Source organism: Setaria viridis, chromosome 8 (assembly GCF_005286985.2).
Source record: "Setaria viridis chromosome 8, Setaria_viridis_v4.0, whole genome shotgun sequence".
Lineage (NCBI taxonomy): Eukaryota > Viridiplantae > Streptophyta > Magnoliopsida > Poales > Poaceae > Setaria > Setaria viridis.
Window position 1 is genome coordinate 7,780,735 of NC_048270.2, and position 71,668 is coordinate 7,852,402.

Here is a 71,668-nt window from a genome sequence, read left to right on the forward strand (position 1 = left end):
TTACATCTGGGTTACTACCCCACTTAAGGAGACTCAACTTGGGATTCTCTTAAATTCCATCCTTTTTAATCTAAGATTTCCTTTCTCCTAGATTATTTATGCAATTACCCAAGATCTTTCTTTAGCTTAGGTAATTTTCTTTGTCCCAAATTTATCCAAGGTTTCCTCTTAGTTGGATTCTCCATTTTTTTTTCCTATGGTATGCACCAAAGTGTATCATTATTGACGCTCGTTATTGACACACTTTTAGTGCTATTTAAGTGGTATTTTCATACATAGTCATATACTAACCTGCCACTTGATACTAGAAATAACCCCATTATTGCATACGTGTTCTATTTTGGAGCATATTGTAAAATCAGAGGAAATACGACATAATTTTAGGGTTTTTATACAAGTTGGAATTGAGCCCGAACTTTGGATATTGGAAGGCCCAAACAAGAACATTGAACTACAGGCCCACAGGAAGAGCTGAAGTTTGCACGGGCCATATCTTCCTCATCCGAACTCCGATTGGGGTGAATTTACATGGAAAATTGCATAGCTCAATGAGATCTACAAGTTTCATATGAAGCACTCAGGCATTGGAGGCCAAAACAGGGTAAGCCGATCGGCCTGGCCCGTTTCTGGCCCTAATCGTCGCGCCCTTTAACCAGAAGGTTGTCCATGATGTTCCTAGGATTATTTTTCAGAAACTTAGATTTGAAGGCATCCCAACCGATGCCGCCAACTATAAATACCCAAGACATTCAACAAGAAGGAGAATCCCCGACAAGTTTAGACCTAGCCGCCACCACCACAAGATGAAAAACAGATATTAGATCAGATCACCGTGACAACCAACGCTGGTGGGAGTTCGGATGAGGAAGATATGGTCCGTGCAAGTTTCAGCTCCTCCTGCGGGTGTCCAGTTCAATGTTCATGTTTGGGCCTTCCAATATCCAAAGTTCGGGCTCAATTCCAACTTGTAGAAAATCCCTTTAATTATATCTTATTTCCTGTGATTTTGCAATATGCTCCAAGATACAATACGTATGCAATAATGGGGTTATTTCGAGTGCCAAGTAGCGGGTTAGTATAAGAATATGTATGAAAACACCACTTAAATGGCACTAAAAGTGTGTCAATAACGAACGTCGACAATAGTAATATTTAAGTACATGTATGCAAATCTTAACATATTAAAGAGATATCTGACCATGTGTATACACAGATTTGACCTTGTTCATATTATCACCGCACCTGCTAAACCTGAAGCGGCACAGGCGCTTGTACCATGTCCTGGAGCCCACATTATGTCATTTTTTTAACAGTATACTCATTTGAGTTTGTTCAGGCGGGAGGTCCTGGAGGTAGCACGATGCTCAAGCATACAAGCGAATCAGTGCTCATGGGTGACATTTTATTAGGAACTTGCTAGGGATGATACATTTTGTAAGTGAATTGTGAGCTGAGCTTTGTTGCCAAACATATGACATGTGGGCTGTGAGAAGCCAAACTTATGGCTATCTGGACACTTTTGATTTAGCTTGGCTGCCTACCAATTTTCTTTTGTACATTATGGCTTTAGCTGCTTGAATTGAGCTGTGACCTCTGTGAAATGAAAATTTTGAGCAATGTTTAGTCAGTTCTGTCTGATATGCAATGTGAGCTTGTACATTTAATGTTTAGAAGGTTGATATTATATGATTCAAGTGAGATTAATTATATAGTTTCATTCTAGGTACATTTGAATGCTTTGCATTGGAGTGTTAGTTGGTATAGATATTTATATCTTCAAACCGAGAGTCGGCATAACTTCTAACACCTAGTCAGTCGGTGTACATGCGTTGGTCGTTATATCTTCTCGGAGCATCAGACTATCGGCTGGTATAGCGATGTCGGTTGGTATAACTCTATACGGACGCCACTTACAGCGACCGATATGAGTCGGTATAACTGATGGTGTGTTAGTACATAGGCTTATACCGACTCCAATGTAGTCGGTGGTATAGACGGTGGTATAGACGGGCTGTGGTCTGTAGGTTGCCTTGGAAAAAATGGATTTGTTGGTTTTGTTTCAGTAAATTTCAATAGCAACTTGTTGGAAAACATGGATTTGTTGATTTTTCCAATGAGTTCCTACTATTTCAGTAAATTTCAATAGCAACTTGTCATTTTGTCAAACAGGTTGGGCACTCGTTTCACACTGCCAATTGCCAAATTATGCAAATCATATTTGAGATTTCTATGTTTCCAATCTACATACTACTATATACGTATTCATAAAGATATTTGACATAAAAAAAATATGAAAATTATGAGAGTTACGTGTATGACTCCAGGCTGTTTTAGAGTCTTGCTTTCTGTGTCTAATTTAAATATGTATATATTTTAGAAACCACTCCAAACAAACAAGGCTACACAATATTTTGCTTCCTGATTGAGAAATCATGCAAAGTATAAATTTATTGAAATTTGAAACTGTAGCACGTAAGCAGATACTATCTCTTATGCCCTCAAGAATTTCGTAAATGTTACAGCATACCTTTTGAACGTGGCAAATAAATATGTTTACGTGGCAATAAAATATCAAATATAAGAAAATTTTAAGCAAAATCTCTTGTGAACGCCTTGGTTAGTGCACATTCTTGACCCGTCAACCCACGGTCTCACCGAACGCGCGTGTCCTTGCATTGTCGTTACTCGGTGATCATCGCTTTATCGTGTATATAGCCACTGCAAGCACGGTTCACCTCTTCAACCACTGCCCACTTCTCTTTCGTGTTACTCTTCGCATCTTCACCCTTCTATTGCTCCAAAGGTCGAAGCTTCTACGCTACGGACTTCCACCACTGTGGCTTCAATCGGATCCAGAGAATTCGAGCATGATGCGTCATGTTGCTTGGTTACAGGTACGGGCGGAATCCTTGATCTCTTTAGGTTTACCCGGCCCGAACGAGCAAAGATTCCTGTTGCATTTGGTTGATCTGCTGTCTATGGAAACAGCAGTGGAGAGCGCGTCGAGGTGCATGATGAAAGACGTGGAGTATACCTTGCTGCTTGATGTTTCCAATCTGACCTAGTCCCATGCATGTCGAGTTGTTTGTTCCTTGTATTTTAGCTACGTCCTTGTTAGATTTGGTTTCTTCAATATTGGAGCAATTTAGCACGCAGAAGCGAATTTCTACTAGTAGGATCGGATCGGAGTCCATGCTTGTCAGATTGCAGCTCCGATCTTAATTTTCTTGCAATTCCGATCTTAATTTTCTTGCAATATTGTAACGCTTCTTCAATTCCGTTGCAGGTGACGACGCGCGACGGCAGTTCGTTCACTGAAGCGAGTGACCGAGAGCAAAGCAGGGGCCGGCGGAGCGGTTTTTGTCTGGGGCCAGCAAAAAAAGGCAGCAGTTTGTACTTGGTTGGTGCCGGGAAGGAAGGCTGTTCAGTGTTCACTGGAGGAGTGAAGCAAAGACAAGGCCGGAGCAAAAGGGCCAAAGGAACGGTTTTGGTTTGGAGCGGGCAGAAGCGTCAGTTTGCAGCCGGGAAGACGCCATAAAGTTTCTCCCTTTTCTCGCCGGTGCCAATGCCACGACAGCATCGCAGCCATTTTACACCTGGAGTCTGGACACACAGTCACACCCCTTTTCTTTTCTCCCTGGCTGTGGCGTGCTTCCCGCATTTCTCAAAACTGACCTCTGTAGCGCGTGCTAAGGCCACACAGGGTTGCGCACACCAAAAGGATGCTCGTTCCTTGGCAAAAACTTCGAGCATGGTAATGGCTTTGAAGGATTCACTAGCCTTGGAAGAACATTCAATTGGGAGACAAAAATAAAGCTAATAAAATCTTGTGCGCCTTACATGTACAAAAGATACTTGAAATGAAACATTGGCTCAAAATATACTACTTAACACTTCCATGCAATAGAAGAAAAATAATCTAGTTGTATATTTCCTCTTCATGGAGAGTACAACACATCCCACTACTAAACCAGAAAAAAGATCAATTAGATTTTTTGTTATATATTATCACTCGCTAGAAAAAATACAACGGCTATTTTGTGGGGACTTTGACTTTCCTTACTTTAGATAACCAAATCATCGGTTACTTGAATCGCGCCACCAACCTGCTATCAATGCAGACATATCTCTAACATCATTTGTCGCTACTACATAATTCCATCACACGTTTCCGATATCGACAAATGGTTTAAATTTGATCCAGCAAGGGTGGAAGTTGATTAATTGCATGATGACAACTGTACCATGGTGATGAGAAACGTAACATTTGCAATTCACTCGGTACCCCACGCTAGCCAACTCAGCCAAATTACCTCGACATATATAGTTAGTGACATGTTTCGTGCTCAATGCTCATTTGGGTGCACACTACTTGGGTCCCCTAGCCAGAAAACCCTCTCACTTTCAATGTGCACTTCTCTCTACCAAGGTCCAGGGAGGCTTCCACTCCTGCCACCGCATGGCAACTCCCTCAAAAACTCCCCACCCCACACTCCCCACTCTCTCACACCAGACCAGACCACCACCGGGTGCCATGGCTGCCATCCGCCTCCTCCTCGCGTTCCTGCTGCTCCTGCTCCAGGCCATTGCGGCGGCCTCCTCCGACGCCGAGCACCTCCTCGCCGCGAGGTCCGCGCTCCGCGACCCCACCGGCGCGCTTGCCAGCTGGGGCGCCGGCTCCGGCCGCGGCTTGCCGTGCCGCTGGGCGCGCGTAACCTGCGCCAACAACTCCACCACGGCCGTCGCCGGGCTCGACCTCTCCCAACTCTCCCTCGGCGACGTCTTCCCGGCCGCGCTCTGCTCCTTGCGCTCCCTGGAGCACCTCGACCTCTCCGTGAACGAGTTCATGGGCCCGCTGCCGGCTTGCCTTGCCGCTCTCCCGGCGCTCGTGCACCTCAACCTCGCGGGGAACAACTTCTCCGGTGAGGTTCCGCCGGAGTGGGTCACTGGATTCCGGTCGCTCCTCGTGCTGAACCTGGTCCAGAACCTCCTCTCCGGCGAGTTCCCGGCGTTCTTTGCCAACCTCACCAGCCTCCAGGAGTTCAGCCTCGCTTACAACCTGTTCTCGCCATCGCCATTGCCAGAGAACATCGGCGACCTCGCCGACCTCCGCGTGCTGTTCGTCGCCAACTGCTCCCTCAATGGTATCATCCCTGCTTCCATTGGAAAGTTAAAAAATCTCGTCAATCTGGATATCTCAAGGAACAGTATCCATGGCGAGATACCAAGAAGCATTGGGAATTTGAGTTCTCTGGAGCAGATCGAGCTCTACGCGAACAAGCTCTCCGGGAGTATTCCGGTGGGGTTTGGAGGTCTCAAGAGGCTCAGGTCACTGGACTTCTCCATGAACCAGCTCACTGGGGAGATTCCAGAGGACATGTTCATGGCGCCGAACCTTGCCAGCGTGCACATGTACCAGAACAATCTGTCTGGTCGATTGCCGGCGACGCTGGGGACGGCGCAGAGCCTGTACGACCTGAGGATTTTCGGCAACCAGTTTTCTGGGTCGTTGCCGCCGGAGTTTGGAAAGAATTGCCCCCTCGTGTTCCTGGACACGTCGGACAACCGGCTGTCAGGTCCAATTCCGGCGACGCTTTGCGCTTCCAGGAAGCTAAAGCAGCTCATGCTACTGAACAATGAATTTGAAGGCACCATTCCGGTGGAATTGGCGCAATGCTGGACACTGGTCAGAGTGCGGCTATCGAGCAACAGGCTGTTTGGTACGGTGCCGCCCCAATTCTGGGCATTGCCGGGTGTCTACCTGCTGGAGCTTCGTGGCAATGCATTGTCCGGGACGGTTGACCCTGCCATTGCTGGTGCCAAGAATCTAATCAAGCTGCTCCTGCAGGACAACCGGTTCACTGGTGCTCTGCCTGCCAAGCTGGGGACACTGGCCAATCTGCAAGAGTTCAAGGCTTCAAACAATTCCTTCTCTGGGCCTCTGCCGCCATCGCTCGCCAACCTCTCATTACTTGGCAATCTTGATCTGAGCCACAATTCTTTCTCTGGAGAGATCCCAAGGGATTTTGGTAAGTTGAAGCAATTATCACAGCTGTCCCTTTCAGATAACCACCTCAGTGGGAACGTCCCTTCAGAGCTTGGGGACATTATTGAGATCAATACGCTTGATTTGTCGAACAATGAGCTTTCCGGTCAGCTGCCTGCGCAGTTGCAGAATCTCAAGCTGACTCATTTCAACATATCCTATAACAAGCTCTCAGGGACTATACCCGTTCTCTTCAATGGATTAGAGTACCAAGAAAGCTTCTTGGGCAACCCTGGCCTGTGCCATGGGTTCTGTCAGAGCAATGGGGATCCTGATGCCAAACGACACAACACTATCAAATTGATTGTCTACATCTTCATTGCCGCTGCAATAATCCTATTCATCGGTCTTGCTTGGTTCAGTTACAAGTGCACGTTGCACAAGATCGGTGCTGCTGAACTGGATGATGGAAAGTCCAGCTGGATGCTCACATCCTACCATAGGGTGGATTTCAGTGAGAGGGACATTGTGAATAGCCTTGACGAGAGCAATGTGATTGGCCAAGGTGGTGCAGGCAAGGTCTACAAGGCTGTTGTCAGGCCTCAGGGTGAGACCATGGCTGTCAAGAAACTCTGGCCTCTCGGTGTGGCAAGCAAAAGGATAGACTCATTTGAGGCTGAGGTTGCCACACTAAGCAAAGTTCGGCACAGGAATATCGTAAAGCTTGCCTGTAGCATCACAAACACCGTCTGCAGGTTGCTTGTATACGAGTACATGCCAAGTGGTAGCCTGGGGGATATGCTTCACAGTGCAAAACGCAGCATCTTGGATTGGCCAATGAGGTATAAGATTGCTGTTAACGCTGCTGAAGGACTCTCCTACTTGCACCATGACTGCAATCCCCCAATCGTCCATCGCGATGTGAAGTCAAACAACATCTTGCTTGATGCGGAGTATGGTGCCAAGGTTGCAGATTTTGGTGTTGCAAAGACTATTGGGGATGGCCCGGCCACCATGTCAGTCATCGCAGGATCTTGTGGATACATCGCACCAGGTGAGTTGCTGATGTGTGATTGTAGTTCTGCATGTTTCCATAAGTAGTTGCTGTGCTTCGCCTTTTTATTTTATTATTTTCCAGAGTATGTTTTTTTCACCACTTGCTCTATGTAGTTTTAGAAACGTCTTCTAGTAAACTGAAGCTACAGTTTAGAGCTAACATATATTGCATATCAGTTTCTTATGCCTGAGTGATATGTTGTGCATTGCAGAGTATGCTTACAGTCTTCGTGTGAATGAAAAAAGTGACATTTATAGCTTTGGTGTGGTGATCTTGGAGCTCGTAACCGGTATGAAGCCGATGGCACCAGAGATTGGCGAGATGGACCTTGTGACGTGGGTGTCTGCCAATATTGCCCAGAACGGGCTGGAGTCTGTGCTCGATCAGACACTCTCTGTGGCTGAACAGTTCAAGGATGAGATGTGCAAGGTTCTGAAGGTTGCACTGCTCTGTGTCTCGAACAGTCCAAAGAGCCGTCCACCAATGAGGGTCGTGGTGAAGATGCTGCTGGAAGTCAAGGAAGAGAACAAGCCGATGTTGAAGTTGACACCTCCGAACATCTGACCTGAAGCAAACCCGTCTGAAGAATAATGAATAAAAGATATACTCCATACCAATTAGCATCATATCTGATCCTGATAAGCGCATTCCTGATAGCAGCTAGCTAGTTCTGAAACACCGCCAAAGCTTGTAACTGTACTAGCCTTTTGCTCTGAATGAAAAGTGTTGGTTGCTATCAATCTATCTTGTGGCAAAGATTTGGTGTTCATGGCTGGGTAGTACTATTGTGGTGGTCTACTTTCATCTTTTTGTGCTTAGTTTTCCAAACCTTTCCATCCAGTACTGGTAAGATACTTTGGAACATGTTGTGGAAATGCTAATGTTTAATGAACTAAAACTTCCATGGATCGGAACCTGACTAGAAAACATGATACCTTTATGCAAACCAACAGTTAGCGAGTTTGGTGCACACCAATTTCACTGGAGTTTTGGACAAAGTAGTTCAACTCCTATGGAATTTATGAAAAATGTGGAAAATTTCACCATTTTAACTCCCATCTAAACATGCTGCAGTAATTCCGGTACTAACAAATGATTGAGTTTGATGGCTAACATTTTTTCTGAAAATATGCAGCATATTTTAATGAACACCTGTGACAGTGAATGGAATTGTTTGATACTATCTCACTGTGATTGGATTTGAGTGGCACTGTTGGTCCCATTGCTTCTTTTGTCCCTGCTTTTGTTTGCCCCCTCTGTCCTGGCTAGAGGACAGTGCACTGAATCATGGTCAGGGTTTCATGGCGGCTGCAGTAGAATAGAAACAGGAGGAACAGAAGCTTTTCCAGCTCGAAATCATTTGGCCGTGCCACAGATACTGTTATACTGTGGAACGACAGAACTACTGGAACCTGCACATGTTTGATTGGCATAGTGGGAATGATGTTTTGTACTGCAACCTGTTAACTGTAACAAGAAAACAAAGCAGTGTGCAGTTGTAATCATTGTAGTTGTAGCACCCTAGTAGCGCTGTTGAATTCAATAGCGTTGTAGGAAGACTGTATTCTGAAACAGAGCAGATAATTTGGTGAACAATGTGACAGGGCCTTGTAGGAAGCCGGTCCCTGCTGTTCCGTTCTCGGACATCGCTGTTGTAAACCGTTTTTTCTTTCTATGCTTCCATTGACTAGATATCTCCTTCATGACGGGATGGCAATTTTCTCGCGGCGATCCGACCCAAACGGGACAATCATGGGGACCAGAGATCGGGAATTGGGCCGAGACCCCCCTCCCCCTGGTCACGCCTCGCCCCTTGCCGTTCTGAGTGTCACACATTGCCGCTCCAAATAAAGTGTCTACCATCATCTACAGAATGACGCCCTCCTGCGGCCACTCTTAGGTCATTCATAGTGGTAGTTTCATGCACATTAAATACTTTCCGCTGCTCTAATGATATGGTATAAAATTCAAGAGGAGAAAGAAGGAACCACTTTCGTCTAGATGAAATCCTCTTGATATTGAAACCAACTCTGGAAGTGTCATGAAATTAAATGCTACATGGTGCCATGAAATAACAACAAAAAATTTGTGCATTGCAGCGTTTCAAATTCTTCAAGTCAAAATGAAACCTCCCACTAGAATTAGCCTTAAGACAAGGCAACGATGAACTTAGGAGACAGGAGACCAACGAACCGCAAAGAAAAAAGAGGCTGGTCTCAAATGAATGAAGGTGGGTTCTAGGCCCACAACAGCCTGAATCGTTGGGTCTGCCATGTTGTGACGGCATCAAACATCTAATGTTAGATTCGTGCAAGCGCTCACAACCATCCGATACTGCTGTCTTCCTCATCCGTTCCGTGCCTTCTGCGCACGATTGCGTTGCATTGTGCATGCACGCCAATGTTGCCACCGTGCACCATTATAGATAGAGCTTCAGGGTTGGGCCTCTGAGGAGGCCTGTGATGGCCGGTTGGCCCAGCGGTAGAGGCATGTGAGATAGTGGTGAGGGTCGTGGGAAACATCCAAATGGGCAGGGTTGGCGGTGGGGTCAAGGAGCTGTGTTGGTCAAGGTGGCTGGGGTCCATGCGACGGTGGTGGCCATGGGGTAGAGAGGTACTATAAGGCACGGTGCCGCTGCCATCAGCGGGTGGCAGAGGATATGGCGGGGTGTCAAGTGAGGCTTGATTCGTGTGGTAGGGGTGGTGGCAGCGGATTCGGCTGCAGGATCGCTGCTGAAGCCGGGGAGTAGGCCAGCGGGGCGGGGGAGGGCCGGAGATAAGGAAGAATCATGACATGTGTTAGAAGGAAGCTCTGCTTGCTGCTAGAGGAAGAAGAAGACAAGTCATGGACCTATTGGGCCGTGCGACAGATTACTTCCCAATGTTATGACATGCCAGTTCAGAGGTTTTTTACAAATAGGCTGGAGAACATCTGCTTCGGTAAGCCCTTTACGGTGGTTTCGGTCGGGGAACCTATGTAGCTTCTGGAAGTTGTTTTTCCTATCAACTTCCACTATTGGAGATTCGTGTGAATAATCTTGCACCGTTGGATGCGTTTTGGCTTGGCTTCCAATCTAGCTCGCTGCCCCATGTCCATGGCCGCCGCCATCTCGCCGCCACCCCTGCGCCTGTGCTTGCTGGTTGCTGCGGGCCTAGCCACCACTCCACCACTACCTCCCGTGGCCGCACCATGCCCTCCGCCGCTGCACCTCATGCCCTGCCGGCCCTGCCACCGCCTCCTGCGGCCGCACCGGCTCTACCTGTCATCTCCCGTGGGTGCCCCAGTAACCACACGAGCCCACTCGACCGATGCCTCCAGCGCTCGCCCCGACCCCATGCGAATTGGCCCCCACTAGTAGAGGACTCACACTAGTAGAGGACTCACCTTCCATGCGCCCCATTTTATTCCAGTTTAAAGTTGTCCCAAGACAAAAGGTCCTTTAGTCCCGGGTCAAATATCAATTGGGACTAAAGGCCCCCCTTTAGTCATGGGTTAAAAATCAGCCACCCGTGGGAGACTCTTTAATCCCGGGTGAAAAAAGCAGCCACCCATGGGGGCCCCTTTAGTCCCGGGTGGTAACACCAATTGGGACTAAAGGTTAGAGGACCTTTAGTCCCGGTTGGTGTTACCACCCGGGACTAAAGGGTCCCCCACGGGTGGCTAAAAAAGTACTGAAGTCCTCGGACCCTTTAGTCTCAGTTTGTGTTACCAACCGGGACTAAATGGGGTCTTTAGTCCCGGTTGGTAACACAAACTGAGACTAAAGGATTCCCCACGAGTTAATACAAAAGGATTGCATTCCCTGTATAGTCAGATGTGCTGTGTAGGTGGGATGGTAAGGAAGCTACGCGCGAGGCTTGAGGTCGTGGGTTTGAATCCCACGCACCGCGTTTTTGGTGCAAATCCTTTAGTCCCAGTTAGTATTACCCCCACCGGTGCCAGCAGCCGCCTCCCGTGGGCGTGCTGGGCGACGCGTGCGCCCCATGGTCAAAGAGAGCCACAGGTTGAAGAAGAAGAAGTAGAAGAAAAAAAATCCAAAATGTTGATTTTTTTGAAAAATGTTGAATTCAATTTGTCAAGCAGGCAGTTAAAAATGTTGAATGCAGTTTTTTTTTGACAAAACATTGAGCTATATTTTAGAAAATGTTGCATCATTTGTTTCTGGATGTTATCATTTGTTTCTGGATGTTGATCTAGTATTTATAAAATGTTGAGCATAATTTGTTGGAATGTTGACTTTATTTTCTAAATGGGTTTAGTGGGCTTTAAAGTTACGAGGCTTAAATAGCTTCCACGAGGCCCCGTTTCGGCAGCCACGGATTAGCACCCCAACAGCCCAGCGTGTGTATCCCGGTTCGTCAGCGCCGCTGCGCTTTAAACCCTAGTTCGCCCCTCCCCAAATCCCCCAGCCGTCCTTTCTTGCTCTCGCAGCAGATCGGCGCCCTCCCACGCCGCCAGAATGTCTGCAGCGAAGATAGCCCGCAGGGGATCGCCACCGGCAACTCCGGCGAGCGGCGGCGACGACCACGTTGGCGCCCTCCCGGACGCGCTCCTGCATCACATCCTCTCCTTCCTCCCCGCGCAGCAGGTCGTGCGGACTTGCGTGCTCGCCCGGCGCTGGCTCGACCTGTGGAAGTCGTCCTCAGGCCTGCGCGTTGTCGGCGCCGACGGGAAGGAGCCGGTGCGCTTCGAGGATGTCCGGGTGTTCGTGGATAATCTGCTGCTCCTCCGCGGGTGCTCGCCACTCGAGACCCTGGAGCTCACGTTCTCGGGAGGATCCATCGACATGCTCCGTGTGAGGCTCTGGATCCGGCACGCCGTGCTGTGCAAAGTCCGGGTGCTGCTGCTCAAAATCTCTGGGGCCCCTACTTGGTTTCAGCAAGGCGAACCGGCCCTTGTCTCTGAGCATCTCACAAGATTAGTGCTTCGTGGTATAGTGTTCAATGACGACGACTTCCTCGACTTCTCGAGATGTCCCTCGTTGCAAGATCTGAATCTTATGATCTGTAGTTTTGAAAACACCAGAAGGATCTCATCCAAGTCCCTGAAGCATCTAGTCATCATGGGGGCCTCTTTCAGTTCCCGCACTCGCATCGATGCCCCAAATCTGGAGTGCCTACAGCTGCAAGTCCACTGGGGCAGGATCCCCGTGCTTGAGAAAATGCCATCGTTGGTTTTGGCTATTGTTAATGTCGATTCTTCATGTTTGGATACTTGCAGCCGCGCTAACTATGGGGATTGTGGTGATGAGAGCTGCCGTGGTTGCATCCAAGACGGCAGTTCCTCTGTGCTTTTGCAAGGTTTATCAGAAACACAGGCTTTGGTTTTAACAGCAACAATCAGAATGGTATGCTTCCACTCTGGTTTGCCATGATTTTGTTCGCTCCATTTTAAAACAGAATGCTTACTGTCTATCTTGTTGCAAAATATTCAGTATGTCATCAGAAGGGACTTGAAAAGGTGCCCTACATTTCGCCAGTTGAAGACTTTGGTACTCAATGAATACTGGTGTGTGCCCGACATACACCCTCTAAAATGTATTCTTGAACATTCACCAGTTTTAGAGGCGCTTTGTCTTCTACTTTTTTCTCAGGTATACAATTTTCTGAATGAACAACTATTGCATTGCAAAACTATTATGTTGATCTAGTTTTAGAGAAGCTTTTATTTACCTGAATTTTTCATGTTCACTGCAGGGACCTAAACATAATGTGCAAATGGAAGGAAGCCTCAATAGAAAGGAGCTATCATCCGCGATATCTGCACACCTTAATACAGTTCATATTTACTGTGAAATGGTTGATGAGAGAGTTCTTAAAGTTTTGAGGTTCCTTAGCAAATTTAACATATGTAAGTTAGCTTGCTATCCTCTGCATGCATTCTTTTTTACATTTCCATTGTATCTGCATGCATTCCTTTTTACCTTTGTACTGTAATAATAATGACGTTTAGTTTAACACGTGGGGGGAAAATAAGAAGCAAGCAGAGAAGAAACTCCTAAGGTGGTATTTGGATACACCCCACTAAAGTTTAGCACCTGTTACATCGGATGTTTGGATGCTAATTAGGAGTATTAAACATAGGCTAATTACAAAACTAATTGCACAGATGGAGTCTAATTCGCGAGACGAATCTATTAAGCCTAATTAGTCTATGATTTGACAATGTGGTGCTACAGTAACCATTTGCTAATGACTGATTAATTAGGCTCAATAGATTCATCTTACGAATTAGCACAGGGTTCTGCAATTAGTTTTATAATTAGCTCATATTTAATCCTAATTAGCATCCGAACATCCGATGTGACACTGCTAAAGTTTAGCACCTCATATCAAACACCCCTAAGTTGCCAATAGCAGTGAATGCACCGCACAGTTAGTTGAGAAATGAAACATTTGGTTGCAGTGTCCTCTGTGTGGAAAACATAGAGGAATCATAGCCCATATTTTCTTTGACTGTCCATTCAATCAAGCGTGTTGAATTTATTTGGGTGTTCAATGGGACTTTTCATTTCAATCTTTAGACATGATCGAAGCCAGGCAATTATTTGGGTCTCCCATCTTTACAGAAGTGGTAATTGTGGCATGTTGGACCTTGTGGTGTCATAGGAACAGTATAGTCTTTGTTGGGGGTCTTTTGTTTTTTGTGACCTGGAAATCCAGCTTCACGGAGGAAGTTAAGATGGTCGTCCTAAGGGCCAAGCCATCTCTAGAAGTTAAGCTAAAACTTTGGTTGAATAGTATATAGTTTACCTCTTTTCTTTGAGCCTTGGGCTTTGTAAAATGAAAATATTCTTTTTTCATATATATATAATAGGGGTAGGGGCTTCCCTTGCTGATTCCCTTCAAAAAACAATATATAAAAATGGACGAAGTATATAACTAGTGTCTGAGTGTTTTCCATGGATCTTCATCCCTCTTCCCCTCCTAATTTTCACTTTCTATGGTATATTTCATCATTATGCTATTAGTTTCCCTGAACATGTTCTCATCATCTCAAAGAGTTCTAGTACAGAAACGTGCGATAATCAAATTTGTTTTTTCTTCTTTCTCCTTGCTGAACATTAATGAATATAGCTAAGGGCCCGTTTGTTTCCCTAGAATTGAAACTCATTCCATGAATCATATTCTAGCAATTAGATTCTATAGGAAATAGATTTCGTAGAATTTGTTTCAATTGAATTTTCTTGTTTGGTTGTACTAAGAAAGTTTTTCTTAGAATTAAATTCCAAATGTTGTTTGGATGCATTATTAGTAATATATGAAATTTCCTCCATCCAGCTGAATACCGCTTTCTCTCTCTCATCCTTCTAAGCTGCTTTCTCTCTCATCCGAACTCTCACCTCTCTCTCATCCGAACTATCACCTCTCTCTCTCTTCCGAACTCTCTCTCTCATCTCCCTCTCATCCTTCCAACCAGGTGAACACTAGAGTATTTCATCCCATCATACACTAGTAATTTGAATGTTTATCTCCAAAAAGCAGATAAGCTTCTCTCTCTACAATGCTGATATACATTCATACTTGACAATGCAATCATGGCAGACATATCTGATTACTTGCAACATGTCAAAGGAGATTACAATCATGACAAGTTGAAGCCACATATTATCTAAACATTCATGACAGACATAGTATGAGATCATGATAGACATATTATCTTGACAATGCAAGCAATACAGACACAGTATCTAAACTTTCATATAGTTGAAGCCACATATTATTACAAGGCAATGCAAGTTCAATACACATTATCCATCACTTGATAGTATAATTTATAGATGAACTAATTTTTTTCACTTCTTGAGCTGTTTTAGGAGCCACCTCTTCCTCATCTTCTTTGCAAGCGCTAACAGAGACTCATAGTTGCGTGCATCACTGGTTAGGATATCAAATAGGTCCAACAAAGTGTCTTCATCCAATCCTTGTACCTGATACAGTGCGTCTAGAATTTCTTTTGATGTTGGGCCTTTAAGGGCTTCCTTCTTGAGTGCTTCAGCAAATTTGTCCATTTTTTCAACTATCATAGAGGTAAAAGAGTCACCTGACCGTTGCCTCTTTAAACTTCCTGAAGTTGCTGATGACGTGGGCTTTTTGTTACTAAGATCTTCCTTACTCATGTCTTTTGAGCTCTCAGCTGCAGTCTTTGCCGCTTCACCAGTAGCATGGTTTTTGCAAAACACCAAGCTAATTGAGTCCTAGTACAAGACAGTCTTGTGCCTGTACCCAGTAGCTTCTTTGTTTTTCTACAGAAAATAAATGCACTTGGTTAGAAAACAAGTGTAGAGGAAGTATGTACTGAACCCAAATAGAAGTACAATCATTGTAGTTCCCATACAGACCAGTTTAGACACATACAGACCAATTTACATACTATAGTTCAAATACAGGAACTTCTGCATAGCTTCTACTACTAGAAATACACATACTAGCAGCTCTAGTCGCATTTTGCACAATGAATATCTACAAATTGAAACACATCCATGGCTCCTTTTATAGAACTGACAACAAAAGGTATAACTGACAACTATCATTTGTGAGAATCCTTTTCTAGAATCCACAAAACTACAAAACCATTGTATGGTGCTACACAACAATACTAAATGATGTCCATTCATGTTTCATACTTAATTTGCAATTCTAGCAAAGAGACAGGTGCATCTAAAGTTCAAAAATTGCAGAGTATGGACAGGTATTGTTCATGCTAGTGGTCTCTAGTTTCCTCACGCAAGATTCTCAGCCTTGTAGGAGCCGTGCACTTGCCGACTAGGATCGGACCAATCCAAGCCACTATTCTGGCCAATAAATTCTTGTGCAGTGAGAGTATACTTTCATTTCAAGAACAACCTAAAGATGTCACACTATTAATAAAAAAAGTAACAAAACATACAGTGACAAGGAGGCATACAGAATTGTTCAGGAACACAGGTAACGAACATAATTCACTACACACTGTTTTCAACAATAGATTCATACCATACAAAAAGCTTTCAATTATATGCCAAGCCCACCTAGTAGATTCATACCATACCATGTGTAAAATAAGGATAACCTCATATGTGATTGTGTCCAACAAAACGAAAACTGCTTGTAAAGAGAAGCAAGTTAAGCAAGTAAATCAGTGGTTTTTGAAACTTACCGCCACATATTCTTCCCATATAGAATCACTATCAACAGATATTTTGTTTTTGATCAATTCCCAACCAAATCCACTTGATTCCAGCATACCATTGATGATAGTGTAGTGTTTGTCAAAGGTCTTGTTTCTCGCCATGATGTTGTCTTTTGTGATATCCACATTACACTTTTCTCGGACATTCTTGATAGCAGCTATATAGACATGAGACTTCCACCCATTTTGGCATTTGTCATCCTTGTTATAATACTCCACAAATGTATCAAGAAGAGCCTTATCCATGTCGTCATTCCAAGAAATGTAACCCCTGCCCGAGCCTAACTTCTTGCCCTCCTCCATATCCTACAGAAAAAAGTTCACAAAGGTTATCAGTAAAATAAATAGGAGCAACACCAATATCATAAATTTGAGCATGCATTGATGATAGAATTTATCATACATTGACCACGTCTCACTTGGTAATCAGTAAACATTTGGTTAGCTTTGGTATCCCTAAAATTGCTCCATTCATTTGATGATTGAACATTGGTAATCATACCCACTTCATCAAACACATACCGCACCTCTCACGTAAGATGGCGCATAGGTCAGAAAATGATCTCTTAGTTAGGCACAAACTATCATAGCAAAAAACATTTGATCCTTGGTACAGATTCCTTAGCATTTGTTTCCGAACAGCAACATTTCTCTCAGCCACTTCATCCGGATCAAGGATATGCCTAGGTCTCTTGCGCTGATACCAGTGCACAATCATGCTCATGACAGCAGAAATAAATAAAACAGCCACTCTTTTTCTCTTCTTCCTACGCATCTCTCTTATTTGCTCTATGCTTGTATTAACCAAGTCTATGTTGTTATCAGGCATCTAAAGCACATATGCAAAAAGGAATGTTTTAATTTATCATCAAAATGCTACACTATTTCACAAAACTAAGCAGAAACATAGACAGCCTGCAAAATGCTGCAGAAGACAAAAAATAAAAACAACAGGAACATCACTTGCACAGCTGCACCAACTAAATGCTAGATAAGGGCTGCCCGATGCTTAACTGTTGTTGACAGATAAAACTAAATGCTAGCACTAGTAGTTGATATGCAACTCCACGGGATATCAGAATGGCAGCACATAATAATCTACGAAGAGATTTCAGCTTCTACCAAATTTAAACTAATGGCAGCACACAGGATGAAGAATCTAAGAGCATGTCACATAATTAGCACTAGCAGAGAAGCACCAAAGGCCCTCCATGTAATTAGCACTAGCAGTCGATAGTGCACGAAATTGTAGAAATTGTTTAGAGCAAGAGGATGGCCTTTCGATTTGACAGCAGAATTACGGCAAAATTAACAAATTCGTGTGTCGCATTTTGTGGAAAGTGCGGTCTACTACTAGGAGCAAGAGCAATGGCCTTCCAAATTGACAGTGAGAATCTGATGCAACTAACTAGTAGTTTCTTTGCTGGCTCGAGTAGCAGAGGGGATGGGCAGAAGGGATTGGGACGTACAGCTTCTTTGCTAGTGGAGAGCACGCGTGTGGTCGGAATGTTGAAGATGCCGTCCGTAGAGACGTGGATGGGGCGGCTCCCGTTGCTGCTGCTCCCAGCCTGCTTGCTGGTGGCACCTCCCCTGCAGATCTGCGGCTTGTTCAAGGGGAAGGGGTGAGCCGGTGAGGAAGAAAAAGGGAAGGGGTGATGCGGAGAATGAGATGGAGGAGGGAAACTGGAGGAGGTTTACCTCGCCATCGAGGAAGTGGTCGCGAGGGGCTGTGGCGCGGGAGGCGGCGGCGCCGCGCTTGGGGAGTCAGAGTTGAGGGCGGCGGCAGCATAGGGGTGAGGCGAGTCGGGGGAGGCGAGGAGGGGGCGCTGGAGGAGGCGGTGAAGGAGGGGGTGCGGCGTCGGGATAGAGGGGAGTCGGGAGAGGGAGGCGGCGCGGTGTCGGGGAGGGGAGGCGAGTCGGATGGAATCAATTTCTTCGTTTTAGGCCCGGAATGTGTCACAGGCAAGGAAATCAGCCCGTGGAAATCACCGAAAAAATGATTTCCAATTCCATGTGCAGCCAAACAGGTCGGCCAAGGAAAGGAATTCCAATTCAGCCTAATTCCTGCCAAACAAATGGGCCCTAACTTCTATGTGAGCATGTAAGTAAGGGATGATGTCATCTGATTCCAATTCTATTAAGGTTCAATACTGACCTTAGGGCCTGTTTGGATAGACTAAAACTAAAATTTAGTCCTGTCTAAACTTTAGTTGGTTAAAATTAGTCCTGTCTTGTTTAGAGCTAGAGCTAATTTTTAGCCTATTTATTAGTAAAAGTCTCTTTTATCCTTAGGGGGTGTAGGAGAGAAAATAGTAAGATTTTAGTGGGAGGGTATTTTTGATCTTTTGCCATTTATTTTTTAAATTAGCCCCCATTAGCTTGGTTTGGAGGACTAATGAACTAAAGATTAGTTGGGAGCTTGGCTAATTTTTAGCCCACCTGTAGTCCTACTGTTTGGATCATCGGGGGCTAAGTTTTAGCCAACTAATGTTTAGCCCTGGATCCAAACAAGGCCTTATAAACTTGAATTCTGTTTTTGGGTGCAGCTGATCCTCAGGATTTGCCTGGTTTTTGTTGGTACAGTCGTTTGCACTGCAGAAAATTGAATGCAACCACTTCAAAAGTCGAAACTAACAAACTACTACCTCTTTTTGAGAATTACATAAAAGACAAGTTAGATTATCCATGTACATGATCATATGATTTATCATGAAAAATATATTTGAAAATAATAAGTTCACAGCTTAAGACCAAAAATTTAACTAAAGGGTGACAAAGATACATGTAAAAAATCATGTGGTTTCTGAATCATCACATTTAATTTGAACAGAGCAAGCAATGGACTGGAGTATTTGTTGTACCTCTATTATCACACGACAGCTCTCCAGTTTTAGATTATTCTGCAATTTTGTTAAATTAAAAATTTATACTACATTTTGGTCTATTACTGTATCTCGCGTTTCCTTGCCATTATTTTTCTCATTTCAGAGTTGACATCCTTAGTGCTTACGATGCTTTTCATATGTGCACAGGTTTTAGTTTCAAGGAAAAGATGGTTTGAGCCGGAGATGGATCTTCCACCAATTAATTCTCCCTCCGTCCCAAATTATTATTCGTTTTAACTTTTCTAGATGCATAAACTTTACTATGCATCTATATATATATATGCTATATCTAGATACGTAGCAAAAATTATATACCTAGAAAAGCCAAAATGAATAGTAATTTGGGACGGAGGAAGTAGTAAATTAGGAAATGCTGGCTAAGTGCCATCATAGGGAAGCTTTGATATTATAATAAATCAATAATGCTGTTTTTTTTCAGTGAGATTGTTCTGTTGCACATGACGTAGGACCAATTTACTGGTCACACATTAGTTGTTTGGATTATCAAGGAGTACCTTATTTTTGCTGTACTAGTTCTGCTATTTTGCAACGACCTAGCCAGTTTAGCTTGCTCAAGATACCCGCCATTTCCTTTTAGCATGAAAAACCCTAGTAGCATATGTCCTCTTACTACAGTGAACTTATTGTGTTTTTGGAAACCCTTATTGGTTTTCCTAAAATGTATATACTATAGTAATATTGGAATTTAGAACGAAAATGCAGCTCTGTATTTGACGTCAATTTCTGCAACTTGAGATGCGTGAAATGGTGGCCAATGACCAATACATTTTGGATGTCTGGCCATGTGGGACCGGAAGTTTTTGTGTTTCGTCTATGTCAGTTCATGTTGTCCAAAAAAAATTCTTACTGCCTTAATGCTATGGTTGATTATAATGAAATCAATATGCTTGGCATATAGTCTCTTAAGATATTTACGTACTGTGTCATTGTGTTGACCACGGCAATCCGCAGAAAGTTGCCACAGAGAAAAACTTTTGAAGAGTACCTGGGAAAAAATGATTGGGGCAAATGGGAGGGCAGAGGGTAAAAGACAGTTACTGTTGAAAGCCCAAAACTGTTGAAGAGCCGGGCTGCGGAGTGGGGGCGGAGCTAGCGGCGGAACCATGGTGGAGCTGAGCAACGCGCATGGAGGGCGGAGGTGCAACAGGTGGTGTGGAGACCGTGGCTGCCGAGCCACCGCACAGGAGAAGAGAGCGTGGTCAATGGGCTGGGGCGGTGGCAAGCCGTTTGCTGGTCCACTGCGGGTCGTGGAGGGACGCCTCACCGGTCCGCCGGTGAGCAGCAGAGCAGAACAAACCGGCCCGCTGGCTTGGCTCAGGGCACATGGGAAAAGGGGATAGCAAAGGTTGTTTGGTGGTTAGTCTATAATCACCATCTACAGTTGACTTGGACATGCTATAGATCGAGAGCAGATTCTCCGTAACTGTTGTGCGTGCCCTAAGATGCAACCCAAATCCCGAACTTGATATTTCAGGTACACAATATGTACTGTACTGTGTAACCATCATTTAACATGGGTATGGCATCCTGTGTTATCATCTTAACCTGTTACTCACGCAACCCATTTGCCACTGCCATTCTGCTAAGGCAGCCAAGCTCAACTAGCAGCTAAGGAGAAGAGAAGAGAGAGAAGGACGGTGCAAGCCAGGTTTGAAGAGAGGTTTTGGGCCTACATTTTTCACTCAGTAAACACCAAGGGCAAATACAACATGAATGCAATAAACAAGTTTCATACCCAATAATTCATTTGTTTAATGCTCTGATGCGAGGTTCGGATGATAAGTCCTGGTTTCCCCCTGCTTCCTCTGGGTCTGGGTCTAGGTGGGAGACCAAGACGCCACTATCTTTTTCACTAACAGAGACTACTGTGTCGTCTTTGGATGCCTCAAGCAGGGATCAAGCCGTATTTGACATCATACAGGCAGTCCAGATAGAAGATCAATGTGCCAATTCGAGCATAATTCGTATCTCGCAATATATTTCCAGCACGATCAAGCAATGTTACGAGCACAAGTTCAAATAAGAAACTGAAAATCAGATGCCATAATATGACATCATGCCATGCTGACGGCCGTCGGCCGCGACATTCACCAACTTTTTTCATCAAACTAGCTAGTAACAGAAATAAAAGGGTGACCAGTAAGGAACGATCTAGTGAAATGTTTTCTTGTGAAAGTTTTTTGCTACGTGCCAATCAAATGTTTGCTTCAACGACAGTAGCGCAAACATATAGGGTCAAATAGGGTTGTCAGCAGATATATTGCAAGGGCAAGGTCAGCCACCAGTTCCACGCTTTTACAGCAAAATAGACTTAGATCCAGCCAGCTGAGTACACAATCATATATCAGAAAGCACAAGAGCAACTAAATGGCTTAAGCAAATATTATTGTCTCGATTCTACGCTGCTAATAATGCTACGACCGTCATAGTTAAGGTTTGCCGACAAAAGACAGTAACAAACTTCAGCCCTATTGCTTCCTTCAACAGCAGTCGACAGTAGGTTACCCCGAACATCCTAGAGTATCTTACCGCTACTCAAAACTGAAAGCTGCACAAAATTGAACAAAATAAATTAACCTTGAGATGGAAGTCATCTAGATAATGAAACTGTCTAGTAACTTGAAGAACTAAATAGAGCAGTGGACAACACATGCTTTAATTCAGTCCTTTCAGATATGTAGGTATGTGCTATAAACATGAAATTGAGCAAAAAGTATGATTGCAAAATATGATGATTAGTATTCGAGTTATGACATCAGATGGCTATTTCCACCTTCTCATATCAAGATTATATTTGGCTGCACTTGTATTCTGAATTACGAAAAGGAAAACGAGTACCAACTCACATGTTGATGGTCTGCTGTCCGGTGTGATCTGAATCTGTCAGCCAAAACTACTCATAAACCTTAGAACTTTGCAAATCCTCCAGTTAACCTTTCCACACCTGATTTCAATTACATTAAGGTGTTCAGATATTGCAGGTAGTTGCTCTGTTGGAACATTTGTTTCTTCTAACTCCGTTGGGTCATAGATTCCTTCTAATTCTATTAAAGTTTCAGGTCCCTGAAGGAAGAAAAATGTTCACCAAACATCAGTCAATAATGAATAACAAAGTCATTCACAGCTATCAATTCATCATGAGCAATAGCTTTAGTATATATCATTTTAGAAAGGAATACCTTGATTAGTTGAAGGATCAGCTTCTCAAGAACCGGTGAGTGCTTAAGAATGGAAACAAGTGCATGGACGTCAATAGCAACACACCATTCATTCAGCAGTAATGTCTTTAACTTGCTAAACGTAGGGCACCATCTCAAGTCTCTGTGGAAAATAACCTAAGCAAAGAACAAAATAGTAAGACAATCAAGGAACTGTTTTAAAAGCCATAGGTTTAGAAGAAACCAGTCCACATAAAAGTGCTGATATGTTGACAATGCAAGACTAAATCCTTATTGGAATTTACATACTTCGTGCACTGAGCAGGAAAGTAAAATATTATGCCACATCACAATCTTTACGATGAATTACGTTAGAACTAGAACAAAAGTAACAGACACAGCTTAGAACAGGGAGAAAAAAAATCCTAACAAATAATCCTTCCCATATATGACTGTCACTCGTAATGTTGCAAAAGCCAATCTAATTGCATTGTATGTGAAACCTAAATGTGCATCAATCAACACAAAAAGATGGTTGTGGATGCTCAATGAAGGGAGTAACAAACTACATGGATAGACTAGAGTGAAGATGGAAGAATTTGCAATACCATTCCACGTTGGGCTATCAACTCCAAGTTCGTAGCGCTTGACAAACCTTCAAGAAGGAGACATCGATCACTATACTCATCGTTACCACGGCATCTTGTGCAAACACCACAGCATTCTCCCAAATAGCTAGCCTTTGGAACAGTAGTCATCAAGGAAGAAGGGATGCTTGACAAAGGCAGTTTCTAATGAAGGCATTCATTCTAGCAAAGGAGCAGCAGAACCGAAACAATGGAGGTGCAGCCAAACGATGTTAGGGACAGAAATATGCATCCTGGTACTAAAATTTATATAGCATTGTCTGATGGTCAGGCGCTTTACAGACTTGGACAGGATCTTCTGAGTGCTGAGCTGGGAATTTGTTATGGTTATATCCTCCAATGCAGGGCAACTTGAAAAATCAAGGAAGTTGCCGTTCAGAAGCACATTGGACAGCTCCAGCTTTGTCAAACTCTGGGAGTGAATAGTGGGGCCATCCAGCGTGAAGCCGCGAACAGCCATGAGAGCATCAAATCCAGCTAGTGGGACGAGTTAAACAGTAGGGAGACGAGCAGAGAGTGCGGAAGCTTGGCACAGCAGAGCATGACCGGATCCAAATGTTGATGTGTATATCGTCACGGCGCAAGAACAGATCACCTGAAACTCGACCTCGTCAAGACCAGGTTTGGTTCTCGGCGCAGGAGCAGGCGGTCCACGAACTCGTTGAAGTCGTCGACGCTCCTCCACCTCCCCGCGGACACGATGCGCAGGCGGCCCATGGACCTCCAGAGGCGGAGCCAGCGCGGGGCGAGCACGCTCGTCCGGACGGCCTCGTCGGCCGGCAGGAAGCCGAAAACGTGCTGGAGGACGCCGTCCGGCAGCGTGCTGATCAGGTCCTGGCCGCCGGGGCGAGGCGCTCTCTTGGCCCTGCTCCTGCGAGCCATTCCGTCGAACACGTTGCGTGCGCGCGGAGGCTGTGGAACATGACGAGCGCAAGAACATGAGCAATGGCGAGAGAGAGAGAGAGAGAGAGAGATATGCTGAGATTCCCGTTACCGAAATACAGACAACACCTCACCTTCACGGTGTAGCTAAGCTCCTGGCCTCCCGTCGGCGGCGAGCGGCGATCTTTCTGCTCTCCACTCTCCAGGAGCAAGAAGAGGGGAGCAGTGAGTGCTAGACTGGTGGTGGTGGGGATCGGAGGAGCAGTAAATGCAGTAAGGCCCATAGATTAAAGTTTAGTCAGGAAAAGTGGACTAAAGTGCTATTTGGTTACATAAACTAAAATGGATTAAAATCATTAAATGCTATATGCTATAGAAGGAAGATCCTTTTACCCTAGCCCCAAACTCTCTCATCCCACCTGTTGCCCCTAGTGCCAACTCCCTAGCGTCGAAACTTTTAGCGCCAAAGCACGGTTCACTCCTGGCGCCGAGGACTGTTCTGGTTCTTTCTCACATGTTCATACACTTTGGAAAAAACGTTCATACAATATTTCATACACATTCATACACTCATACAATCGGAAAAAAATCATCCATACAACATACGACCTACAAAACAAACCATCGGCTATTCGATCACAGAATTGATTCATATTTTGATATTCGTGTCCATGGCGTGTATTTGATACAATTCCATCAGAAGACGATCCTTCAGAAAATGGAACATAATTCTCATCATGATCAACCAAATCAAAGTTCGCATCCCCAAAAAACTCTCTCAAATGAAATTGTGTAGTGCTATGCACGCAATAATTATATGACTTTGCTTTAGCATAGGATAACTAGGTAGGTCAACGAATGTCCTCCACTTCATCTTTAGAACTCCAAATGACCGCTAAATGACATTACGAAGTGAAGAATGTGCATAATTAAATTGTTCTTTTTTACCTCTTGGCATTGGCCCTTGTCTAAACTCCGGCAAATGGTACTTGTTCCTTTGTACGGTGCAAGATATCACGGTCGGTTTGGGTAACCCGAGTCAACAAGGTGGAACTTGCCTACACATTCATAATACATGGATTATGTAAGTCACATGACAAGAATTGCAATAATGAGACAATACATATAAGAACTCATCATTACCTTCAGGTGGATGCGGAAATTGTCTCCAAACTTGTCAGTGGCATCTTTGAACACCCTCATATCATAAACGGACCCAGGCCATCTTGCCACCACAAAAGTAAACCTGATATCAAAATCACATATGGCCGTCAAATTCTAACTTGTGTATCCATACCTTCCCATATATTGTACTACCTTGCTAGCTGGCACTACAATAGGAATACATGTCCCGTCTATTGCTCCAATGCAATTGTCACAGAATGGAGTAAACCTAGGGGATTGCAACCTAGGATGCACACTCCTAAACTTAGGGTCCTTTGCCTTAATGATATCAACTGCTAGCTTGTTCACACTCTGTAGTACTTTATCAAACTTCTACATATTATCTCTAGTGATCTAGTGAAACGGTCTTCAGCTTGTCTAACAAATTGATGTGCACCACATATCCATAGAAACAGCCCTACAGCCTCCATAGATGACATCCTCTTAGTTGACTTCAATCCAAATGACTCAACTAGCAAACTATGGAGCCTCAGAAACACATCTTGACTCATCCTAAACATATTGAAGCAAGCTGTCCTCTTTCCTAGTGTCTTTATGACCCATTCAAATCCAGTTTCTGTTGCTACTCTATATTCTGCTTTGTTCATGTAAGTGTCAAAATGGTACATACCCATCATGGTAGCAGCCATAGTTATGATTTTTCTCCCCTTCTTCTAACACTCCAATATATAGGCTTGTACTCTTCGATCATATTCATCTCTATCATCATCCTCTTCGTCCCATTGCATTTAGATTTTCCCTGAAAACCACAAACAAGTAATCAATTACATAACAAGAAGAAAGAAATAGAGCAGTACATGTGATAGAAAAGTGATTCATTTACCTCTAACTCCCTTTTCCACCATGTTGCAGATGTTATGATAGTGCCATCAGCTCTTCAACCTAAAGCGGTACTAGTTTGCAACATATTCTAGAACGAATATAAAGTTTTGCATTGTGTCCATCTGTTTTTCAATTGCTTGACACTAAGGTTGAGTCCAGTCTTAAAGAGAAATCCTTGTCTCATGATATTATAACCTCTACGTGACATTGTTCCATTACAACAATTCCCTGCCCTTATTTGTTCAACAGTAAGATCACAGAAAATATGCGTGTTTTTCTTGGACCAATCGGCCCTCTCATGAAGATTCTAATAAAAAAAATAAAGGTATCACACTAGACATTGAAATGACAAACTACTGGAAAAAAAAATGGCTGGACTTTTGGTCCTAATTTGAACAAACACCCAAAGCAGCTCACCGCGAGACTCCACGGTGTGGCTGGACTCAATTTTCATGCCGGGTTCATCGGGCATCTGCCTCCACTGCCTCTACTGGTAGTTGGGGGCGGCTTTGGGCTTCGTCGATATGAGGATCCATGGCATAGCACGATCTTGTGGTTGCGATACACCACGCAGCAAATCTCCAAGTCACCGCTATAAATGTATGGACCATTCTTTCGACCCAATGTCGTCCATGTCGTGTCGCCAGGATGCAGAAGTGCTACCTTCACGTCACAGTAACACCAGCTACCAAATGCAAATAGAAGGATTGTGCCATCGCCAGAGACTATACCGGTTGCGCTGTCCAACCATGACTTGATCTCATCAGTGTAGGGAGGCAACTGATGGGTGCCGGAACCGGATGCGAGGAGAGGGCTGCGGAGGCTACTATTCTCCGGAGAAGCATCCAGGGGCATGGCGGCCACGCCGTCTTCAGCGCTGATCACGAACTTCCTGTCTCGGATATGCATCGTGCGGCGGCTCGAGGAGAAGATGCAGCGAGCCTTCCTCTGGCCGCCGCTGGCGTCGGGCGGCGCGAGGAGCCATGGCAGGAACGCAGCGGGGCGGCACGGCGCCCGCGGGAAGGTGTCAAGCCATGGCTCGCAGACGGCGTGGAAGCGGACGTATTCAGCGGCTGCGTGGAGGCGGCGCGAGACCTCACGGAGCAGATCGGACGGGAGGTAGAGGGCCAGCTGGAAGACGCCGCGTCCGCCGTAGCTGTGGCCATGATCCGATCGGATGTGATCGAGTCGAGGCCCTAGGGTATAGCAGATCGCCCAACGGGACGAGACCTGGCGCGTCCGTCGCCGTAGACATGAGATGGAACCAATCGACAATGATATTTCAGATTTACTCCTCTTCGTACGATCCGCAGAACGCGTGTTTGTTCTGGACTAAGTTTGTTAAACAAATTTTAATGGTTGCTCTTGTAGGGGATTTTTCTTGAACATGCATAATTAGTGATTTGTAGAAGAAAAGGTCACCGTTCTAGCATCTTCTCGAATACTCAGCCGAAGAGGAGGTCGTTTTATTTATCCACAAACCTCAATAAACTAGGGTCAGGTCCTGTTTGATCCACCCATCTAAAGTTTAGCTAGTTAAAGGGTAGAGATTTTTTTTAGCGAGCTAGCAACAAGTGTTTGGATCCACTATCTAAATACTAGTTGTTAAAAATAAATTACCATGCTACCTTTCATTAATTGCACATTTATCTCCTCTCCCAGCAAATAAAAAAATGCGTCATCCTTTTTTCCATTGTCACTTTCCTCTAACCATGGTGCTTTTCTCCTCTCACAGTAGTGGCGCATCTCTTCCGCTCTAGTTTCCCATTGAGACTTGGCGAGCTCCTCCTTGTACCACATGCCCCATCTTCTATTTCCTTCCTGGCTGCGACTCCTCTATGCTCGCACCTCTTCCCTGCTCCTCCTTCAGGCTATTGCGACGCTCGTACCTCACATCCATGGAACGGTCGGATGGAGATGTTGCCGCACGATTGAGCTGCTGCCGGCCAGGTCAAGCTATTCTCCATCCAGGTGAAGGTCCTCATCGCCGGATTAATCTCCCCTCCCACCAAATCGAGCCTCAGGCACTCCGATTAGGAGGTCCTAGTGCCGCACATCGATCTTGAGGCGGGGCGTGTCGTCGTCATCGCCGTCGGAGGCGTATGCGTTCGAGGCCTCGATGACGTGCAAGTGGGAGCTCTTCAGCCACCAGTACGCGGACGTGCCACGCGCCGGCGGGAGGTCATCATCGCCGCAGGATGCCGGCTAGGGCCGCCACCGCCGAGGGGCACGACATGGGTAGCACGCGCCGGCGGGAGGTTGGGCCTTGCATGGCGGCATGAAAAGGAATTGTCCCCTTCCTCTGCAACTGCATGTCCATGTTATGGGATCCGAGACATGCTTCTTTGTTATTGCAACTCAGGAACTTGTTGGACCTCCCATGGGTGGGAGCTCTAATGATCACAAAGCTGAAACAATAAAGTCAACATGGAAAAGTTAGGAGTTAAATGCATCATTCATGAACTTGGCAAGAGCGTGTGATTAAGTACATCATCTCTCAAATTGATTATTTAGAAACATCAACTTGGCAGGTGAGTGCAGAGGAGCCGGATAAAGTTCAGCAAGTCACATTGTAACTTGAAGCCCGATAACCAAAGTCCAGAACCCAATTGCGACCGTTGGATTGGCTCTAGACATCTGATATGGGGGCTTGGGGCTCCAGTTATGCCGTGACTTGCTGAAGGCAATCCGGCTCCGGGTGCACATGGGTCGCTGGGACGACATGTGCGTGAAGAAAACACCGCGTACGTCGTATGTCGCTTACATGTACACTTCAAACTTACTAGTACATATATCCCATGATACATCAATACTGCAAAATTGGCACTCTACGATTGCGTTCTGCCCTTTTCTTTTAATCTGTGATCATCGTAAAATAATGAGAATTGCCTATAATGAGAACATCACTAGATAAATAATTCTTTCTCTCAAGCTTAGCCAATGTCCAATCTCAATGCGAACTACTAACGCAATTCTGTTAATGCCAAACCTCTCGATTTTATTAGATTTTTCGGGAAAAATGAAATTGAAAGATGAAATAGAATAACGCACTTTTGAAATGAATGCGAACGTGCTTTTGGGAGACCTCCAGTTCGCTTGCTCTCGGTGGAATGCAAATCGCGCCAACTTCCAATGCAAACGGAACATCACTTGATGAGAAGGGCTCTTCGTGCTCCCCCATGTCTCCTGGGTTCCTGTGCCACTACCCAATCACCTCTATATGAGAGCCCGCAGCATGTTCGACGGAATGCCAATAAGGATCCAGGAGGAAGAAACGGCGTCGATGGAAGCCGGCTGCGAGGACCGGATCAGCGCCCTCCCGGACGAGATCATCCACCACCTGCTCGGATTCCTTCCGGCGCCGGAGGCCGTGCGGACGAGCCTGCTCGCGAGGGGATGGCGCCACCACTGGAAGTCCATGCGCAGCCTCCGCTTCACCGTGTTCGACGACGGTCCGGCGGTGAGTGCCGAGTGGCTGAACAGGTTCATGGGCCACCTGTTCCATGACCTCCGCGGAGCTCTCGACGTGTGCGACATCTACGTCCATGTCGGGCGATGCGACGACGTCACCGCGCTGGAGTCCTACCGCTGGGTTCGCCAGGCTGTGTCCAAGCTCCGTGTGCGAGTGCTAATGGTGGACATCGAGTTCTTGGCCGAGCAGCCCTCCTTCGAGCTGGCGGGGAAGCCTCTCGTGTCCGCGCACCTGGCGAGGCTGGAGCTCTGTTACGTGACGTTGAATGATAGGATTCTTGATTTTTCGAGATGCCCCGCCTTGGAGGATCTGGTGATGTTCACATGTGACATCGGTGCTAAGAGGATCTCATCTCAGTCCTTGAAGCGTCTCCGGATTCGTTATTGCAATTTTTGTAAGAGAGGAGTTCTTCCCGGACCCGTATTTCTGCCCCAAATCTGATCTGGCTGAAACTGGAGCATCTCGTGGGTGCAAGTCCTGTGCTTGAAACTATGCCGTTGCTGGAGAAAGCAATTGTCAGGCTAGACTGCAACCATTACTACAATGATGATTATCCTTGTGAGGAAGGTGATGACAGTGGGGAATGCTGTGGACTCTGTGAAGGTTGTGTTGGCAATGATGACCATAGTGGTGGTTGCATGCTTCTCCAGGGCTTGTCCAGTGCCGCACATCTCGAGTTGAAAGTTCCATTTGCCAAGGTAAACATATATGTAACACTCTAACTCTAGACACTGCTGACTTACTACTGGCAGGTATTAATGTGCGTTGCCACAAAACAGGGCTTGTAATTTTCTTTGTTTCGGTGAACTTATTTCAGACATATATGTAGTTTTCTTTGAAGGTATTATTCTTATGGTCTTGCTCGCTAACCCATGATGTTGATTTAGGCATAACTAGTGTTGTTCTCCAGCGTGGTATTCTACCGTGTGATTTAAGTTATCTTAAATATTGGCCATATCAAGTACTGATCTTACTCTTTTGCTTTCTGTTCAGTTCACAGACACTGCATGTTACCCAGCATTTACAAAATTAAAGACTTTGTCGCTTGATGAATGGTGTGTGGCTGCTGACTTCCGCGCACTAATTTGCATTCTTCAACACTCACCAATTCTTGAGAAGCTCACTATTGAATTGAATAATAAGGTACACATTTTCTAGACAGATTTTTTTATTTCTCAAAACTATGATGACTGATTGGTTGTCGTGGCATTTTGTATTTGGAAAATAACAGGTGCTTAAAAATATAACAGAATTGGAAGGGAACGACTATCCAGTGGAGCAACCGGCTTCAGTATCTGAAAACCTTAAGTTAGTCAAAGCCAAGTGTGTTGGGGTTGATGAGAGGGTTTCCAAAATCTCAAAGTTGTTCAGTGTTTTTGACATACAAGTTAATATTGAATAAGCTTGAACAATCATCCGGTAAGTTATTAACCAGCTGCACTTTATATTTATCTAGGTATCTGCAAATTGACCATATACACATCCACGTGCGCAGAACTAAACAGCGAATGGAAAATAAAAAAATTCTAGAAAAGGGTTGGCTTGATATTTTGAATAATAGATAACAATTCATTTTGTGCATTTCTGGAGATTGGAGAACATTGCTTGCTTAATGGCATATACGGTCGACTCATTGTAGTTGTAAATAGAGTAGTCACATCAATGGTCAAAGCCTCAAAGGTAGATACTCTATTTACATTAGCTAGCACATAAAACCAGTGTAATTTGCCACCTTTCATCACGCCACTCAAGACAACAAACTTTTGCTTCTCTAGCATTAACTTAGGTTATCAATTTTATCTTGGTAGTCAAGTGAATGCTAGAAGTGTGGTTGGAGTTATGTTGACCATGGGCCACCAGGCCATGCACCATTTCATTCTTTTTATTATCTTTCGTCTGATTGGCATCTATGCTTGTCTAACTAATTTCTAGTTTGACAGACGATATATCTCCCTAAATATTTTCCGTACATGGATCTATACAAATCAGGTTAAATTTAAGTCGAATTGTGTAAAGTTCAATCTATTATATTCATCTGCAAATATGACAAGTGTACATCTACATGTTTCATGATCAAGCATGGCTTACCCTTTTCGGTGTCAACTCAAAATCTTTTTATGGTAGAACGCCATAGTACTTGATGCTTTTGTGGGGAAATCAAGAATCTCCATAAGAAAGCCATCGAGGCATAGTTACTACTAGTTCTACAGCTGATATGTTAACCAGTGTTGTTCATTTATCATCAATTCATCAAACCACTGAAATTTGTATTTAACATGATATTATTTTTATTTTTCTTCTCTCTGAATTAGCATGCTGCACATAAAAATTCTGTAACCACATCCTTGTGATTGATCAATGTTCCCCAAACTGTGCTTCACCTTCTGAATCAATGCAGGTTTCAGTTATGTTTGCGATGGTTCCAGTAGGGCCATCAAGTGAAGGGTCAATCAGAGTTTAGAATAATGTCAAGCTGTTGATGGATCTTTCTCTTTATTATTCAAAAACGAAGTGTGGCAAACTAATTTTCCAGACGTGATGGTGCCATACGCTTCCATTACAATCACAAGCTGCATTTGAGGGGTTTCATGTTACTGTCGAATTTGATTGTAATTTTCTATTTTGGCACGATCTATTCTGTAGTGTTTGGTGCTTTAATTCATTTATATCAGGTATAAGACTAAAATAAACATGTGCACGAATGGAAATTACCTACCAATGAGGATAAAGAATTAACCATCTTATAGCGAGGCATGCATCCAAACAATCCTATCCCTAGCTAACTATTACTCCCTCCGTTACTATTTATAAGGTGTGGTATGACATAGCACGATCTTCCAAATTAGACTTCGATTATTTATATTATATTATATTATAATATATTATATTATTTATGGTTATAAACTTATAATCATTGGAGAGTGCATTTGATTATGAATCCAACCATATCAAATTATCATTGAAAAAATAAAAAATATTGCTAAAATTATTGGTCAAAAATTGTAAAATTGGAATCTTGATATGCGTATACACCTTATAAATAGGAATAGAGGGACGAGCTTGATACAAGCATATGTTCGGTGTTTGAACCTAGCAACCTACTGAGGGAGGTGCCCAAGGTAGTGTTTTGGTTAGTGGGGCTCGCTGAGATCAGAAGCTCGAAGGTAAACACAGACACACGATTTAGATAGGTTCGGGCCGTTGAATAGCGTAACACCCTACGTCCTGTGTGTTGGTTGGATTGAATTTTGCTTTGGAGGGGTCTTTGCCTCACCTATTGCTGGGGGCAGGGTTACAGGTCAGTTGGTTACAGGAATATTAGTTAGATTTTATTAGATGAGTTATATTCTTATTATTACGAGTGTTTTTCTAATCCCCGACTAGTTTATGTCTTCCCATGTAGACTACACCGTCCTGCACCATAGTCTTCATGTCAAATCCGTCTTGATGTCTAGTTCTATATTTAAAACTACTCAAACCTTCTTGTGGGCATATAGATGTATGCACGAAAGCCTGATTTGCCCAAACACAATTTATTTCATTTTTATTAAATTATATATGCCACTAGGGCCCTCTTTAAGGACACCTTGATCTATGGATTTTTCTTTAGAGAATTTACATAAATGATACCGTTGAAAATCATAAAAGATAGACGATTGCTGGCTAGACAATTAGGTAAAATTTACCTTCACATAATATGCAGGCCATAGCTCTAGCAAACTCGTCACCAAGTATCATGTACTACCTTTTTTAGGGAATTTATTGAAATGACTAGTGAAATGCAGGTGCTCCAAACGCACGTTTTAAAAAACCTAATAAACAAGGTTTTTATATTTATAGCAAAGTTTAACACGTGGCAAGGATATATTTTCAAAAAATGTAATCAGAATAATTTTAGATTCAGCAGCCAACAATTTTAGCATCACCACTAAAATTATTCAATAACTAAAAGCATAACCCATGTTACCATTATTTTTATCCTATTCGAGATCAAATAAACCTTAACCTAACAATTTAGCCTCACACAAAAGCTATTGTTTCAGAAAGCAAATTCAGCATGTGTTACTCACCAAATGAAAAGGAAGCCATTTCAACATATGTTTGCAAGATATATTATGATTGTTGAATGATTTTTTTTTTCTATGCGAAGATTTTAACTAGTCCCCAACGAACTAATGTAACCACATATTTACGATTCTCATTAAATTCAACTGCTTGTCATCATCCTATTTTTTTGCCAGTAAATGAGCTGAGCTTCATAAGTACACTGAACATGGCCATACCAAAGTTCCAATATTATTACATTCAGCACAAGAACTTTACATTAAAAACTCTCTGAATGACTTGGCAAAATTTGCCAGAGGACACCGTTAAAAGGTGACTTTTGCTATGAGACATTAACAAAAAGTGTCTTTGCTAAAAGACACTACAATTCAGTGTTAATTTGCTGTAGGACATTTTAATAGGAAGCCACCGAAATTGACCAAAATACCCTTGCCCCCTCTATTGCCGATCAGACTCATCGTTGACTCGTTGTCTCTCGCGGAAAATGCAAGAAACAAAATCGGTAGCGGCGGCGGCTCTTACCGATGGCATTCACGCCCTCTCCCCCGACGACGCCTGCTCCCGGATCCCCGCGGCGCGCACAGGCCAATCGGGGGGGCCGTAGCGCTCGATACCCGCGGCTGCCCCCCCTCAACCCCAGCGGCGCTCGATCCCGGCCTTCAGCTCGGCCTCGGTGGAGCAGACGGGGTCCAGGTGGATCCCATCCCATCCGCTGACCCCAAGAACTGCTAGCTCAGGTCCCTGATCTGAGCTGAAATTAGGTACACGCTCGTGCCGTCTCCATGATTTGGGAGCTCTCTATTTTACAGATTTTGGTCCAATTTCTAGATGAAGGAGGCGAAGTACTGTTTGCTCGAGACACTGCCGTAAAGTTGTTGATGAACAGATGGCCAGAAGCTTTTTTGTTCTTGTGCAGGATCTGAACAGTCCGGGAGCGAGCTGATGTACGGCTCTCCGGTGTCCAAGGACCTGAACCTCCTGGTGCAGCCGCCGATGGCTTCGTCCGGGCTTCTGAGGTACAGACCGGCGCCCAGCACGGTGCTCCGCGAGCTCTGCGAGGACTTCCTCCTGCCGGGGCCCCGCACCGCTGGCCCAACACCGGCGCCGACAACGTCGTCGCCAGCCGACCACCACATCCGGGACGACAAGCCGTCGCCGGAGTGCGTGCAGCAGCATGTCGATGAGGCAAGGGTACGCTCGTCCCTTATGAGCATTTTGTGGCCCATGTGAGTAAGAAATAGTACTATTATATGAGTCACGGTGTCCAGCAGCATATTGACACTAAATTTTAGTGTCTTTTGGCAAAGATATATTCACTAGTAGAGAATTGGCTTTCGATGCGTTCCCTTTTGTTCCGGTTTAAAGTTGGTCCAGGACAAAAGGTTCACCAACCGGGACTAAAGCTCGGTCACTAGTGAGGGGCTCACCAACCGGGATCTTTTATCCCAGTTGCAAAGGCTAGTAGGAAAAAAGACCCTGAGAGACCTTTTATCCCGGTTTGAAACACCAACCGGGATAAAAGACCCCCCTTTTATCCCGGTTGGTGTTTCCAACCGGGATAAAAGGGTCCCCCACGAGTTAATACAAAAGGATAGCATCCCTACATAGTTAGATGTGGTGTGTAGGTGGGACGGCAAGGAAGCTACGCGCGAGGCTGGAGGTTGTGGGTTCGAATCCCACGCAGCGCGCACGCACATATTTCGCGTGAAAAATCGCGTGACTTGACGTGCGCGTGTGGGGGCCCTCCTGGGAGCATGGGATTTCTTTTTTTTTGCGGCGCCTAGCGTGGTGACCCGTTTTATCCCAGTTGGTATTACCAACCGGGATAAAAGGGGGTCTTTTGTCCCGATTGTTTTATCCCGGATGGATTTTTAGGAGATTTGCACCCTACCAACCGGGACTAAAGGCCAATTCTCTACTAGTGATTTTTTTAATGGGGCTATGGCAAAAGCCACATTTTAACGATGTTCGCCGGCTAATTTTGCCTTATTATTTTCATGCCATGGTAAGTAATTTAGTTACTTTGGCAGCTTTTTGCGCTCAGCATAGGCATCTGCTCCTAACCCAGCATGTGCATCTTAAGGATGGTAACGGGGCGGGTTTGGATCGGATGAAGTGTCTGGGCATCCAAAACCGAAATCCGAACCTAAAATCTGAATCCACCCCGAACACCAATTCGGGTGAAAATTCATCCCCGAAATCGAAACCCGTGGATACCTGAAACCCGACGGATTAACCGAAACTCGTTGTAGTTCCACTAGACTTCAAGAGGCTCGTGAGCCGCGCGGGCTGAGGCTTACAGGGCTTTGTGCATGCACAGCCATCCATGGAGCAAGGAGGCCCGACAACTCGTAAAGCACGTCTCTGGACCATGATATGAGCCGAGCTCAGAACAAACTATTCAGTCGTCATGACTCATGACGCGCACTCGTTTTCCGATAGGATTCCTGTTGATGTCAAGGCCATAAGTTATCAAACCCGAAGCAATAGAGTTCATCCACAAAATTTATTCAGATCCAAAATTTGCAGGTGCAAGCAAAATCAGGGTTTTCTTTTTCAATTTGCACCGAAGTGTCAGAGAATGGTACGCGAAATCGAGCAAAAGAAACAACTTTCCCCATTGTTCAAATTGTCGTTACGTCGATCTTGAGGTTAGAGATCAGTAGACCATGGAAACGGAACCGAATAGATCGGAGCCGGCCGTCACACCATGGAAACATTGTCCGGGATCCGGGCATCGCTGTCCTCGCGCGCCTTCCTCTCGCGGCGCCTGCGGTGGACCAGTGCGAGGATGAGTGCGGCAGCTGCAACACCCACGAGATCCGCTGCAACATCCTTGGGCAAGGCGCTGGCGGATCCGAAGAGGCCGGCCTCATCCAAGGCTTCCTTGACTGCACCGGCCGCGAGCGAGGCCGTGGAACTGATGACCGCGGCGCGGTGACGGAGGCCGGGGCAGGAGCTGCAGGTGGCTAGCGCGGTGGCGAGCAGGGAGATGAGGAGTGCGGTGGCCTGGGTGGGTGCGGAGTTCCGAGTGCGTTATATAAGTAGGGTTGCTAGTGGGCTTTTAGTGGGCCGAATGATTTTAGGATCCTGATGGAGCTCCACAGGTGATTTTAAAAACCCGCTTCAAACCTGCGGTATTTCAGGTATCCGAACCCAAAAAACCGTGAGCGAAAACTAGGAACCAAAACCGAAACCTGCGAACCCGAAACCCGCGGATATCCGCCCCGAAACCGCCCTGTTGCCATCCTTAGTGCCACTAAAATTAAAAACCAGAAGCTTAAATTCCGTCCTAATCCAGGACCATGAACATCAGCTGCAAACCTCATGATACAGGAATCAGCACCAAATAAATATGCTATTTCTACCATCTGCAAGTGTACAAGACAAATGGAAGTTAGAAGCAACAATACACAGCTAAGGGTATGGTAAAAAAGAGCTTAAAGAACACACGCAGTTGTTTAAAATTCTTGCTAAAACCATCAAACAGGAGAATGGATGCCTTGCCTCGGAACACTAGACTGCTATTGCAGTGGAAGTGTATCCTGAACTGTGAGACAATAATTATCAAATTGTGTGTGTCCAATTGATGTTTGTGGAAACCAGTCTCTATGCAAAAGCAGGGTCATCCAGGCAGCATTCTCTCATAAAACCACAAAAGTAGAGGAACCAAGACAAGCACAAACTGCATGACATGTAAACGACATCAGTCCTGGACAAATTCCATTTCAGAAGTCCACCTCAGACTTTATGTATGAGTTATGCCATGTAAAGGAAATCAGCCATGGACAAATTCTGTTTCAGAAGACCACAGCAGACTTGACATGTAAAGCACATCAGCCCCTGGACAAATTCCCTTGCAGAAGTTTCTCAATCCACCTCAGCTTGTCACGATGCAATCAACTTACATTGGCAAAAGCAAAACAAACTGAAATATGGCCGTCTCATCCTTAACAGACACGTCATATCACCCTCACCCTACTATCAAAAGTAAGAACAACAAAATACTTTTCCCTTGTACCCCGTGCTGAATATCATGGAGTCAATCATGCGCGTCCAAAAACAGTTGGGAAAATCTCCAAATCTGACCAAATGCCATGTCATCTGCAGCTTATCTGCCCTCCAACTTTCAGTTCTGCAAATGACAAAAACACCTACACGGTGTTTGTAGCATGTAAGCACTATAAATAGGACCTAGATGAATGCTCAGCACATCACCCCCACAAAAAATACCAACAGCACCATATTACTAGTTTCAGGAAGCAAAAGGCAACACCATGGCAGCCAAGATGTTTGCACTGTTTGCACTTCTTGCTCTTTGTGCAAGCGCCACTACTGCTACCTATGTCCCATTGGGCGCCATGAACCCTTGCATGCAGTACTGCATGATGCAACAGCCGTACGCCGTGAACCCATGCATGCAGTACTGCATGATGCAACAGGCGCTTGCCATGGGCAGATTTGCCTCACCGGCATCCATGATGCTGCAGCAACCGTGGACCTCACCACTTCAGCAGTACTGGACTCCAAGGATGATGCCTAGCATGATGCCGTTTCAACAATCTCACTGTGGTGCCATCTCACAGATTACGCAGCAACAGCAACTACCGTTCATGTTCAACCCGATGGCTACAGTGATCCCGCCTATGTTCTTCCAGCAGCCTTTTGCTGGTGTCCCATTCTAGATGGATGTCCTCATGCTGTAACGATAATAAAGCTGACATGCCCTCGCATGTGAGTCGCAAGGAATAAGAAAAGTATGAAATCAACGGCTTTTCATTCATTATCTAGTATATTTAATCATGTCTCTTTTCCTTGAGAGACATGAGGCCTTAATGAATTATTGTAATATATAGAAATTAATATGTAGAAATGCATACGCTTCTACAGATGAGGTCATCACCGCCGGTTTTATATAAACCATTGGTGATACCTTTTCACTTTAGGATCTGAAGCAAATAGGGGCAGCAGCCCTCGAAACTCACGGTGATGCTCATTTTCACGACTATTTCGAGGCTAAAACCCACCACCGTCAGTTCGTAACACAAACTAACGGTGATACTCTCAATTCGGATCCAAAAATTTTATTCAACTTGCTTTGGAGTAAAATTCCGCATCTGCTCCCGGCCTCTGATCCCTCCCTCCGCTATCCCTTCTGTCTCCATACATCTATCTATCTCCGCCCACCTTCCCTCTCTCCCTCCACCACTAGCCCCCTCCTCTCTCCCTCTGCTAGTCCCCTGCCTCCCTCTTCCGCCCGCCCCCTCTCCTCTCTTCCTCCACTGCTAGACCCCTCCTATCCCCCTCTGCTAGCCCCCTCCCCATCTCTCCCTCTGCCGCCGGCCCCGTCCCTCCCTTCCTTCAGTGGATCTCCTAGCCCTCTCTATATCCCTCCCCACCGACAAATCTCCCAACCCCCTTTCTGTCCCTTCCTTTCTTCTCTCCAACCGATGAATCTCCTAGCCCCCTTCTCTCTCTCTCTCTTCCTTACCCCTTCCACTCGACCCTCTACCACCCCTCCCCTGCCCCCTCCTCTCGCACCTCACTCGCGACGGAAGTGATGAGCGGTGGTAGGATGTGGAGCGTGGTGGTGTACGGAGGTCTACGGTAGAGTGGGATGCCAAGGTTCAGTGCCAGTGCGGTTGAGACAGGATCTAGCGGCAGTGGCCCTAGTACACCTCTCTATTCAATCGAAAAATGTAGTGCCCAAACGGTAATTGAGAGACATGGGTACCTAGGAGTTCCCACCGATTAGGCTACTGGTTGACCCGACCTTTGGGCCCTCTTTGTCCTAGGTGTACGGGGCAAGGTATGGAGCTGCATGGAGCACAAGACATATGCTAGGCGAATAGATTTCAGCCGGATATCACGGATATATTTTGTAAACGGACTCAAATTGGTTTGTTTATAACAATCGACTAGGATTATATCTCATCTGACTTGTAATCCTAGGTCGCTAGCCTATATAAGGTGGCCTAGGGCATCCCTTGAGGGCCAGATCATCCCATACCTTGCCATTGGTGCCCTAGCTTTGTTCAGCATATCAATACAATCCAGCCGAACACATGATGTAGGGTATGACACCATCTTGGTGGCCCAAACTAGCCTAAATCTTGCGCCACTATGTTACCATTTGAGTTCTTAGTTTCATGATCCCCTTTGCCTACATATCTACCATCTGTGTACCTAGGTGGACTACCGAACCACAAATCCAACAACAGTCATTTTCTCTTTTTTAAACACTTTCATACCCCTCTCAACCTGTCAAGTGGGTCATTTGAGAGGGTTACATGGGAATTATTTGTGTGGAAATTGTTTTTGATCTTTATAGTATTGATGATTGATGATACCTAGAGTTTTCCTCACCAATGTCTCAATTGGTAGAGCTCACTTGCCCTCGAGCTGGAACCCAATGATCTTCTCTTGTATCTACACAATTTTGGATTAGATTCTATAGTGGTATGTAACATTATATCCTTTTCAAATAAGATAAAGATTGTTCCAAAAGTGCTCTCCAAGTTTTTCAAAAAATAAGAAACAACAAGCAAATAAATAGTTAAGGAGATGACTACACGTAGACGCCTCTCCTTTTAGCGCTAGCTGGAGCGCCCCATATTTAGCATCCTTTCCATAAATGGAAAGAACCCCACGCACACACGGGACCACGCGCTATTTATCTATCAAGGAGCAGGGGTCTCCGCCAATTGCGCGCGGGTGGAAAGAACAGGCAACAGAAAGGACCTTGCTGATGGGTGGAAAAATTGGTGCAGGAAAAACTGGCGGCAAAAAAATGCAGGAAGCAAAAATAAAAGACAAGGGTCAGCCCAAAAGAAGTAACAACAAAAAAGCCCAGACAAAAGATAATATGGCCCAGGTAACTAGCAAAACCCTAGATGCAGTGCTGAAGCAACAAACGTCATTCCCATCCACCACCGCTGCTCGATCGACAGAAACAAATCCAGGATCACCCAGTCATGAATCAGGTCGAAAAAATACCAAATCAGATGAAAAATAAGGAGCAAGACAGCATGGGACCATAGGCAACATCAAAGGGAGATCATGCATGTCAAAGTGCGCATCCTCCTCATCCCGAACACAAACACAACTTCTGAAACATAAACATCCAACAGCTGATCTCCCAGATTGGGACTGAAAAAAAAATAGTTACATCAATCAGATTTATGAGTGGTTCATAATCGTGCATCCTGTAACATGAAGTATTGTTTTTTATTGCCCATACACAAAAAAAAGCCTTGTTTTTTTATTGCTTAAACATGAAGTCCTTGCATCCGGTTACTCCTTGTACTTGAGATTTAGATCTCTATCCCTGTATGGAAAACAAACATATTCATAGTTAAAAGGGGAAGAAAAAGGTAACATTGAAGTTAACAGTTGAAATAATTAAGAAGATTCATAGTTAAATGGCCCATTATCCATCATCTGGCATCAGTTGTAAAAAAGGGAGAAACGTAACATTAAGGTTAACAGTTAAAAAGGGAGCATGAATATGTAGACTGAAAATGTCTGGTAGCAAACAATGAGAACATGTTATTACACATAGCTTTCAAAACAATGCTACTGAACATCTACTTTCAGACTTTAGATATGACTGGTTGCTCCTCTAGAAATAGTGAAGTTGATACTCTAGAGGCAAATAAAATAATTTAGTTACTTCCTAGGTTTGCAAAACTAGTAAGACAGAATTAAAAGTTACATTCTAAATTGGTAAAACGCAAGCGAAGGTTACTTTTTGCACATATGAAGGTGAGTGAAGGTGCATGTAAAGATTCAAGAAAACATAAGAGGCTTATGATATATAATATATAGCAATACTTAGTTACTTACAACATTCAAACTAAAGTCAATTTACTTCGGACATGATTTAAATGCATGCCTAGTTACTTCCTGAATGTTCAGGATTAGGGGCAATGGACTAAAAATAATAACGCAAAAATGAACAAATCGCAGTAAATAATTATGAGTTGCTTTGATAATGTGCATAGATGCAAAAATCAGTGAGTTACATCCTTCTATACAGTTAAAATATGCAGAGCCAAATGAAAAGAATAAAAGCTACTGGCAAAAGAATTCTTGTTGGGTCTATTGACAATATGTACACAGTAATGTAACACATAGAACTGCGTTTTGCTGTAAGCATGTGTTAAATATGATTGAATAAAGATGACAGTATCAAACATGTGTTACATCCTACAGAATGAAAATTCAGTACTTGTTACTTATTGTGTCACTGAATATATGGTAAGTTACTTCCTATGTAATATAAATACAGAATTAGTTACTTCCAAAAATTATGTGAAAAAGCAAAATTTAGTTCAAATAAAAAACAAGTTAGTTCTTCAAATAAAAAACAAGTTAATTGAAATAAAGTTATAGGTTAACTAGATCATAAAAAAATGGACAAAAATGCATATGGTTATGGCATACCTGCGGATATGAACGGTCACTGATGACAAGGTACTGCACCACCCCCAGTATGAGCTGTCGCTGACTTAGATGCACCTCGAAAATATGATAAAAAATAGGCATAATGATATCAAAACAAGCACTTGAATGATGGAAATTACAAAAAGTGAGCTATAAAAAAAGAGTAGGTGATAAGAATTGCATGCATCAAGGGGGCCACCAAACCGGGGATTACAGGGTATGCAAAGCTGAGAAAACATCTAAGTCCACATACCAGCTCCGTTGGATTTTTATGGCCCCAGTTAAAGACTTATGAACCTTAGCACCCACTCGGAAAAAACTAAAAAAGGTACTGCTGGCAATTATTTATTTAAGTTTTGTGACTTTAAAGCATAGTAAATGTTTGGGAGAGGTAACATAATTGTGATATACCTGTTGAATATGTGACAAACACAGGTTGTCGAGAACACACAGCTAACACAAAAAATATGCACTGATGCTGCCTTGGATGCAACTGCAAAAATCATAAAAAAAGCAGAGGGAACTTGACTATACTTCATATGTCATGTAAATAAATGGCTACTTACATCATGCATGTTTCAAAAAAAAAATAGGGGCTGGTTGCATCATATTGATGTGAATAGATGACTAGATACTAACTAAATGGTTGAAATGATATGTGACTGCATATGTGGTAAGTTACTTTGTATGGAATATAAATACAGAATTAGTTGCTTCTTATGATACCGCATATGTGGTAAGTTACTTTGTATGGAATATAAATGCAGAATTAGTTACATCTTATGATATTGCATATGTGGTAAGTTACTCTGTATGGAATATAAATATAGAATTAGTTATTTCTTATGAGACTGCATATGTGGTAAAGTTACTTCCTATAGTAAGTTAAGGTCATTAGCAAAAAAAGAATAGTGCAATGGCAGTGAGGTAATTGCAGCTTTTTATGACAAATGGCAGTGACAGACAAAATATAGTATGGGAAAATAGAACAGGAAACTACCAAAACTCATCCTAGACCGACAACAGCACATAGCTAGCAGGAATTATAGTCTACTGGATGCAGAAAGCAATAAGGATGACTTTAATCAGTGGGATTAATAAACAAATTTCATCGAAATTGAGTCAAGTGCATGCAGTAGCTCCCTTGTGATCTTGAATGCCAACTCTAATGGTCTTTGTCTGTTAAGAAAACAGAATAACTTTGGTTATATCAGCAGAAAACAGATAGTGTTTTGTTATCAACATTAAGCACGCAAATATGAAACAAGTCTGGCAAGTTACTTATTATGTGACTGACTATATGGTAAGTTACATCCTAAGTAATAAAAATACAGAAGTAGTTACTTCTTGTGTCATTGAATATATGCTTAGATACTTCCTATGTAATATAAATATAGAATTAGTTGCTTCCATAAACATTATGTGAAATAGAAAAATTGGTGACTTCAAATAAAAAGACAAGTTACTTGAAATAAGGAATATATTAACTAGATCACAATAAAAAATGGGAAAAAAATTGTGCATGGTTGTGGCATACTACGTATATGAATGGTCAGCTGATGTCAAAAGTAGAATGCTGCTGCACTGCCCCAATATGAGGTGTCACTGACTTGGATGCACCTCAAAAATGTGACAAAATATAGGAATGATGATATCAGAACAAGTTCATGGATAATGGAAATTAAAACAAATAAGTGAGCTATAAAAAAAGTGTAGGTGCTAAGCTTGCATGCATGCATCAAGGGGCCAAACCAGGAATTACTGGGTATCCAGTGGTGAGAGAGTCTCACTCCCACATACTGCATACCAGCTCCGTTGGATTTTTAGACCCCAATTAAAGACTCATCATGCAACTCAGCACCCCACTCAGAAAAAACTAAAGCTACTGCTAGCAATATTTATTTAAGTTTTGTAACTTTAAACAAACTAAATGATTGGGAGAGGTAAAGTAATTGTGTCATACCTGTTGAAATGTGACAAACACTGGCCTTGTTTAGTTGCCCAACTTTGGGGTGCCAAAATTACTTTAGCAATACTGTAGCGTTTCGTTTGTATTTGTGAATTATTGTCCAAATATTGACTAATTAGGCTCAAAAGATTCGTCTCGCAAAGTACAACAAAACTGTGCAATTAGTTTTTGATTTCGTCTACATTCAGTACTCCATGCATGTACCGCAAGTTTGATGTGATGGGGAATCTTCTTTTTGCATAGTGCTAAAGTTGGGATTTTGGAGTGAACTAAACATGGCCTGGTTGTTGACAATACTACTTGAATGCTGACTTGGATGCAACAGCAAAAATCATAAAAAAACAGACGAAACTTGAATTACTTCGTATGCCATGTAAACATATGGCTACATGTAAATAGATGGCTAGTTAGATCATACGTGTTTCAAAAAAAATAGCTGCTGGTTGCATCCTACGTAATGTGAATAGATGACTAGGTACTAAATAAATGTAAGCTACTCTACTAACTAAATGTTTGAAATGATAAGTGATCACATATGTGGTAAGTTACTTCATATGGAATGTAAATGCATAATTAGTTACTTTTTATGAGACTGCATATATTGTATGTTACTTCCTATGGTAAGTTAAATTAATTACTAATGTAATGGCAGTGAAAAATTGCAACTTCAGGTTCATAATGAGAATTATGAACTAGATGGTTAAGAATAATGCAATGGAACCAACAAATGGATAAGATTGCAACATATGCCTGACAGAAATCACATGGCTAATGCATATCCGCATGCTAAAATATAGTTACACTCAAAACATCAAAAAGCAGCAAAACTAACACAAATAGAAGCCCCTGCCCCATACTATTGAACTTCACTAATTAGTTCCTGCATCACTAACCAATTCAGTGGTACTACTTCTTGTTGGTGTCAGATTGTTTGTGAAGTAATAATACAGGGACGCTGCACACAGTCTGAACTCTGAAGCAGAGAATGTGCTAGCGCCGCCATGTGTGCAAAATCCACACTTGACTGAGATGGCAAAGTGCGACAATTAACATGACCAAATTGTATGGGTGATATATCTTCCAATGAATATTAAACATTCCATGTTATCTTCACAACAAATATTGCAAACAGACAACAAAAAGGACTCCAAACTAATAGTACAACCCAGGATTAGAAATGTAGATCACGACATGTAAAACAACAGCAGATCTGACGAACTCTAACATTTATAACTTGTTTATGTACCACCAGAAACTACATTTTGGCAGTAATATGCAAACGCTAAACTATGGTAGACGTGCATCTGCATGGCTCAGGATCCTAATGAACATGATCTAATTCGCAAAATAAAACATCAGAAGATTTTTGATGCGAGTAAAAAAGAACAGGATGATAAAAGGGATCTGGACATACCTCGGGTCGTCGGCTGATTGAATGGCTGGCCCTGCTATGGCGCGTAGTCGACAGCGAGGGGCGAGGAGTCGTTCAGGACGCAGGGGTAGCAGCTCCACGCACGCCCTCGGCTCAACGAAGAACCTCTCGTCGCCTCCCTCCGTTTGCTGCTACGCCTCGTAGTGGGCGGCACCGCCGCGATTTGAATCACGGCGAGGGTGTGGAGAAGAGATACAGGGAGCGGGGGTAGCAGACCCGAGCTCGTCGCCTCCCTCCGTTTGCGAGTGTAGGCTCCCCTCTGCTCGCTGCGTGTGACGGCCGCTCCGCTCTACGCGCGCCGCCACTCGCCGGAGATTCGCGGCGAATGGAGTGCCGCGGAGTGAAGCCTTCCTCTGTTGGCCGTGCGTCGCCTCCGCCCGGAGATTCTCGGCGTGTGGCCTCCCTCCCTCGCCGGCCGTCGACCACCATCGCCTGGCCTCACCATTGGATAGGACGAACACGGGGGAGGCCGCGGAAGGGGAAAGAGGAGAAGGGAGGATGAGATTCTCTCCTCGGCGCGACTCCGCTCGCGGAGCGAGCGCGTCCCGTCGTTTCCGCGAGCGCAGCGTGCGCGTCCAATCCAAAACAGACGAAGATGAGTAGGGGTGTCGGCTTAACGCAAACGGGAGACCCCTCTCGGGGTAGGATTCGCGAATAGTTAAATGCACAGGAACTGTAAGAGAGGATGATGCTACTAATATATGGTAACAAGAAAGCATAGGATATTTCTCTATCTGCTTGAATTATAGACGAGAAAATTGCAGTGAAGCCCTTCTCGGTTTTTTTTCTAAACCCCTCTGCACTTCCCTTTTTCCCAAAAATATATGCCCCTTTCCTGGTTTTGCAGTTTGGATCCCCTTCCCTTCCCTTGTAGATCGTCGTCTCAGAGCAACTCCAAGAGTATCTCTATCTCACTCCTAATAACTTCTTTAGGGGGAAAATTGAAAAAAAGACACTCCAACCGTTCCCCCAAACCTTTCCAATTTTTTCGCGACGCGAAAACACACCCCATCACCCTGCATATATTTGCGACGCGCAGTCTTCCCCAATCCGCCTGCCCCGACCTCTTCCCGTGCGCGTTCCCGCCGGGCTACCTCCATCCGCCGCCGGCGCGTCCCCAGCCCGGCTGCCCCTCTACGCCGGCACCGCCCGCCCTGCGCAGCTGCACCGCCCGCCGGCTGCCGCCTCGCGCCGTGGACCGCCCGCCGACACCACCCACCCCGCACGGCCGCATCACCCGGGCCCAGCCGAACTGGCGCTTTCTCCAGCCTCCACTCGGCTTTCACACGAGCCCGCAGCGTGGCTGGCTTGCCCGTGGCGTCGCATTTTGCCACCGCCGCCACCTCCGCAAGTGTCACCAATGGTTGAGGTGTGCTCGGTGGGGTTCAGCGGATGGAAAAGCTTCAATTCCTGCATGGTGAGGGAACGGCGAGTAGCGCGGATGAGTCGAGGCGGATGATGAGGAGGTGTAGGATCTGTTAGCCAGAAGGATTTGGTTTTGGTGTAGGAGGTCGTCGGGATTTCATCGGCGAGCGGAGCTTGCTCACCAAGGTTAGGCGCAGGCGGAGGAGAAGAATGTGGAAGAAGGAGAGGATGGCACGCCCCTTCCTTGCGTGGAGCAGGAGACTGCCGGCAGCCGGGACAGGGCAGGGTGTGCCTCCCCTTCCCCCGTGCTGCTCGTCCTTGTGTTCCCCACCTCCGCTTCCCCAGTCAACATTCACATCTATGTCGCCTTCGACTGGCTCATCCTGAGGCATCTGCACCAACTCAGCAGCTATGCGATTGAGAGGAGCAGAGGTGCAGGCCATGGCTTGAATTGCCCATGAGGGAGATGGGTTGGGAGGAGCCCGTGCTGGATTTGTGGCTCGGGTAGGAGGAGAAGCTCAAGAGATGTCGTGCTTTGGTTGGAGGTCCAGCAAGAATCGATGGAGAGAGATGAGGTCATGGTGGTGATGTTGGAGCTTGGGGATTTTTGAGATGGATTTAGCATGCTGCTATTGGAGGGAGAGAAGGTTAGCTGGGTTCCTGATCAGCTCGTTGTGCTTGCTGGCAGGAAGAAGGGAGAACTACTGGTTGCTGCTGCAATCATGGTGGACAGAAGAATAAAGAAGAGGTGTGCTGCTGATTATATTTGACCTGTTGCTTGCTAATTTGGATGAAGAAAAAGAAACAAATTGGTTGGCAGGTTGCTAGCTATTGAGGAATCCTGAGAGGTGAGTGGGAGGGGTAGCTTAGAGCACGGGCTCTCCCCCGGCAGCAACGAGCAGGGGCGGCCGCGCGAAGGGGATGAGCCACGAGGCGAGCTTGGGGGGCCTTGGCGGCCACGGGCGCGAGCGGCCACCTACAGCTGCGGGGATGGGCTCCGGCGTGGGAGCCGTGGGTGAGCGGCTGGCCGATAGGTCGAAGAGATGCGGTGGTGAGCTGTGTCTCCACGTAGAAGCTAAGGCCAAAAAGAGAAGGAATATATTGGATGACATGTGGGCTCAATTGTGATGACGTGGCCTATTTTAAATTATTGAGGTAGTTTTTTAGCATTCTGCTGTGGGTTACTCGCGGTAAGGGGCGCGTGGAAGGGGGATGAGAGGTGATGAGGACATCACCTGCTCGGATACAACCATATTGGCAACTTTTGATTCACAGATGAAATAATTCTTTATCATGATTGTATTTTATACATTTGATGAATTGCTGCTGCACCATTATGTGTGTTCATTGTCATTTTCAGAAATACATTCGTGGATCAAAAAGAGTGCTAAACATACATGGAAGGCATGAAGGTCCAAAGAAGTTGATTGGGGGCCAAGTCCAAGTATTCCCAATATCCTTCACCAGGTCACCATGTCACCTTTGGCCCAAGGAAAGAAATAGATCAAATCCAACACGTTTTGATGCTGGATCCTGCTCCCCGATCTCCTCAAAGCTCAAGACCGTCATCTCCAACACATCCTGCTCTAGGACCGTTGTCACCACTGGGACTGTCGCTTCCTGCTCGATCACCGTCTCCATCTCCATCAAATCCCGGTGGTGCCAGCGACAACGATAACAACATCCCACCCCGATTAGCGTCGCCGAGACTAAGACCCGCATCGAGCAAGGAACCTATAGCACTACTGAAGAAGTTGCGACCACCACCTTCCAAGCCAAGTTAGCAAAAGAAGCCTGAACCCATTAAGAAGCTGGCGACCGATATGACTAATGAGGAAAGTTGGGAGGCAGCCAAAGCAGAATGCAGGGAGTGGTTCAGAAAATGGCTGAAGAAAAAAAGCAAAGGAGAAGGAGCCAAAGCAAGTAGATCCAGCAAAATTGCAATCTTTTATTAAGATGTCAAAAGAAACCAAGAAGATTGTGCCACTACTATCGAACTACGACCGGGTGTTAGTTAAGGCTAATGAAAAGAAAAAAAGGAAAGAAAATTCGTCTTCAAGTCGTATTGTCCCCCTGCTTGGGGATCTACCAGATGAAGATGCTCAAAAGATAGCAGCACTACCCTTAGAACAACAAATAAATGTCGTGAAATTCATGCAAGAAACAGGTATGTCCCTTGCTGAAGTTCTAGGGCAAGTTGATCTACTAGCTCCAGAGCCAGTTGTACCTAGATGGACCTTTGAGCTAAGCAAACATCTTGTAATGCCCGAGTTGGTACGGAAGCTATCCACAAAGATGTATGAATTCCATGAATGGTACATTAAGCAGTCTGCTGATGAGAGGAAAATGTTCGGTCTACGGGTTAAACCGGTAGATTTTTTCGGCGAAGGTGACAAAGTCCTATGGATGGAATTCAAGGATATATATGAAGTGTACCATCAAGATGCCCTTGACGTCTCTCTCATCAACGCCTAGGTTATGTAAGTGTCTATTTATCTATATGTAAATTTTGGCTCATATCATTATTTTTTGTGCTTGCGTTGCCCTACTAATTTGGTCTTCCATTTTATGTAGGATGTTAATTCGGACCTTTTTATGTAGGATGTTAATTCAGAGGTGCCGTAGAGAATCGTACTTCCATGTTAGCTTCATGGATCCATCGCTCGTTAATTAAAAGCAGATATGGGATCAGCCAAAGAAAACATTGGAGGTGGTATACAATTTCTTGGACAAACAATATTACAAGAGTTACATACTACTACCATACAACTTTGAGTAAGTGTAGCTACCGTCTATTTTTATTTTATTTTTTCTTACCTAATTAATGTTAGTTAGCTCTAATATGAATATTTACGTATGCAGTTTTCACTGGATCCTCATAATAAAGCCACGTCACTGTGTTCGATTCGTTGAGGAAACCATCAAAGGACTACCAAGACATTCAAGACATGCTAAACTTGTAATAATTTTCACCTAACATTATATCATTCATTATTTTAATCTGCAGCACATGGAAACAATTCCTCAAGAATGACCAAGGTCCATTCAAAGAAAACTTACATTCAAAACAGACTTCCCGGTACGAAGTTTGCACAATTTGTACATTCTATAACATGAATATTTCATAACTTGTTTTTTTCCTACTAAAGTGCTTAAGACATGAACCCGGGAATAATCTATGTGGATACTACGTCTGTGTGCACCTGTACAATTTTGTGGGACCCAAGGTGCTGACGTCAAATGATATGAAAGTACGTCAAATAAATTATTAATAATTAATTATTTTCTAGCTCCTTATATTTAATTGTTCGTGTAACATTCACATATTTCCAAATTATAGATGTGGAGTATTCAACATAGCATTTTGGATGAGAGAATAGGGGCAATATGCGAAGGTCTCATAGGATTCCTAGTGGACGACGTGATAAATCTAGAGGGAGATTTTTATTACGACGGACGTTTAGTAGATACATAAAGCAACACCACGATGGGAGGATCATAGGAATGAAGTGGACAAATTTTTGTATATATAGTAATTGTATAAGTACTAGTTTGATTTGTATAATATACTAAGAATTGTAAATATAGTAATTGTATAAATACTAGTTTAATTTTATTACTTAAAAAAAAGTCTTAAGTACTAAAGGGGTACGGGCATGCGTCATGCAGGGACGTATCTAGGCGCATGCATGTATACCCTTTAGTTCCGGTTGGTACCGTGTTGCACCTGCCGTGGCCGCCAAAACCAACCGGGATTAAAGGGGTCTTTAGTCCCAGTTGAATGACTCGGGACTAAAGATCCCTCCCCCTTTCATCTCGAAAATTTTTATCCCGGATGCATTTTTGAGAGATTTGAGGTCTACCAACCGGGACTAATACTCAGTTTTCTACCAGTGACAAGGGCGAGCGCGAGCTCAGCCGAGGGGGAGCTTGGGTGCATGGCTGCTGGAGCAAGCTAGTCGGCAGGAATGGACGGCCACATGGTCGAGCTTGGGCAGGCTGAAGATGAGAAGATGAGGTTGACAGGTGGACCCCACCATATAGATCATGCACTTAGCATCTAAGAAGCTTGTTGCCAAATGACCTCAGCTTTTGGAGAAACCAGCTTTCAGAAAGCCACTCTTCGAGGAGCAAAAGTCAAAAGCCAGCTATCAGGAAAGCCAAAGCTCAAACAAACAGGACATAGATCAATTAAGCTCTGCCTCTCTAGCTCCTCTTCCTCTTGGTCGTGCGTGGAACTCTCTCTCAAAATAGCTAAAAATGGTGGTAGTAGTCTCACCCTAGATTCAACCGTAAATAAAGTTGCAGCCTAAAAATAGCTAGGAATGGGATATTATTACTATAAGAACAAACTCCACCAAAGAATTCAAAAATCAAAGCCTCATCTCTGTTTTTACAAATTTTCGACCAGCATGGAGATGATGTTCTAAATAGCAGCTCTATCTAAACAGTTTGCAGCCTTCTTGAATCTTAGGGCTGACTTAGGATCTAATCATGAATGTTTCCCAGGTTTAGAATTAATAATGTGATACAACTCTTATTGTTCCTTTTGTTGTACTATTTTTGTGATGACTACTCGTCTATGTGATGTGTATAACGCTAATATAATTAAAAGCTATCGCGTGTCATTGATATGAGAATGAGTGTTCCCATGACAACGAGGGCCTGTGTGGCTCGGCGCCATATCACAGGTTTCCCAAGGACTATGGGTCCACACTCCTACACGAGAGTGGCATGGGCCCTCATGGGGCTTAGGAAGAACAAGCAGTATTGGGCGGCGCATACTCGGGACTGCCCCGATCATCACAAACCCGTGCCGTGGCAGGGCCCATTTCCGGGCCTCCCTGGACATTTCACCCACAAGATTGTGCCCCTCACATCATGCGAAGTATGCTCCAGGGCTCGCAGGCAGGATTCTACAAGCTCATGAAATGCGCCTAACAAGGGAGGGGGCAATCTTGACGATACCGGTTGCTGCCCGCCATAGTGTACGGTGTGGTAGGCATGGCAGGTTGCATCGCCCGTCCGTTAGGGGGTAGCGTGGGAGCCTGCGCGCCCAGCCTACCTAGGGCACCTGCCCCGCTTGGTCACTCCGAGTAACTCTACCGAGCCATTGACGTCTGGGGCCATGATGAAGATAAGGATGGGGACGCCCTCTACATCACACCCCCACATGCACAAATGGGCGCCCTGGTAGTACTGACTTGGCCACGTCCAGCCCAACAATTCCATTCCATCCAGCCCATCCAGGCATCCACGCCTCCCCGTTCCCCAATGTGGCGAGACGACGAGACAGACGGGCGAGGACCGAGCGTGAGCGGCCGCGTCGCGGCAGGGCGCGCGAGCTGCAGGCTGCAGCAGGGTATATAAGGTGAGGACCAAGTCCATGAAAGGGGAAGAGACTCAGAGAAAAATAGGCCTGTACATCTTCTCACCCTGTCCCGTAGAGAAGAAGAGAGCCCCACCGCGGGCCCTGTACATCTTCTCGCCCATTGGGCCAAAAGAATCATACCCATATGCACAGAACGTAGGGCGTTGCAGTTCTCGGTGACCTAAACCTGTCTAAGCCCTTGGGCATCCCTTGCCTCTCCGCGAATCACTCAGAGCGACTCCCCTCTCAAAGGGGGTTTCTTGAACCCCTGCTATCGATCGGTGTTCAAGTACCGACAACGTGATTAGCATCTTCTCTTGCATACTTTTTGTACTGTATTTTGGTTCTTGACTTGCTCTCTTAGGTATTTAAACTTGTACTCCCTTTCAAAAGAAAAGAAAATTAAAAGGTCATTTGAATGGCTTAAGGACGTGCATATATATACCAGGTCTGTTTTTATAACGAAACTGAGTAAGGGTGGGCATCAGCAACAAAATGAATTATAGGGAATGTCAAAATTCAAGTGAGTTATGGGAGTGTTTCTGCAATTTTACCTCAATAATTTCAGTTTAGCATTCTTTCCCTACAGGATGCGCAGTCCTGAGATAAGCATTCTTGCCATGTCCATGTCCATACATGTGAACAAAAACCTTGAATTGGCTGCTTCTTTTGAAGTTGAAACTCCGTTTTGTTACAAAGACATGGGCCCTCTGAAATGCTATCAAGGCTAGCAGTCTAGCTTATTAGAATTCCTGTGGCAATGCATGCATGAAAAATATAGATAGTTATTTGAAAAAGAACCAGCACAAGCAACACGCATTCCATTGTTATTTATATAAATATAGATAGGATGGTGGATCGCAGTGGACACACACAAGCATAAGAGAGAGACCGAGTAATGGCCCTTAATTTGGTTGCTGCCATCATCCAAGCAAGGGCTTGAAGTCCTTGAGCTGACGCTTCTCGGGCGAGCTGGGCAGTGGATCAAACACAAATGCTCCATAAAAACGAGAGGGTTCCTTTGTTTCGACATCGAGCATGTAATTCATGCCCGCGACGACTTGCTGCTGGCCTCTAACCACCTTACTGAACTGCAACTTCTCCCCCGTCTTTGCGTTGTGCTCCGCAACAGCCCATCTTCCCATGTCCTGGACTGATGGGTTCATCACGTCTTTTATTTCCACCCACCCTCCGACCTTTATTGTAGGCTCATCAGCTCTCGCGGATCGGCTCACGACGGCTGTTGAGGCAGCGCCGGCGGCTAACAACATCAGGGCTTGGCGCCGCCCACCGGCATAAGCACCGTCGGGCTTGGCTGCTAGCTCGTGGTGCTCAGCGGGTTTGGCGGTTGCCCTGACCACGATGAGGTTTCTGCGAGGCACGGCTGCCACCATTACGGGGATGAAGGACGCATTGGTGGTGAGGAATGCCATTGGCTCAATGGATGCTTTGTGTATATGCGTTGCTCTTTTCTAGTTATGTGTTGCTGGCACTAGTGCTGCGGACTGCCTTCTGATCGAGGAAGCTCTTGCTATAAATAGGCTCCTAAACCTGTAAATAAACAATGGTGGATTATTAATTTCTACCAAATGTAACTTTTTTCTTACAGTACCTAGTCTGCACCCACTAATGCACGGGCACGTGTCATGATGACTACTCTATACAATAATAGCTAATTTTAGCGGTCCCATAAAGAACAAGTGACGTGTTATCTGTATGCTACTCGTCAACAACGAGTGCATTGTCTCGATCTATCTATTCGTGAAACATGCTTTGATCTGGGAATCAAAGGATTGCACCTGGTCTTTTGCCACTTTCGCAACCAAGTGTGAATGTGTGATTGTATTCTATTTCCCCCCTAGTGAAAACACTGATTGCGCTGTCTTAGAGACTTTTTTTAGAGTCGTGTTCAGTGTGGCATGTAAGAATGTAGTGGGCATCTATCTAGGGTGTGCCATACTTATTGTTGACGCTCAAAAGTGGCAGGTCTGGGTAGATCTGGTCAGACCTGTTTAGACCGGTCTCCGAACCGGTCAGACCGGTTTGGGGAAAGTATCCAAGGTGCAAATATGAAACGTCCGATTTGGACTGCAGATGAGAGAGCTATGCCCTCGGGAAAATTAGCACCTCGTTGTGTAGATCTCGTCGAGTAGATCAAGATTCATATATAAAAGTCCGATTTGGAGTTCGGATGAGGGAGATACGATCTTCGCAAGATCTGTACCCGGTCAGACCGGTTGCCTAGGCCGGCTTGACCGGTCTAGCTCGGTGTAATCCGAATAGGAGTTATAATTTAGCATGAGTTATATTAGGATTTCGCTGCATGGGAAAGACCTTCCCTCCCTATAAAGGATTCGGCCGATTGAGGATATCCAACCCAATCGACAAAAATCAATCTACTATTTTGTTCCTTTTCCTTTATTCTTTGCCCAAGCTTTTCCAATCTACTACTTACTATTCTTCCTTCGTCTCGACGATGTCTGAAGGCGCTCTAGGTGGCCTGCCGATCCTAAAGCAACTCTGCGTGCGCCTGCCCCGACGGGATGCTTCCCGGACGAGTGTTCGTGTGTTGGCAAAAAAACGTCAACACTTATAATCACATATTAAAAAATAGCATAGATTAGCTAATGTGATATAAATTAAGAGAATAATCACTACATATTCAGTATTTGGTAGGGTATATTGGAGACGAAAGTACGCTTGCGAGTCTTAATAATATATGTCACATGTAAAAAGTTTTGCCCCTTATGCCCACCAGACCACAGAGAGCGCGGTAATGCTTCATCCGTCGCCTGCAAATCGTCTTCGACGTGTCCTGCCCCATCCATCTCCGCCCCTATCTCCGAGTCAGCTCCTACAAGATCATTGACAACCACTGCCTCGGGGAATGCGGTAGGACAGAAACTGAGCGCTCTAGCTAAGCGACTATGCCTGCCTGATTAGTTTTCTGTTGGACTGATTTGTTTGGCCCAAATAAAATTGTAACACCCATAATCGTGGTCTATACTCTTCATGACACATATTCTCGTGCCCTTCTATTTATCACTTATCTATAGTTGCGATATATATATGGAGTCCTAGCCATCCATCTTCGTACTCTATTTATCACTTATCTATAGTTTGATTTAAAATATTTGAATTTGTCTAGATGGCTGGTTGATCATGACAATCAATGGTGTAGTTTTTTTCCACTGTTTTTATTAGTTATATATATATATATATATATATATATATATATATATATATATATATATATAAAGGCGTGTTTCACACATAGTGGTACGACAGTGCAAGTCACTGTCCCACATACACACATGCAAAATTACAATAGCATCACAGTCTCAGAAGTGACAAAAATATGATGGTCCATTCCTTTGAAGCCCAAACCAAGGCATGTTTCACGTCTAGCAATATGACAACACACGTACCAGGCTGTGTGCCAAATGGTCCATTTTTATCTCCAAATGACAAAAAACGTGCAGACTAGAGCATCGACACGCACATTAGAGCAAATGCAAACGGACGGGACTAACATCCTTATAAAAAATCCTCGAACTTTATACCGTTAATCTCTCTCCACTACTAGAGAACTGACTTTAGATCCCACCCCCTTTAGTCTCGGTTTAATTTCGGCCGGGAGAAAAGGGGATGCGTCACGGTAGGGTGGAATGGGACGCACCTTTACTCTCGGTTCTTTTTTGCAACCGGGACTAAAGGCCACCCTTTAGTCTCGGTTAAAATGGCTAGTTTTCGGGTACCGCCGGCGCCACCCTTTACCCCCGGTTGGAGCCACCAATTGGGACAAAAGATCCAACCTTTTGTCCCGGTTGGACCTTTTGTCCCGGTTGGCGTTACGAACCGGGAGTAAGCACCAACCGGGATAAAAGCTCTAATCTTTTGTCCCGGTTAGATTCAGAAACCGGGATAAAATCTTATCTACAAGAGGCCTTTCTTCCTCCTCCACTCCTCCAGCCCGAGCCACTACACTCCACAAAGACAGAGAAGCTCATCCTCTCCATGGCGCCGAAGCAAGGGGAGGTGCTGCTGAATTTTTTTTCCTCATTTCCGTGGGGATTTCACTCATCCAAAGTGTTGTAAAGGTTAGCTACTTCATGCTCCGTTCATTTATTATTGTTAATCTTTATTTTATACTTTAGAGAGGGACAAAAATGAGTTTGTTTGTTGTTAGGCATGTAGAGGATTTGTATTTATACATGTTTTTGAGCTACAATGTGATGGATAGTTTGAATGTGAGGGAGAATGGACAGTAAATGTGATGGATAGTTTGAATGTATTACAGAAAAATTAGAGTAAATGTGTTTTTAATATTTATAAATTTATCATATAAATTGTAGGTGTAATTTCATACTTTAGTACTTTTCAGATAGAGATGGAATTAGCCATTTTTAGAATAAGTAAATTATGTGGAAAATATTTAATGTTTTAATAATTTAGTTATTTGTAAATTAAATATGAGCTAAATAATTTGTGTATTTCTATGTAAACTTTCAGCAATATTTGAGTTTCTCGTAGTGTATCGTGTTGTTTGTTTTTGAAATTTTAATTTGTGTATTTCTATCTAAAATTTTAGCAATGTGATGGATAGTTTTATTGTAATCCATTTTATTGATGGCTTGCGTAATAGTATGCAGTTGGACCGGCAATGAATGTATAACGCGGACAGGCGGAGCAAAGTGTTTATTGCTAGCATGAATAATTTTCTTGAAGTGGCCAAAGCGAACAAGCTAGAGAACGGGTTCATATCTTGTCCATGCGCCCAATGCAGTAACCAGAAGTGCTATTCAAAGGCTTCCTGGGGGACTATTCACAGTCACTTATTTAGATACGGTTTCAAGCCTAACTATTTGGTTTGGACCCGTCACAGTGAAAGAGAGGTTGCAATGGAAGACGGTGAAGAGGAGGAGTATGATGACAACATTCCGGACTGCGCTATAGGTCAAGCTTTTGCAGATACTACAATGGGTGAGGCTGATGAAGATGAGTTTGCAGAAGATGTACTGATGACCTTGGTTAGGTGCTTAGGGATGCACACAGAGATTGCGAAACATAGAAGGAAGCATCAAAGTTGTAGCGCATGATAGATGATCACATGAAATTGCTATACCCAGATTGCCAGGGAGGCCATAAAAAGCTGAGTACCACACTAGAATTTATGCAATCGAAGGTTAAAAAAAGTGTGTTCGATAAGGCATTTCAGGAAGTGTTGGAAATTGTCAAGAAGATTCTTCCCAAGAATAATGAATTACCATCCACAACATATGAAGCTAAACAGATTGTTTGCCCTCTGGGATTGGAGGTTCAGAAGATACACGTATGCCCTAATGATTGTATCCTCTATCGCGGTGCTGAATACGAGGATCTAGATCCACTACCGGAAACAGTTTGTTTGCCGAGTGCCCCAGGCACTCGGTGAAGGCCCAATTACACTCGGCGAAGTCTAGTCGGCAAAGTTTTCCTCGGCAAATAGGCTGTTCGCCGAGTGTCGACCGTCGGGCACTCGCAAACCTTTTGCCGAGTGCCAAAATACACTCGGCAAAATCAAACACTCGGCACAAAGACGTTAACGGTCTGTCACAGCAACGGTGGATTTGCCGAGTGTCTGACGGCCGACACTCGGCGAATCCGTATAGTTTGCCGAGTGTATTGTTAAGGACACTCGGTGAAGATTTATCAGTGTGCCGAGTGTATTCTGGAGAACACTCGGCAAAGATTTATTAGTGTGCCGAGTGTATTCTGGAGAACACACGGCGAAGAAGCCCCACCCGCCTTTTTTATTCGGCCATTTGCCGACTGCATTTTTTGCCAGGCATTCGGCAAAATGATAATTTCGCCGAGTGCCACGGGCACTCGGCGAAGAGGCCCGACCCACCATTTTTATGACTCATTTGCCGAGTGCTGTTTTGCGAAACACTCGGCAAATGATATTGTTTGCCGAGTGCCCGCCCTTTGGCACTCGGCAAACAGGCCGCCCCGCCAAATTTTATGACCCATTTGCCGAGTGTTTGGCGAATACACTCGGCAAAGCCGTCTACCAGTACTAGAAATGGCCTCTTTGCCGAGTGTTAACACTCGGCAAAGTGTCCTAACACCTACTACAAAACACAAATGTTAGGTATAAAGGACCCCTCTCAAAAAACAACCATAGAAGCACAGGCATATTAATTGCACCACAAGCATATAAATTGCACCACAGGATTCACAAGCACACAAATAACATTCATAAGTTCTCATCTAAAGAAGTAATTCACAAGTTTTGCATCACAAACACAGAAATGACAAGTCACTGAGGATAATGAGGAGGACGTGCAGGTGGCCACTGCCCCCAGGAAGATTCTGCATTGGACGCCGCCGATTGATTCTGCACAAATTTAGTTAAAGAGATTTCATAGTCTAAACAAGTAATTCTAGTGTAAGTTTGTAGTGCCTGTAGTTTCTAGTTTAAGTCTAGATTGATTGTAAGGTTGAGATTGACTCACAGGAGTAGCTGCAGGAGGTGGTGGAGGTGGCGGGAAGAGGTTCGGTGGCATAGGTGGTGGAGTTTGACCTAAACTGTGGAAAACACTCTGCATGTATTGGAACATCTGCTCCGTCCTCTGCCTTTCAAGCTGCCGATCCGCCTCGATCCTCACCTCTAGTTCCTCCCGGTGCTTCCGTTCTACCTCCACCTGGGCCTACAATATTTCATCCCAACAAGTTATTGTCAAGCAAAAGGTAAGTACAAAATGAATGAAAATTAAAGAAACAGGAATAACCTGCAGAGCCTGCATCTGTAGCTGTGCAGCGGTAGGCCGTGGCCGTATCGCGGGGCTCGAGTCCGTGCTCCTTGCTCGGATCTGGGAGAGAGTGGGAGTACTGGCAGTGTCGATCACGCTATCTCCAATCCAATACTTGCCGTGCTTCTTCCCTCCTCCCACCCTCATCACTATTTCAGCATCGATATCCTGAGATCTTGGATCGAACTCTGGCCCGTGAACCTCCCTCGCCATGGCTGTGTACTCGGTGACGCGGCTGTGGATGCTGGGATGGTTGTACGCCTCGGGCGGGTCCTCCGGGTTGAAGTCGATGTCTGCCGTGGCCTTGCCCTTTTTGGACATAACCCATGCCTTGAACCGGGAGCACTCCTAACCATCATGTGATGAAGTCTGCGGAAAAAATGTAAAGTGATTACAAAATATGCAGTATTATGTCTGAGAAAACAGAAATGAATTCACGTACCCATTTTTCCTTGTACTCATCAAGGCTCAGGCTGCCTTGATGGTGTAGTGCATATGGCATCTGCAGACGCTGCTCTCGGCAGGCAATGTGGTTCTCCAACCACCCATGCTGCAACCACACGTCCAACATTTGTTCCCAGCACCGGGTAAAGGATCGGCACCACCACGGAGGCACCTATATGAAGTGTGTGACATATAAATAACGGAATTAAGCATAATTAATCTCTCAAATAGTAAATATAGTCTTTATGTACGTACCGCCATGAATTCTTCCTTGGTCAGGTTCATTGTCCTGGCCTCTTCTTTTTTGACCCTCATCCTTTTGTATTCAGCATAAAAGTCGATGATGGCCTAAACGCGCACCTCGTAGTGCATGTCCTTAACGAGCTTCTTAGCAGCTTGTTCAATGACGGAGGCCGCCCTAGCCTCGAAGCCCTCCTGGCATCTATAAAAGTCCTGCGTATAGACGGCAAGCATACAATTATTATTTCAAGAATGTATTGAGCAATGTAGTGCTGCGAAGACTTACCCACAGCTCGGCCTTCACCCGCTCCGCCTCGTTCGCAAACTACCTGTGGTCACGATCACCGACGTTGGCGGCAGCGACGTAGTGGTCCCACGTGTAGGCCGGCTCCTCCTGTCCGGCGAAGACCACTAGACCGGGGAAGTGTAGCCTACAGAAAAGACCGACGATGCCGTTGACCTTGCGGTTGTGGGCACCCTCACTGAGCTTAGTCCAACTCCTGTACAAGTGATTAATATAAATTATTATTTTCTAGTGTAAGTTTCAACATATCAAAAGTACAGAGAATATGTGAAGTAACTTACTTTGCCCCAGTGGGTTGAATCAGTGGGCGTAAATGAACAGGGATGGGTCGCCTCGGGAGGGACGAGGGACCTCCCAACCAGATCTTGGACTGCGAATCCCCTGCCTCCTCCCCTACCTCCTCCCCCTCCTCCCTCTCCTGCTCCTGCTCCTCCTGTACCTCCGCCTCGTCACTAGAGGCGTGCGCGGAAGGTACCTCCTCCTCCTCCGACGACGACGAAGGCACAGGCGATGGGGCCCTCACCCCTTTACCCTTTCCTCGACCCCTGCCCCGACCCCTGCCTCTAGCCACGACCTGTGCCCCCTCCGCTTCCTCCACCTGTGCGTCACCCCTGCCTCCACCCCTCCCTTGACGCCTTCCTCAACCTCTCGATGCGTCTGACCGTGTACTTGACCCGGAAGTTGTAGCTTTTAATTTTTCGTAAAGCGCTGCAATCTTCCTCGTACTGCCCACCATTGTTCAATCACCTGCATTTGCCAAGAGTAAACCAATCAGCACATATAAAGAAAACATAATTTCAAAAATAACATGGTATGACAAATAATAAATAAATTATTATGATCCATACATGTCTTAGAAATAATTGTCATGATCGGGATTAGCTGGATCATAAGTCTCATCATCACTGTCACGCGTGTCAAACAAATCATTCCCGTGCTCCGAAGTTTGAGCGTCATCATCAATGTCCTGTCCTAACTGTAACCGCTGAAGTAATTCTAACTCCTTCATATTATGAACCTCCTCTCCAGCGTCATCATCAACAACCCTTTCATTGTCTACTTCCATTCCGAAAGCGTCGGTTAAATCAATCTCAAAAATCCCTTCGAGCCCATCTTCTTGGAAAAAATCTCCGTCATATGTGTTGGGGTCAATGTTGTAATCTTCATTATTTGGTACAGGTAGTTTACCGTGTGGTGATACCTTGTACACAACATCCCAACCCTTCAGACGGTCGTCAGTTTGGCACGGGTATGACAAATAATAAACTTGCGTGGCCTGTTGAGCCACAATATAGACATCGTCTCCTTGTAAGATGGATGATTGCCGAATTTCGACTAACCCAAGATTAGGTGCCCGTCTCACGACTGATGGATGAAACCAATGGCATTTGAATATGACTGGATTAAGAACTTTGCAACCATGAAAAGTTAGTTCATATATTTCTTCAATTCTTCCGTAGTACTCGACACCATCAAAGCCTAGCGTAAAAACTCCGGTATTTGTCGTTCTTCGATTGGGCCGACTCTGCTCATGGCTTGTTGTGTGAAAACGATATCCATTTACGTCATGACTCGACTCTGACTCTGCACAGCCATCGGCAACCTGTCTCAACTCAACATTCATAGACGAATCGGTTTGAGCCTGCAAGTTGAAGTAGGGTGGTTCGTTATATTATTCGCATGTACGACCAACTTGTAACGTGGATCTACGTACGAGCGAAATAGGATTGTACCTTATGTTTGAACCAAGAAATAAAATCGGGCATTCCATTACCCGCACCCTTTTGAAGAAGGGTCTCGGCTTCGTGCGGGGTAGGTTCCCTTGAATTACGCCAGAAATTACGATGAAATTCCTTGTACCAATGAGAAACATGAGAGTTGATCCCAGAATAGTGATTAATTGAGAATAAACTAGTTTGTTGACAACTTACAGTATGTACGGCTCCACCTCGGCAAGGTTGGTCAATACATACAGCATGATAGTGCGGCACTCTTTATGTTTCAATTTCTTCTATGTCGCACCACTTGCACTTCCAAGTTGTCCTCATAGTATTTTGTTGTGAAGTTTGACACCTCCTCCAGAATGTATGCCTCTGCAATAGATGCTTCAATTTTGCATTTATTTTTACATTTAGTTCGAAGAACCTTTTGACATCTCTCAATTGAATAGCACCAACGACCCTGCACAGGCCCCCCCATTCGTGCTTCATACGGGAGGTGCAAAATCATGTGCTGCATCGGATTGAAGAAGCCAGGAGGAAAGATCTTCTCCAACATTCAGAGCAACACAGGCGCCATTCTTTCCATTTCTGGAACCACGGTCTAAGATAATTCCTTAGCACAAAGCTAATGGAAGAAATTGCTCAACTCCGCTAGCACTTGCCAGACATGATCAGGGACATAGCCTCAAACCATCACCGGGAGTAGGCGCTCAAGCCATACGTGGTAATCATGACTTTTGAGCCCGTTGATTCGCATAGTAGCTAGGTTCACTCCCCTCTTCAAATTCGCTGCATACCCATCAGGGAACATTAACGTTTGGAACCATTCTAATACCTCCCTCTTTTGGGCCCTCGTCAGGACAAAATCGGCCTTAGGCTTTCTCCACGACTTGCCGGCTCTAGGAGGCGTCATGTCTAGCTTTGGTCTATTGCATAACCTTGCTTGATCCACTCTAGCCTTCACGTTATCCTTTGTCTTGTCAGGAATGTCCATGATTGTACCAAAAATTGCCTCGGTGATGTTTTTTTCAGTGTGCATAACATCAATGTTATGTGGGAGAAGAAGATCGTCAAAATAGGGGAGATTCCACAAGCAAGACTTCTGAGTCCAAGCATGTTGCTCACCATATCCCACAAAACCACCTTCATGATTATTGACCTCAAGAGCGTCTAACTGAGCACGAACCAAGGCTAAGGTCAACATCTGCGGTGGGGGGTCATTAACTACGACATCTTTCGTAAAGTTTCTAATATCTCGTCTGAAAGGATGGTCAGGAGGAAGGAATTGTCAATGTTTGTCGAATGAAGAATACTTGCCACCCTTCGTCAACCAAGTGAACTTCATTGAAGCCTTGCATACTGGGCAGGGGAACTTCCCGTGAACACACCAGCCACAGAAAATACCATATGCCGGCAAGTCATGCAGGGAGTAGTGGTACCAAATATGCATCTTGAAGTTTGTCCTTGTAGCCCGGTCGTATGTCCATACCCCTTCCTCCCATGCACGGACCAAATCATCAATCAAAGGCTCCATGTACACACTCATATTATTCCCTGGGTGTTCTGGAATTATCATCGATAAAAATATGTTTTGTCGCTGAAAGATGACACCAGGGGGGAGATTCAAGGGGATAACAAACATAGGACAACATGTGTACGGGGCAGCCGCCATTCCATATGGATTGAACCCATCTGTTGCGAGCGCAACACGTACATTACGAGCCTCTCGAGCTTTCTCATCATAAATGGCATCAAACTTTGTCCAGGCTTCACCATCGGATGGATGTACCAGCTTGTCAGCATTGTATCGACATCCGTTTTTATGCCATGTCATTTGTTTCACGGAATCTTCACACATGTACAGCCGTTGGATCCTCAGTATGAAGGGAAGGTACCATAGGATCTTCTGACCGTCACCAGAGTCTACCTCCAGGAACCTAGATGATTCGCACTTCACACAGTACTTGGCTTCTGCATATTCTTTCCTAAATAAGATGCATCCCTTCGGGCAAGCATGTATCTGCTTGTATGGCATATTAAGTGCACGAAGAAGTTTTTCTGCCTCATACATAGACTTTGGCAAGATGTGACCCTCCGGGAGCAGGCTCCCAAAAACTGTCAACATAATATCGAAGGCGTCTCGACTCAAGCTAAACTGGGACTTCACGGCCATTAGACGTGCAATGGCATCCAGTTGAGAGACCTTGGTATGCCCGTGAAGGGGTTGCTGTGCCACAGACAACATGTCGTAATACGCCTTTGCGGTAGCCTTGGGCTCCTCCTCCCTACGAGCTTCATGATAGTCATCTAACATGTCTCCCACCCCGGCGTCATCATCATATTGCTCGATACGTTGTCTGATGACCTCGTCCCTCCCACGATCGACCTCACCATGGTAGATCCATATGGTATAGTCTGACGTAAATCCATGCATAACAAGATGTTTACCCATTTCTAACTTGGTTTGCCGACGCATGTTTCCACATTTGCTACACGGACACCAAGTATCTCTTCCTCCTTTGATCCTTGCAAATGCCCATTCCAAGAAAGCATCGGTCTTGTTTATCCATTCATCGGTCAACGAATTTTGACTAGATCGGCCCGTGTACATCCACTAACGATCCTCCATCCTCTAGCATACCAGCGAGTAATATAAAAACTCAAGTTGCATCTACACGTTCCTATACTATCTATTAGGTGAAGATAGGTCCTAATACCACACGAGGATGTGTAGGTGAGATTAGTTTCCATGGTCTACTCCGACCCGAGATAGAATTTCGGCAGCACCTCCCCACTGTTCTCCAAATACACATCCTGGAATGGAGATTGTGTATCCGGAGAACAATTGGGAGGTGCTGCCGAAACTCTAACTCGGATCGGAGTAGACTATGGAAACTAAACCCACCTACACATCCTCGGGCTGTCCAAAGTAACGTGGACAATTCGAAACAGATACGGTTATAAATATGCAAACATCTGCATATTTCCAAACGTATCTCTTTCGAATGGGAGACGCCTAACTAGGTTACGTGATATACGACCATCATATGGAAATAGAGGTGTAGGATGACTCACCTTGCTATCGTACAAAGTGACAACTCGAGGACAGTAACGTAGCCTCTCCTGCAAAAAATAACATACAACTGTCAACTAAAATTTTAAGCAGCACCTCCCCTGCACGTGGAGGTTTCCATAACCTGCATCAAATGAAATGGCACGATGGCCGACAACCACATGTACAGAAGAAGGAACGGCACGATGGCTGACTTCCACAAACATTCTTATAGCTTAAATTCCCAAGCCAGACATCATTTTCTAATTTCAACAACTAAAGCCCTACAATTTCTAATTTCTAATTTCTAATTTTAGCCTACTTTCTAATTCTGATTTTCTAACTTCAAAAAGAAAAATTCATTACTCGGAGGGTGAGGGACGCTGGGGCGCAGGGGCAGGGGGCGCCGGGGCCGGACCGGGGGCGGCCGGTGGGCCGGGACCGCCGGGCAAGGGGTGCCGGGGCCGGGGCGTGGGCGGCCGGCGGGGCGGGCCACCGGGCAGAGGGCGCCGGGGCCGGGCACGCCGGTGGCGGGGGTGCCGGGGCCGGGGCGTGGGCGGCCGGTCGGGCGGGGCGCCGGGCAGGGGGCGCACGCGCCGGGGGAGACGAGCGGCCGGGGCGGCCGGTCGGGCGTCGCGCCGGGTAGGGGGCGCACGCGCCGAAGGAGACGTGAGGGCCGGGGGTGCGGGCTCGGACGTGGCGGATGGCGGGCGGGACGGGGGCTGCCGGCGGGGCGGTGGTGGCCGGCGGGGCAGGGCGGTGGCGGCCGGCGGGACGGGGCGCGGGCGGGCGCGGAGGTGCGGCGGGGCCGGCGGGCGGGGCAACAGGCGGCGCGGAAATGATTCGACGAAACGCTAAGTGCTGGACATATGTTTGAATCTTTGCCGAGTGCCCGCGATTTGGCACTCGACAAAGGGAAATATTAATTGCACCCCCGGAAACCGCGCCGGGCATGTACTTTGCCGAGTGCCAGATCGGGGGCACTCGGCAAAGCCTTACTGTTTGCCGAGTGCTAAGATCTACGGCACTCGGCAAAGTTAAGTTGGAATTTTTTTATTTGAAGCAAGGCCGAATGTAGTGGGCCCGTGCAACTAGTTTGCCGAGTGCACCGAGAAAACACTTTGCCGAGTGTTTCCTACAGACACTCGGCAAACGTTACATGAAATAACGTATTTTAGTGACCTTTTTCTAATATACTTGGTCAAAATCGTGTCAAAATCACTCAAAAATTGTTAAATTAGTTTTCTACTGATATTATTCCATTATTTCATGCAGTTATAGCTCAAATTGCATTTATATATAATAAAAATCTATAATTGCATTTAATCAATAAAAAATATCAAACGCATCCGAAAAATTTCCAAATTTTGACATGAACCAATCTGTGTTGTATGTTGCCTATACAAAAAGATTTGAAGCCACTCCTTAATTCAAGTGTCACTTGGACACCAAATCTTATTGGCTCCTTTCTAACTTCTATGAATCCTTCCAGGAGATTAGTCGGTTTCAAAGCATCATATGTCAGAAATTGGGCGAAACGTTCTCAATTTTTTTACCACAGCCTCCACACATAATATCATGACATCTTGACAAATCTTGTGATTTTTAGATTTCGTTTGGTTTTTTTACAATTTAACAACCATTGAACCACAGGTTCGTGGTCGTGTTTTTTAAAAACAATGTTCAAAATTTCTTTTCATTTTCTGGTTGAGACCTCAATCCGGTCTCTATAATATGAATATAATTTTTTCACTGATTTCAATCCATTATTTCAAGTACTTGCAGTTAAAATTTGACTTCAATGAAAAAATCCCTATTAATGCAAACAAAGCATTAAAACTCCCAAACAGACCCGAAAATAGACCAACTTTTAATATGCATAACCAAATGTCCTACGTGGGGAGTATAAAAAGTGTGGAAGTTGTTGGAGGGAAATTTTTGTTTTTTTTGCCGAGTGCCGACAAAAACACTCGGCAAAGTGTTGAGTTTGCCGAGTGCCTTTGGGCCGGCACTCGGCAAAGAGTTGAGTTTGCCGAGTGTCCCGGCGAGGCACTCGGTGAAGTTTTCAGTGTGCCGAGTGTGTGCGAGTAGCACTCGGCGAACTCCTCTTTGCCGAGTGTCGAAGGGCAGGCACTCGGCAAAGGTCTAACGGCCGGCCCAACCCGGTAACGGACGACGCACGTGCGACACACGCGCTGTTGATTTACCGAGTGTGGATTATTTGCCGAGTGTCCAGGAGTTGTTTGTCGAGTGCCTGTTTTTTGGCACTCGGCAAACCTCCTATTTGCCGAGTGTATTATGTTCGCCGAGTGCCTCATTGTATACACTCGGCAAAGACGGTGTTTGCCCAGTGCCCGAAAAAATGCACTCGGCACACGTTTTACACTCAGCGAATTTACTGTTTCCGGTAGTGATCATTGTCGCGTATGCGAAGTGCTGCAGTATAAGATTAGGCAAGATGATCCTGGTGATGTCGAGGGGCAACCTCCCAGGAAGAGAGTTTCTGCGAAAGTGATGTGGTATTTCCCTATAATACCATGCTTGAAGCGCTTGTTCACGAACAAGGCGAATGCTAAGTTGATGCGATGGTACAAAGAAAAACGTAAGGAAGATAAGATGCTGAGACACCCCGCTGATGGGGCTCAGTGGAGATCAATTGATAGAGCATTCTTGGAGTTTGAAGGTGATCCAAGCAACATAAGGTTTGGTTTAAGTACTGATGGATTCAATTCATTCGGTGAGTTGAGTAGTGGTCATAGTACTTGGCCTGTGACCTTATTTATGTTTAACCTTCCTCCTTGAATGTGCATGAAACGGAAGTTCATTATGATGCCGGCATTTATCCAAGGCCCAAAGCAACCTGGCAACGACATTGATGTGTACCTAAAACTGTTGGTTGATGAACTTTTACAGCTCTGGAAGGAAGAAGGTGTATGTGTGTGGGATGAGAATAAACAAGAGATGTTTAACCTACGAGCACTGTTGTTTGTAACCATCAATGATTGACCTGCACTAAGTAACCTTTCGGGACAGACAAACAAGTGATATTGAGCCTGCACCCACTGCTTAGACGACACATATAGCATGTATTTGAAGCACTGTAAGAAGGTAGTCTATATGGGTCATTGTCGATTTCTCCATGCTCACTACCGGCTGAGAGAAAGCGGGATGCATTTCAATGGGGCGCCAAAAACTCGTAAAAACCTTTAGACCGTAATGGAAAACGTGTCTTTGAGATGATACAGGATGTAAGGGTACCCACAGCTCGCCCTTGACCCGCTCCGCCTTGTTGGGGAATACCCAGCCATCCCGATCAAGGGCGTCACCGGCGATGACGTAGTGCTCCCACGCGTAGGCCGACTCACTATTTCTGCCAAACTCCATGAAGCTAGGGAAGTGTAGCCTGCACAAAAGACCAAGGATGCCGTTGGGATGGCGTTTGTGATCACCCCCACTGATCGTCTTCCAACTCTTGCCCAAGTGATTAAGAGACATTATTAGATTCTATTGTAATTTTCAACATTTGAAACGAAAAATTAGTGATAACATTTAAAGGTACTTACCTTCTCCCAGAGGGTCGAATAACCGGGCTTCTCTCAAGAGGTATCGGTCGCCTCGGAGGGTTGAGGGACCTCGCAACCAGACACTCGTCGAACTACAGGAACCGGAACCCCTTGCCTCCTCCTCCACCTGGTCCTGCTCCTCCTCTACCTCCTCCTCGTCACCAGAGGCGTGCACGGAAGGTACCTCCTCCTCCTCAGATGACGACGAGGAAGCTACAGGCTCCGGTGGCCTCGCTCGAGCCCTGCCTCAAGCCCTGCCTCCACCCACAACCCCTGCCTCCATCGTTCCCTCGACCACTGCCCCACCCTTCCCTTGACCCCTCCCTGACTCCTGAGCTGCATTGGACAACCCTGAAACTGTTGCCTTAAATTTACCATAAAGAAAATCGACCCTCCTGGTACCTCCCACCATTGTCCAATCACCTGCAATTAAAAAGAGTAAACCAATTAGTGCAGATAAACAAATCATACTTAGAAAGAGATGCAAAATAAACAAACCATACTTCAAAAATAACATGGTACGACAAATAATAAATCAATTAGTATGGATCATACATGTATTGGAAGCAATCATCATGATCAGGATTAGCTGGATCATAAGTCTCATCATCACTATCACGTGTTTCGATATAATCATGCCCGTGCTTCGAAGGTGGAATGTCGTCATCACTGTCATTGCCTAAATGTAATCGCTGAAGTAAGTCTAAGTCCTTCACATTCTGAACCTCGTCTCCAGCGTCCACATCAGCAACCCTTTCATTGTCTATTTCCATTCCAATCACTTCGGTTAAGTCTATCTCAAAACTCCCTTAGAGACCATCTTCTTGGGAGAACTCTCCGTCATATGTGTTGGGGTGTATGTTGTAATCTTCATTGTTTGGTACAGGTAGTTTATCGTGTTGCAATACTTTGTACACAACATCTCAACCCTTAAGACGGTCATTGGTTTGACATGGGTTTGAGAGATAATAAACTTGCATGGCATGTTGAGCCACAATATAGACATCGTCTCCTAGTAAGACGGATGATTGTCAAATTTTGCCTAGGCCAAGATTAGGGGTCCATCTCACTACATCTGGACCAAACCAATGGCATTTGAATATGACAGGATTAAGAGGTTTGCAACCATGAAACATGAGTTCGTATATTTCTTCAATTCTTCCATAGTATTCAACCCCATCAAAGCCTGGCGTAAAAACTCTGGTATTTGTGGCTCTTCGATTGGGCCGGCTCTGCTCGTGGCTTGTTGTGTGAAAGCGATACCCATTCATGTCATAACCGGTAAATGACCTGACCCGGTAGGCACTCATAGACGCATCGGTTTGGCCCTCCAAGTTCAAGCAGGGTAGTTCATTATATTATTCACTCGGCATCGATAAATACGAGCTGAATTGGACTATACCTTCTATTTGAACCATGAAATGAAATCGAGAATTCCATTTCCGACACCCTCTCTGAGAAGGGTCTCAGCTTGCTGCGGGGTAGGTTCCCTTGATTCACGCCAGAATTGACGATGAAATTTCCTGTACCAATGAGAAACATGGGAGTTGGACACAGAATAGTGACTACTTGAGAACAAGTTTGTTGAGAACTTACAGCATGTACGGCTCCACTTCGGATAGGTTGGTCAACACATATAGCGTGATTGGTAGTATTCTCGGATTTTTCCTACACAGACTCGCAGATGTTAATGACGCAATGTGTTGTTTGGGGCCATGCATGAAATATATTCTTGTCCTCGTGCATCTAACCCATATGGTAAGATTCAAACATGGATCCATACATATAGTACAACGTAGCGTAGATCCATAGGTAGGATTATATGCATAAACCCTTGCTACAAAAACCAAGTATTATTTGACGTGCATAAGAAATAGAAAAGGTGCTTGTACATGGACACCCCTTAGCTTGAAAGAACACTGAAGACGCTGCAGGTACACTAGATCACAAAGCAGTGGCTGACGGTAGTAAACAACACTACTGAAAGTTTCCACTTGGGCAACTTATTTCCTTCAAATTATTAACTTAACGGGTACTTGAGAGAAACTTCCTGTGCACTGAGAAATTTCCTTGAAATTATTAGCTAAGTCTACACCTAACCGAAGGGCTTGATGATTTTTTACCACCAAGTCTTCACGGAGAAGCACGAATCATGAGGTTCTTAAAAATAAAAGAACTGGTCATATGTATGAGATACAAAATTAAATGTGTGAGCAGACAAATGACCAAACAACTAAAATGAACTTCGATCGAGGTGGGTTGTCGGATCTAGCAACATTAATTACTCATGTATACTCCATTGTTGCAGTATGTATGCTACATGTACATGTGTATGCGCGCACTGTATGTTTGTACTTTATAGATGTATCATTATAAGGGTTAGGATGTTACACATGCATCCTTACCAGTGAATAAATACTCGATCTTTGTACAATGGATGTCCAACTTATGAAAATATGATCTATATATCCAGGTCATACGTGTCGTCCGACTAATTCCACCACTACAGAACATGTTATCTGTGTTGGCCAAAAGCGCACCAGCACGGAAAATAGTTGTGTTAATGGTAAGTATTTTTAACTGAAGGTTAATTATACACAGAAGTGAAGTATATGTATACACAAAGAAAAAGTATGGAAATTCATTCACTTTAGAGTACAATTTCCCGTTGTGGGGCCTCTGAATCAGGTGGCCTCGAGAGGCCTCCGGACAATAAGAGAAATTTCAATTTCAAGTAGTGTTGAAGGGAGGCATACAATGCTGCAACCTAGCTATCACAGCATGTTGAGAAATGTGGTACCCAATAATGCATCTTTTAAAGAAAAGGTGGTTCTGCCATACGACTAGGGCTATAGTTGGGAATTTAAGTTCCGCCACCACACAAATATGCCCATGTATTGGTCCGAGCTTACGGGTCATCATTCCGACCACTGGCGGACAGTGGCATCCCACCAGCTCGTCGTGCCGCCCACTCAACTCACACACGGCGCCGGGATGTTCTGGTTCTCGACAAAGAATATGAACAAGGGTGCTGCTACACCTGCCAGCGACCTAGAAGGGTCTTCTATGACCTGACGATGATAAGTCGTGCGCGTGATTGGTACTATTCTCGGATTTTTCCTACACACTAACTCGCAGGTGTTAATGACGCAATGTGTTATTTGGGGCCAGTATAATATATTATCAACAAAATGGAATCCATGAAATATATTCTTGTCCTCGTGTATCTCACACATATGGTAATATTCAAACATGGATCCATACACATAGTACAACGTAGCGTAGATCGATAGGTAGGATTATATGCATAAACCCAAGCTATAAACCACATATTATTTGACGTGCATAAGAAATAAAAAAGGTGTTTGTACATGGACACCCCTTAGCTTGAAATAACACAACACCGAAGACGCTACAGGTACACACTGGATCACAAAAGCAGTGGCTGACGGTAGTAAACAACACTACTGAAAGTTTCCACTTGGGCAACTTATCTCCTTCAAATTATTAACGTAACGGGTACTTAATTGAGAGAAACTTTCTGTGCACTGAGAGCACAATTTCACGTGACTCTTGTTTCATTTCAAATAGGCACAGGGCCACCATTAGCCTGTATA

General features: G+C 44.8%; 4 protein-coding genes, 1 long non-coding RNA gene, 1 other non-coding gene and 2 pseudogenes across 6 annotated transcripts in view; 3 read left to right on the forward strand and 5 right to left on the reverse strand.

Annotated features, from left to right (window-relative positions):
• Positions 1-4,534: 4,534 nt before the first annotated feature.
• LOC117834256 (uncharacterized) lies at positions 4,535-7,640 on the forward strand. Its single transcript, XM_072295698.1, has 3 exons — positions 4,535-5,484; positions 5,908-7,040; positions 7,255-7,640. The coding sequence occupies exons 1-3, from the start codon at positions 4,535-4,537 to the stop codon at positions 7,605-7,607; spliced, it is 2,436 nt and encodes an 811-aa protein (XP_072151799.1). The 3' UTR covers positions 7,608-7,640.
• Positions 7,641-11,290: 3,650 nt separating this feature from the next.
• On the forward strand, positions 11,291-12,652 carry LOC117834257 (F-box/LRR-repeat protein 13). Its single transcript, XM_072290223.1, has 3 exons — positions 11,291-12,390; positions 12,478-12,551; positions 12,637-12,652. The coding sequence occupies exons 1-3, from the start codon at positions 11,503-11,505 to the stop codon at positions 12,650-12,652; spliced, it is 978 nt and encodes a 325-aa protein (XP_072146324.1). The 5' UTR covers positions 11,291-11,502.
• A 2,186-nt stretch (positions 12,653-14,838) lies between these two features.
• Positions 14,839-16,938, reverse strand: LOC140220195 (uncharacterized; annotated as a pseudogene).
• A 4,811-nt stretch (positions 16,939-21,749) lies between these two features.
• On the reverse strand, positions 21,750-24,309 carry LOC140220196 (uncharacterized). The gene is made up of 5 exons (XM_072290224.1): positions 23,528-24,309; positions 23,206-23,402; positions 22,887-23,069; positions 22,300-22,455; positions 21,750-22,183 (listed from the first exon to the last, which is right to left on the reverse strand). Exons 1-5 carry the CDS (start codon positions 23,805-23,807, stop codon positions 22,004-22,006), a joined length of 996 nt encoding a protein of 331 aa, XP_072146325.1. The 5' UTR covers positions 23,808-24,309; the 3' UTR covers positions 21,750-22,003.
• A 13,154-nt stretch (positions 24,310-37,463) lies between these two features.
• Positions 37,464-38,205, forward strand: LOC117834789 (uncharacterized). Its single transcript, XM_034714333.2, has one exon. It carries the CDS (start codon positions 37,629-37,631, stop codon positions 38,034-38,036), a length of 408 nt encoding a protein of 135 aa, XP_034570224.1. The 5' UTR covers positions 37,464-37,628; the 3' UTR covers positions 38,037-38,205.
• A 12,542-nt stretch (positions 38,206-50,747) lies between these two features.
• Positions 50,748-53,528, reverse strand: LOC117866915 (uncharacterized). Its single transcript, XR_011896277.1, has 2 exons — positions 52,488-53,528; positions 50,748-52,316 (listed from the first exon to the last, which is right to left on the reverse strand). It is a non-coding gene; the product is annotated as an uncharacterized lncRNA (long non-coding RNA).
• Positions 53,529-62,061: 8,533 nt separating this feature from the next.
• LOC140220197 (uncharacterized) lies at positions 62,062-63,294 on the reverse strand (annotated as a pseudogene).
• An 8,034-nt stretch (positions 63,295-71,328) lies between these two features.
• Positions 71,329-71,668, reverse strand: part of LOC117834011 (uncharacterized) — a 1,620-nt gene continuing 1,280 nt past the window's right edge. The window contains exon 3 of the transcript XR_011899000.1: positions 71,329-71,661. This is a non-coding gene — a transcript (uncharacterized protein). The remainder of the gene's footprint in view (positions 71,662-71,668) is intronic.

Coding starts and splice junctions, on each gene's coding strand:
- LOC117834256 (XM_072295698.1), top strand. CDS start 4,535: ATGGCTGCCATCCGCCTCCTCCTCGCGTTCCTGCTGCTCCTGCTCCAG. Junction 5,485..5,907: donor AGCCTGTACGACCTGAGGAT/TTTCGGCAACCA, acceptor CAATCTGCAAGA/GTTCAAGGCTTCAAACAATT. Junction 7,041..7,254: donor TTGTGGATACATCGCACCAG/GTGAGTTGCTGA, acceptor TGTGCATTGCAG/AGTATGCTTACAGTCTTCGT.
- LOC117834257 (XM_072290223.1), top strand. CDS start 11,503: ATGTCTGCAGCGAAGATAGCCCGCAGGGGATCGCCACCGGCAACTCCG. Junction 12,391..12,477: donor TAACAGCAACAATCAGAATG/GTATGCTTCCAC, acceptor CAAAATATTCAG/TATGTCATCAGAAGGGACTT.
- LOC140220196 (XM_072290224.1), bottom strand. CDS start 23,807: ATGGCTCGCAGGAGCAGGGCCAAGAGAGCGCCTCGCCCCGGCGGCCAG. Junction 23,070..23,205: donor AGAAGATCCTGTCCAAGTCT/GTAAAGCGCCTG, acceptor TGCCTTCATTAG/AAACTGCCTTTGTCAAGCAT. Junction 22,456..22,886: donor TGATAGCCCAACGTGGAATG/GTATTGCAAATT, acceptor TTCTTTGCTTAG/GTTATTTTCCACAGAGACTT.
- LOC117834789 (XM_034714333.2), top strand. CDS start 37,629: ATGGCAGCCAAGATGTTTGCACTGTTTGCACTTCTTGCTCTTTGTGCA.